At 45.7% G+C, this 70,665-nt stretch overlaps 3 protein-coding genes across 4 annotated transcripts in view; 2 read left to right on the forward strand and 1 right to left on the reverse strand.

The window, feature by feature from the left end:
* Positions 1-6,052: 6,052 nt before the first annotated feature.
* LOC123034315 (protein ABHD14B-like) lies at positions 6,053-18,398 on the reverse strand. Of its 2 annotated transcripts, XM_044451603.1 has the most exons (4): positions 18,299-18,398; positions 15,771-16,009; positions 12,114-12,355; positions 6,053-7,819 (listed from the first exon to the last, which is right to left on the reverse strand). In XM_044451603.1, exons 2-4 carry the CDS (start codon positions 15,976-15,978, stop codon positions 7,637-7,639), a joined length of 633 nt encoding a protein of 210 aa, XP_044307538.1. In that variant the 5' UTR covers positions 15,979-16,009; positions 18,299-18,398; the 3' UTR covers positions 6,053-7,636. The 2 variants fall into 2 exon arrangements, with proteins under 2 accessions (XP_044307538.1, XP_044307539.1); XM_044451604.1 differs by lacking the exon at positions 18,299-18,398 and having other exon boundaries at positions 15,771-16,028.
* A 4,437-nt stretch (positions 18,399-22,835) lies between these two features.
* ABHD14A (abhydrolase domain containing 14A) lies at positions 22,836-36,002 on the forward strand. Its single transcript, XM_044451329.1, has 5 exons — positions 22,836-22,876; positions 29,011-29,287; positions 30,751-30,866; positions 32,662-32,897; positions 34,866-36,002. The coding sequence occupies exons 2-5, from the start codon at positions 29,016-29,018 to the stop codon at positions 35,046-35,048; spliced, it is 807 nt and encodes a 268-aa protein (XP_044307264.1). The 5' UTR covers positions 22,836-22,876; positions 29,011-29,015; the 3' UTR covers positions 35,049-36,002.
* A 16,124-nt stretch (positions 36,003-52,126) lies between these two features.
* ACY1 (aminoacylase 1) overlaps positions 52,127-70,665 on the forward strand; it is a 25,341-nt gene continuing 6,802 nt past the window's right edge. The window contains exons 1-9 of the mRNA XM_044451537.1: positions 52,127-52,202; positions 54,701-54,848; positions 62,104-62,168; positions 64,314-64,418; positions 65,909-66,003; positions 66,619-66,695; positions 68,419-68,508; positions 68,894-68,950; positions 70,408-70,481. Coding sequence (XP_044307472.1) covers positions 54,731-54,848; positions 62,104-62,168; positions 64,314-64,418; positions 65,909-66,003; positions 66,619-66,695; positions 68,419-68,508; positions 68,894-68,950; positions 70,408-70,481 — 681 coding nt within the window. The 5' untranslated portion in view covers positions 52,127-52,202; positions 54,701-54,730. The remainder of the gene's footprint in view (positions 52,203-54,700; positions 54,849-62,103; positions 62,169-64,313; positions 64,419-65,908; positions 66,004-66,618; positions 66,696-68,418; positions 68,509-68,893; positions 68,951-70,407; positions 70,482-70,665) is intronic.

Below are 70,665 nucleotides of genomic sequence, written 5' to 3' on the forward strand. Positions count from 1 at the left end.
AGAACAGCTTTAGACTTAACACGGGATTCCTGACCTGATTAGGAATCCATGTTACAAGTCTTGCTTCCCTGGTGCACCCTAGAAATGCTAATGATTGCCTGTTCTGTTCAGGTGCACTCTTGGCTATGCCAATTGTTCATCCCTCCTGAAGGTTCTTTTTGTATTGTATTGTCTTAATCCCATTCAACCCTTTTGTTTTACCCTCATATGCCTCTCCCATACCTTGCCCCCCACCTGATTCCCCACCCTCCCTCCAAACTGTGTATGTAACTGATAGGTTATAAAAGCATCTTGTACAGACTCCATCTTGGCAGTCCCTTCAGGGTCTACCTACATGCCACATATATTTCCTGTATGTCTGAATAAACATTAAGTGTTCTTTTGCTTGTACACCTACAGCAGACTCTCCTGGAGTTTCTTTCTTTCTTTGTTTCATTCTTGTCTTGTGGTCATGACCACATTGTGTGGAAGTAAATTCCATGGTTTAATTATGCACTGTGTCATGATGGACTTCCTTTTATCTGCCCCGAATCTCCTACCAGTCCATTTCATGGAATGATCCCAGGTTCTAATATTGCGTGGGAGAAATATGTCTCCCTCTCCACTTTCTCCATGCCATGTGTAATTGTGAACACTTTCTTTGTCTTGCCTTGCTCACTTTTTTTCTAAGTTAAACAATCACAGTTGCTGTGGCCTTTCCTCATTGCTCCAGCCCTGCCATGATTTTAGTTGTCTTCTTCATCTAGAACTGAGAAGACCAGCGAGGCCTAAGAGTACATCAGATGTTGTGCTGCCACTGTCTCTGTTGTTTGTTCTGTGGTCTTTGGGTACGTTCCTATAAGACACACTCCTCTCACCTTGAAGCCACTACACATATGGGTCCACTCCCCATTCAAATTGCTTGATGGACTTCAATTGGTGCTGGGCAGGGGTGCAGTAGGGAAACTGGGGCCGTCTGCTCCAGCCCCCTACAAAGCAGGGCTCCCCATGTATAACCGGGTTTGAAACACACATGCAAAGGAATGGCTTAGGTGATTGAAGGTAGACATCTAGTGTGAATTTCTTTTGCTCCTTCCCTAAAATGTTTCATTGATAAGTGGAAAGGGGAAGACCTGCTCATTAGCTAGGCCTGCAACTGTAGGATACTGTAAAACTATGCAGATACCAGTCTGAACCAACTGGTACTGTAAACTGCCTGTGTTGGGATGGCGATTGATATAAGATTAGCTTGTGGCTTGCCCAGGTCAAGCAGACCAAGGTTACAAGGTTTTTCATGGCAGTTCCAACAGAGAAGGGTCTAGAAGTGATATGAAGCCAGGCCTCCAGCAGAAATCTCAGGTCTGGCAGAGATGCTGAAGGACTCGCAGGCAGGCCACATCCAGACGATATATGAGGCACTGACCAAGCCTCAAGGCACTGGTAGGAGAGCCAGTTTGGAATTCGGAGGAGACATTTAGGAGAGGAGGTCAGCCTGGCTGCAATTCCTTTGCCCCATGTAAGAAAAAGTAAAGTTCATCTCTGTGCCTGGGGCATCAAAAAGCAAAGACCAGGAGGCTGAAGCAGCTCAAGCTGAAAAGGGGAAGCAGGCACTGGAGCAATTTGGATGGGTGGTGGAAGGAAATACAGAGGCTGGAAGTGGAATGGGTGATGCAGCTTGTAGTGGAGCAGGAATATTCTGGCTGCTTGTTTCTTTGTTTGTTTCATTTCTATTAGTCACCTAATAGCCAAGGCTCTCTGGGCAGTTAACAAAAATTAAAAACACACAAACAACAACAAAAATAACATAAGGCAATAAAACCACAGCAAGTGCAAGTGAATCAGCACAGAGACATAAGAGTGGTGCAGGATAAAAAGCGATATTAAAACTAAAAGTGAAACTGTTAAAATATGGAGAGAGGGGGAGTTTTCACCTGGTGCTGAAATGAATACAGAGCAGGCACCAGGCACACCTCTTTGGGGACCTCGGTCTATAGCTTGTGTGCCACAATCGAAAAAGGCCTTCTCCTGGTAGCCACCCACTTGACTTCCTTTGGAGGGGGCTCCCAGAGAAGGACCCATGATGATGACCTCAGGGTCTAAGCAGGTACATAAGGAATGAGGTGTTCCTTCAGATAACCTGGCCCATAGCCATCTGGGGCGCTGGATGGTAAGACTAGCACTTTGAATCGGGTCCAGACTTCAACTGGCAGCCAATGCAGCTGGAAGAGGACTGACATAATATGATCTTGGAAACCAGTCCCCATTAACAATCTTGCTGCCCTGTTCAAAGCTCCACCTACAGCACATTGCACTAATCCAAACAAGAGGTTACCACTGCATGGATTACTTACTATAGCTAGGCTATGTCTGTCCAGATAGGATTTCAGTTGGTAGATCAGCTTAAACTTATAAAAGGTTGTCTATGCCACCGAGTCCACTTATACCTGAAGTGACAGTTCTGGATCCAAGAGCACCCCCAAACCATAAACCTTGTCCTTTAGGGTGAGTGCAACCCCATCCAGAACAGATTGAATGTCACCCAACTGGACAGACAAAGCACCTACTAACAGCACCTCCATCTTTTCTGGACTGAGTCTCAGTTGGTTGACCCTCATCCAGTCCACTTGCATGCTGAGACCCTGATTCGGAATGGCTCTTGCCTCACCTGGGTTTGATGAGAAAGAGTGGGAGAGCTGAGCATCATCTACATATTGATGGTTCCTCAGCCCATTCCTCTGGATAACCTCATAGCATATGGGATAAAATGGAACCCTGCTTGAGAGCTGTGATGCAGCTGGCCTGTTCTGCTTTCTGTGTGGCCTCTCCCCAGATCTGGATAAAAATTGATCCATTTATCATTGCGGATTCTGCCATGGGATGCAGATGCAACCGTGTGACAAAGTGAAGAGTCACAAGCCCACTTATAGTCATTTTCAACATTATATACAGTGGAAAGATCTTGCAAATGTTCTTTCTGGGAAAGGAACTACTGATAATCTCTTGAAAATGCTAAACATTCAAAAAAGGAAAAGGGGCATAAAGGGGAAAAGGGGCAAGGTCCACCTGACATTACCCTGTGGCTCTCAGAGCGAAATTTGCCGTTCTAGAGATCACATTCCACCCTGCAATGTGATTAACTGTGGGCAGTCCCTTTCTGCTGCAAAGCGTATCATGCAACCAAGATCTGGAATCCACCTTGAAACTGATAAGGGGCATCTAAAGGTGAAAGAATACAAGCACATTGGCATTGTCAGCATGAGCATTCGTTGGCATGTGCCAATGAAGTACTAAATACAATGCTTGAGGAGGTGAGAAATGTTTGCCACTGTGGAATCACTGTGGATGGGTGCCTGATGTCTCACATGGTAAGGAGCTGGTGTTTATCGTACAATCTATACATGAAAACAATGGAAAATGAGAGGTTAACAGCCCAGAGAGCTTTGCCTATTGGTCAGTATAAAGATAGATAGATAGATAGATAGATAGATAGATAGATAGATAGGTGCAACAATGATTTCTGAATATGATGGAGCGTGTTAAAAAGAGAGGAGTAGACATCACAAAACTATTAAACGAAGTACTGTTGAATTCCATGCAAGTGATCTGTGCATGGAAGAATTCTTTCATGTGGTCTCTTAGCTTTGCACACAAATTCATGGGGTTTTTGCAGAGCGGCTCAACATTGCTCCTGTCCTGGGCCCCATTTAACCCTCTGGTGGCTCCAGCTTCAATGCCGCAACATTTCAGAAATGCCAGAATATTCTCCCTTTCCCTGAGGTGCCGTCAATCCCAGGGCTTTAGATCCCCGATATAGATAGATGTTTCTGACTGTGTGGGAATGACACCCACAAGCTGGCCAAGTCCCTGTCAGCAAATCCTCTGCCTAATAGGATCAAGTCTGATGTTTGACGGCCATCCCAGCCTTCTGCCAGTCAGGGCGCAGCATGATGATTAGAGTCCACCTCCGTACTTCTTACTGCTGGCTCCATCTGTCTGGGTTCCATCTGTAGAAAAGGAACACAAAAGAACAAGGCCAGGTGGCTCTGGCATAACCGTGCAGCTGAATTTAACCTGTCTCCCATCTGTCACTGGCCATTCATTTTGTAATCCCTGGGGCATTTGAAGGAATCTGTTTGTGCTTTTCCTCCTGGGGCTGGGCGTGCATTTTCCTCCTGAGGTGCAGGTTATCTAACTCCTTCTCATCCTGGGAATAAGGAGGATGGAGAGAAGAGTCCGAGCACAGATGACACAAGAAGATGGGTAAGCGCGAAGTCCAGAGTTCAGAAGTGGGGCGCATGTTCTCTGTGCAGCAGAAGGCGGGTTCCACCCCAGGCGTCTCAAGGGATTGTCTAAGGTTCTGGTCGCAATCTCTGCCTGAGACCCTGGGGAGCCACTGCTGGTCAGAGCAGGTATAACTGAGGTAGATGGATGTCTGATGTTGAGCAAGGCCGTCTTTCCCAACCTGGTGCTTTCCAGATGTGTTGGATTACAACTCCCAGCATCCTTCAGTACACAGAACTGTGTACTCTCACTGGCAGTAGCTCTCCAGGTAGAGATGCACCCTGCACATCAACCGCAGAGGCTAAGTCTCTTGTGTATCTAGGACCCTGCTGCCTTCCAGTGATCTAGGGTGTTTCATGTCGCTGGAAAGACTCAGGGCCAAAATAAAGGCATGCACCATGAAGTCTCAATACAGGTGTGCCATCCATTTACCAAAAGGTCAAAGGATTCCAGGAAAATGAGAAACCTTGCAAAATTCTGTTAACGAGAAGGAAAAACCATTGGTTGCTATTTACTGCCTCCTTGCTTACTCCAAATACCTTTTCTGTTGATCTAGCAACGAAACAGCACTGCCATCCGGAGTGTCTTGCTGGACGTCCTCTATCACTGGGGTTGAGAAACTGTGATGCCATTTGTTGCACTCCAGCTCCTATCAGCCCCAAGCAGCACAGCCAGTCTGGAAGGGCATATGTTCCCCAACCCCCTGCTTGATCATAAATACCCTGTGCCCCCACATGCCTTTTTTACAAAAGTATATTTTGGAGGTAGTTTTGGAAGCAAGTCCATCACTTCTGCCCTTGATGCAAGTCAGCCCCCAAGCTCAGGGGCTCGCAGGTACCCTGTATCCTGAGCAAGGCACCGCACAGGCCTCTGCCACACCTTGGGCTGTTTTTTATCTAAGCAGCAGCCTAGATAATGCACCAGGAGAGGGAGGCCAAATGCCAACAGGAACCTATGAAAGCCCTTGCCTCTCCCAGCACACCCCCATTTCTCCCCCTTGGGCATATGTGCGAGCTCAGGGGAGGCAGTCAACAAGGATCTTTCCACAAAAGGAATGCAAGAGGAGCACAGAGTGGCAGACCAAATGTGGTCTTATTGAATGTGTGCGCATGGGCACATGGGTCTGTTCAAAGTTGTTTTCTGATTATTCTGTGGGGGCAATGGAGATTTTATTCATTTAGTGTATGGCAATGGAACAATTTGCCAGGAGTCTACAATACTAATACAGAGATGTTTGGCTGCCTGCAATTGCTAGTTTGTTCTGTGTGTGCTCATGCGCTTATCCATGCACCACAGGGGGTAAACTAGCTCCACACACATGCAGACCAGCTGGTGTTCTGTTCCAGTCTTTGGCTCATCCGGGCTTCTTCCGCTGATTGTATCTTGCCTTGCATCTGAGCAGGTCCAGCACCAGCTCCTGACCTCACGAATGCAGCTAGCTTTTCCAACCGGAGCGGTACCCATTTATCTACTCCCAATATTACATGCTTTCAAACCGCTGGGTGGGCAGAAGCTAGAGGTGAACGAGGGAAGTCAACCCATCACAGTGCTGGGCTCGAACCACCAGTGTCGGCCATTCCTGGTTGACACATCCAGCATAATTAAGCTGCTGAGCCACTGCACCTCAATGGGAGAAACCATTCTACATGGAACAGATATTCCTTTCAACATGTCCACAATTCTTAGTCTGCTCCAAATTCCAGTAGCAAAAGGAGTCCTAGTGGCAAAGGGATGGTTTGTGGAAGTATGTCATCATCGCTGGTTTGGAAGAGAATGTGTCACGAAAAGCAGCAGAGGTACAAATCAATTTATTTGATCACGTTATCAGTTTTGACAAACAGTATATCATTCAGCAGGAACGCCTTTGAAATCTAGGCAGCACCTACACAATTGATTCCATTTGATTTAATTCCTTTTCCTGCTCCAGCCTTGTGCTTGGAAGCCCGCACTGTCTTTGTTAACTAGTGGTCCCTTTCACAATACCCATGAGAGAATGGCTCAGATGTGGAGCAGCCACAGAATATCCTCATTCTCAAAGCGGATGAGCAACAGCTCCTTTCAGAGTGCCTTGACCTTCTCCAAATGGACAAGGGAGAGTGCCTTGATATTTCCTCTATTGCTTTAATTATGGACAAATGATGTTGCCTTTTCCCACTGACCATTTATTAAACATCTAAGATGCTGCTGGAAACCACATCATTTTACCAGTTACCCTGGAATGGCAGGAGTTTCTCAGATTGTGTAGTCACAGGACTGGTTTCAAAGGAGAAGGTGGCACACAGAAAGGAGTAGCCCAGAGAATCTCCTGGGTACTCCTTTCTAAGTCCCCCAGTGAAACATCCTACAAACGGATGCTATCTAATGTTACAGAGGATGAAATCAGCATTATTGCTGTCACATTCCAATCGGTGTTCATCACAGAGTGTAGGGTTGCCTCTGGGTCCACCTTGTAGAGTAGTTTTGCCACTCCAAAGCAGAAAGAAGCAAGTTTGAACATAAACAAACAGCCTTTTTGTATACGTAACAGCCTGCCACGGGTTGATTGGCCCACAGTGCTGTTGTGCTGTGCTGGGTGTTTCTGGGCACCCAATCTGCCATGATTTGTTGTATTGTGTGAACCCAGGTAGCAGGGACTGTTGAGGGTTAAACAACATGGTTTTACAATTATTTGAAGGGTATCCAACTTCTTTCACCCAACAGGACAAGCCACGTTGGCTACTTCAGCACAATGCCAAAGCATCCGCAGGTAAATTAACCCATGGTGGGTTGTTGTGTCATTCGTACCAGCCCTATAAAATGTCAAATTGCTGAAGGGTCAGTGCTTGAGACTGTAGAGAGTACAAATTGTTCTGCAGGTCATTGTGGACTGCTTGGTTGGGGAACTGCATGTTCCCCTAGCTTTATTACATAATCTTAGCCAGCCCGTAGTGGCAGCTCTTTAGTCTTGTATTCATTTAATTATAAAGAAAAAAAATCAGCATCATATGTGAATAATGAGGAAAAGGGAAAGGTGGACTTCATGCTGGGAGAATTGCAGCCTAGGTCCCAATACATCCATCAGATCCCTACATCTGCATATGAACAATGAGAGTAAGAGTGACCGAATGCATCTCATGGTTAAAGAAGGAGAAATCAGGGCTGGTCACTCTGACTATGCAATGAATGAAACCTGAAGCAAGGGCCATGCTCCAGGTGCAGGAGCATCCATTTCCTAATCCGTCCTGTTTGGACAACCCAAAAGGAACAAAGCTCCTTCTCAGGTTGTTGAGAGAACTGGAGAAAGAGACCCTGTTACTCAGCAAGTGTAGGCCAGGAAGACAGACGGGAGAAGTCGGTGATCACAGATTGCTTGGGAGGACACAGAGCTGTCTGCTCTTCACTCAATGCTCTTCAGGAACTCTAGCAGTCCACGGTGCCACTCTTCCGGCTTGTCAAGGTAACAGGCATGGCCTGCCCCTTTCATCATCATCTCCTTGTGATTAGGCAAGTTCTTCAAGTTGCTCAGGCTCATCTCTCCTAGCTGGGTATCTTGGTCCCCATATACAATGAGGGCTGGTGTCTAAGTGGCGACAGAAAAGTAAAGTGTGGTTAAAAGCATACAACCTTACATGAAAGACAAGGATAGAGGCCATCTTCCTGTTTGCAAACATGACCCATTTGCATGGACGTATACCATAAAATTCAGGGACCATGTCTCCTCCTCTGGGTTCTCACATTGCATGGCTCCTTTTCCACACTGGAGTGAAGCCATGTAGTTGTCAGCTCCCTCCATGATCTACTGAAAGACGGTCAGCTGGAAAAGCTGTTCTTGGGGGTAATCTAGGCACACGTCCAGACAATGACTATCAATCCCATTTCTCTCATGCACGCATGCACGCACGCACACACACACACACACAGACACCCCTTGCATTTTGCAGGCCATAATGAGGACCAGAGCAGCCTTTTTCATTCAGTCAGTCAGAGAAAGGAAAATTGAGGGCAGGGGAAACAGGACTGCAGCGGCAAACCCCACCCCACACATTAGCTCCAGATAGGAAGTTACCCTGTTTACCTATGAGCAGTAATAAGTAAAAACTTTGCATATGCAGTGATGAAATTGGAAACAGTGTAGTCATCCATCACTCAGAGAGAGCCAATACATGTATAATCTGTACATGCTCAGGAGCATTGCACTGGCTCATGACAGTGCTTGAAAAATGCAACCGAAATTATCAAAGGGCTGGAAGAAGTCCACTATGAAAAAAAAAAAAAAGATGGGCAACCTGGTGGGAAGGAGAATCTCTCCCTCTCCCTCTCTCTCTCTCTCACACACACACACGAAATATATAAAATCACACATGCATAAAGTGGATAGGAAAGCACTTTTCTGCCTCTTCCATAATCCCATGAACTCGAATGGTGGGAGATTCAGGACAGATAGAAGCGAGTGCTTCTTCACACTCCACATACTTAAACTATGGAATTCATTTCCATGAGATGTCTTGATGGCCACCAGTTTGGATGGCTTTGAAAGCAGATCAGCCAAATGCATGGCAGAGAAGGCTATCAGCAGCTACTAGTCCTGATGGCTATGTGCCACCTTCCGTATCACGTGCCTCTGCATACCAGCTGCTGGAAGACATGGCTGCAGTTGCTCTCATATCTTGCTTCCCACAGGTAGCTGGTTGGCTACCATGCAAAGAGAATGCTGAACTAGGCCTGCAGCTGAATTATTATTATTACATTACATTTCCATATGTTGCCAAAACTTTCGAATGCAGTACAGTTCCTCTTACGTTCATATGCAATCCACATGGGTTCAGTTTCTCTTTACTAATATATGAAAAAAGTTTATATCTCATTGGTCATTGTAGCTGGCTCACTTAATGCCAAATGAAGAGTGCAGGATGCTGTCTTTGTGTCGTACATTTGGTTGTTCAGTGTTTATCCTGTTGTTAATTCAATAAATATAACCCCTGTTGGGCTGAGGAGGCCTCTGGGGAAGCCCTCCCAAAACTGTGAAAATGAGTCCCTTAAAATCAACCATCAGAAAACCAAGATAGTTGCTTTTGGCTGCAGGCCAAAGATCTAGTCTTGGTCGATTAATGGCCATCATATTGAACAAACCAATAGTTTTAAATATTTGGAGGAAGGCCTCGGGCTCCAGACTCCATCCAGCACAGTAATTATGCTGCAAGCTAAGGAGAAAGATCTGCAAACGGCATTGCCAAATTCCATCCAGTGTGTGTGTGTGTGGGGGGGGGGGTTCTTTTGTCCTTGCAGCTCTTAAACTTTATAAGGCAAAGACATTGCCCCAACTTTTATGGTTCCTTTATGGGACCAACCAGCTCATCTTTTCCTCCACAGGAAAGAGTCCAGTCTAAGTTTCTAAGAACTATTTTGCAGGTCCCTAGGTGTGTGTCAATTGCTAGGGTAAGCTTGGAGGCAGGCTGCATGAAATTCACAGCCTGGGTCTGTATTTTATCTATATATAAGTGGCTAAAGGGACATCTTAACTCACAAGGTCTTTTCCCCTTGGTAGTCTGTGATAACCTTCAGTCAAACTGGCTGAAGGTCATTCAGAGTCACTTGCAGAGAATTGGTCTCCCCACCCCCACCCCACTTCTTTCTTGTGAATTAGATCATACAAAAAAATTAGTCAGCTCAAAGATATGAAATGCCAAACTGATAATGCCGGCTTACAAAATGCAGTGGTACCTTGGCTCATGAACTTAATCCGTTCCAGGACTCTGGTCGTGACCCAAATTGGTTGTGAGCCAAGTTAAATTTCCCCATAAGGTTCAATGTAAATAAGGTTAATCTGTTTTATAACTATTTTTTTTAATCAGAAAAATGTGAAGGAAAGTGACAAAGAGCAACAAAGATTGAGGCCATTTCCCCCACCCCCCCAGCACAGCCAAGATTGCGCCCGTCATCCCTGCACGAACCCGTCATCCCAGCAGGGGAGAAGAGGGTGTGATAGCAGGCGTGCTGCGGGGAGGGGAGAGACAGGCGCAAACACGGGTGTGCTGGGGGGGGGGGGGGGCAGGCACGATCATACTGGCGGGGGGGGGGGATGGCCGAGATCGCGGTTGCACTCCTGTAGGAAAGAGGGGCGCAATCACGGGCGCGCTCCTGCAGGAAAGACAGGTGCAATCGTGGCCATCTTCCCGCCGCCCCCAGCATGATTGTGGCCATCTCCCCACTCGGGGAGGGGGGAGATGGCTGTGATCACAGTTGCCACCCAATGTGGAATTCGTAGCCTGAGTAAAAATTTTTATGGAACTTTTGTTTGCAACCCGATTTGGTCATGAACTGAGGTGTTCATGAGCCAAGGTACCACTGTATAAAAGTTAGGGTAAATGTTAAATACTCTGTAGAACTGGCAAGCTACTCGATATCATTGGAAGCAAAAGGGGATAGAAGGGCTTTTACTCTCACCCAGTGCTTTGCTCTTCCTTCCACCATTTTCAAAGGCAAGTACAAGAACATCACATTTAGTGAAAGACTTTGTACTTGCCAGACAAAGGAGGTTGAGACCTTGGAATGTATGTTTTTTTCATGTCCGTATTACAACCAGGCACGTAATGAGCTGATTATTCTGCTCTTTCAGGAAAATCTGATTCTTTCCGAAAAAGCTAAACTTTTCTTCTATCAGATAAAGATGCTAAGATCATGTATCAAGTAGCCAGTTTCTGCAGGGTAATACTGAGGTTAAGAAAATATTATGCTATTTAGCTATAAATCTATACATTTTGAACATTTAAACTGTAGAGAATTTCAACAAAAGTTTTATTAGTATTACCATTATGTTCCTGTTTGTGGGATTCGTTGCTTGCATTTTTGTCTTTTATTCATTTTAAATTATTATTTTAATTGGGTAATGGAAAATCATTGTTTAATCTGTTATGCTGGCCCAAAAGGTTTATGACCATAATAAATAAAATTAAAATAAATGAATTCAATAAATATATCCAATTATTAGCAGCAGAGGAATGATTCTGTCTTGGTCACAGTACAATGGAAACTTCTTCTATGTTTGCAGAACCCCACAGTCTTTACAGCAGTGATATTCCAGATTCGCAGGAGTACAGGGAATTCCCACTGCTGTCAAAGCTATTGTTTTACAGTGTCATCCCAGCTAAATAAAGTTTGCAGGTCACATCTGAAGGGCAACAGCATGCAGGGGAGACTAATATTACGAAGAGGCTAAGATTCAAAAGTGAGGAATCTGCAGAGGGGTCGGTTCAAGTGTTCTGCTTTACAAGAGGCATGGTAAACCAGTATTTTAGAAGGTAGGGAATGCTCAGGGATTTACAGCAGTTAAATGTCCACTTTCCTCTGCTCCTGAAGCTGCGTTTTCCTCTGAGTAAAGAATTAGAAATATGCTTATTTACTGGTTTACATGATGGGGAGATTTTTTGTCATGGCAGTTCTCAATTCTTCCTGGCCTGGAATAAGGAGAGTGATGTGGCAATAAAAGAAAGCTATTCTCAATATTTTAAAAATCCTTTATGAAACTACAGCTGGTCAAAGCAAAGAGAAACAACCCAAGGAATTCTGTTTCTGACTGCAGGCCTGAATACAGAGCTGTTTGGCCTCTTTAGAAGTTGATTGTACTCGGAAATGGGGATCCGGGCAGCGCCCTCTGGCGGTCTACCGAGGAACCTTCCTAACTTTTGCAAAGCGTCTAGTGCTTGCTGAACACAGTCCGATGGCTGCCTGCTTCATTTTCCTCACAGCATTCTGCAAACTCAGAGGCATTTCTCAGTCAGATCCTCCAAGTTACCATTAGCTGAAGCAAGGCTTGCCCCAGCATTATGGCCAGAATTCACTTCCCTATCCAGGCCGCACTTTCGAGACAGACCTACCTTGACACTGGCGTATTGCGTGACCGGGAATTTCTCCGTGCAGATGGGGGCCACTGGGATATAGGCCTTGAGCAGCTCACTGTGCTGGAATAAGAACGGAAGCGAATACATCCCACTGAGAGACGGGCTGATCACCACCGCCTGGTCAAACTGGAGGGCCTCGAAGACAGACTTCAAGAAACTGCCAGGTGCTAGCTCTCCAACAGGTACTGGGGCAGAAGCCTCTTTTGAATGGCCAAATCCTGCACCATAAGAAATCAGACATCCCATGTATTACACGATTTTAGCAGATGAGCCACTTCAGTAAAATCTGCAGAGGGAGGCAAAGGCAGAAATTATTGGGAACGTCATGCCCAGGGTCAAATCCACCCCCGGTGTCCAATTTTGACCCTCTGGGGTCTCTCTAATGACCATGCCCCCTCCTCCAATCTTCTGTTATTTGGTGGTTTTCCAGTTTTTGTGCCCTTTCTTCTAAACAGTTGAAATACCACCTCTAAGACTTAAGTACAGGCAGTAAGAGCTTTAAGCTATACTATACGGCTATGTTTTGTATGTAATCCCACTCTTTATACCTTTGGTCACACCTGCCCTGTAGCTCACAAGAGCTTCTCTGAAATGCATCTCAGACCTCAGTCTGATGGAGGTTCCCACCCCTGGGCAGCAGTGTCCCATTTTATGGGGCATTTGTTCCTAAGGAATATCAGAGAGCACCAAAGAGAAGCAAAATGGTTTCAAGGGAATTCATGTCTTCGAGCAGTCCACTAGTATCACAATCCTTGGATTCCTCTTCCAACCCTACAAGGGAATCAGGGTTCTTTTTTCAGTCCCAGACATAAATAACAATGCCAAAAAAGCAGCAGCAGCAAGTACAATCTAGACTGGCCCATGAGAATGTTGCACAGGTCTCAGCTTGGGCAGTGCTTGGATGGAAAGCCCCCTGGGAGCCTCCTGTAAACACTTGCGAACGTTCCTACACCTTGGATAAAGTGCATCATAATTGCTCATAATGGCGTGGAGGTGGGCAGGAACGGATTTCACATGATGGGCCTGTTAGAAAGCAACGCTCTCCAAGCTGAGAGAGGAAAACACAAATTCTGTATGCCACACCTCAGTCAACGGTTGGGTGTATGACAGTTGCTGCCTCCTAAAGGGGGACCATCACGCAGAGGACTGACAGAATAATGCTGTGCTCTCCGTAAAGATAAATGGAGCCCCAGACATAGAAAAGGAGATAGGAGAGTAAACTCCTCCTTCCTCACAAGCCCCTCCCAGACTCCACAGGGAGTTCTACATTGTGACTACCTTACCCAAGGTCGACATTGTGACCACAGAGAAGGGGGGAAAGGGATGAATGGGTGCAGGACCCATGGATCCACCATAACAAGCAGGCTCATAGCCCCTGGCCCCAAGAACATGAGGCTCTGGACAGCCTCAGAGGCTCTGTACAGGAAGATGGAGAGGTGAAGATGCTGCTCCTCCCGTCCTGCTAGCAGGAGTCCTGTGGGGCACTTGATACTCGAGAGCCTCCAAGAAGCTTCCACTGCAGGATCAGATTCGTATCGCAATCAGGCTGCATGATACCTTACAGAAAACAAAGCTTCTTCTCCCAACGGGCAAACATTCTAAAATTCAATGTGGGAAACTAGAGCAGAAGGGAAAAGAACGGTAAGGAAGGGGAAAGAGTGAAAGAATATGTTCTTGTTTCAGTTGAATGTGCTTAGGCTAAGTTACAGTATGGCAAGGGACCAAGAGGGCGGATCTTCATCAAGGTGATAGAACTAAAAGATTTTGGAAGCAGTTACAGAAAATACTTAAAATGGACTTTCCAATGAACACCAAGAATATGCTATACCAGAGACTATCTCAAGGATTATGACAGAGTTCTGTAAATACATGACAACAGCGGCAAGAGTAAGAATTGCTTTAAAGTGGAAAGCTGAAGACTGTCCCACTGTTGAGGACTGGAAAAACAAGACTACGCAATAATGGCAAAATTAAGGCCAGTCAAAGAACTTACTCAAAGATGGAAAGTTTATGATGAGCAAGTTACTTAATTGTTAAAGGAAATATAGTTTTTATAAATGTCATTAATTGCTACTTTAAAGTTAAAGCAATAGACTGGACAAATTTTGTTTGACTGAGAATTGAATTGTCTTGGAGGGATTATAGTCAATGAGATTTTCACATTTTTATGAATGTGTTTAAATGTTGACGTCACATATTATATATTTAGATTGACCCTTGGCACCTTCCTTTCCTGTATCCCCTTTCTTTTCTTACTGTATCTTCTGAAAATAAATTTAAAGGATTTGGGAAAAAAAACAGGTGCATTCTGAGAGGCATTGGAGGAAATAAAAGAAGACACCACAGAGGCATCCTGGGGGCACATCCAAGCATATGAAGCATCCCTGGGAGAAAGGATGAAGTCTTTGCCAGGAGCTGGAGATCTTCAGAAAGGGAAGGATGGGGGAGCTGGAGCAGCAAAGATCACAGGCAGGGATGTATCCAGATATACGAGTGGAGAGATTAAAGCAGGGAGAGAAGGCCATTACTTTAAAGGTGGGGACAAGAAGCTTGTGCTACACCCAGCTGTTGTGTCTGAATACTTTGAACATTGACAACTCATAGTTACAATTGTTGCTTGGCCTCAAGAAGAGGCTGCTCCATGCAGAATGTGGGAGTGTAATGGGAAACAAAAATAGATAAGCAGCTCTAGACTTCAAATTTCCTGTTGTACCTTTGAAAGCTCAGACAACAAGTCCGCTGTTAACTTTTGCCAGCGCAAACCATTTTTTTGCATGATGTTTGAGCTGAATGAGGTGGGTGCACTGGAATCAAAATACACCTCTGTGTGACCATTACATTATTCTGAATCTGCCTTTTCATATGGGTGGGATGGTGTAAATTGGTGTCCTGCAATAGCAGGGGGTTGGACCTGATGGCCTTTATGGCCACTTCTAACTCTACTATACTATGATTCTATGATCTACCATGCTTAAAAACTAATGTGAGAAACATCAGTATCTTATTCCATACTTTGCTGGCATTAAGGGTTCACTGAGAGATGATTACTGGGAACAAACACTAGAAGTTTCAGGACACTGGTTGCTTAAACTTGTGCCGCAGAAGTTATCTTATTTATTATATTTATATTTTGCCTTTTTTTCCTCTCAAAGAACTCAAAGTGATTTACATCATTCTCCTCCTGCTGCTCTCAATCTTTTCCCCACAACAACAACCCTGTGAGGTAGGTTGGGCTGAGAGTCTGTGAGTGGCCCAAAGTGAGCTCCATGGCTGAGAGGGGACTAGAACCCAGATCTTCCAGGTCCCCAGTCCTATACTCTAACCACTATACCACCAGTAGTGCTATATATAGGATACTGCTTCTGTAGATTTTCCTGCCCTGCTAGCAATTCAGAATCCTCCAAAATCGGGTTCCTAATGGCACCCAGCATTTACAGAATACAAAAGGACAGGTTCCTGTCCCCATAAGGATTACAAATAAAAGGCTGCCCACAGAGACCTGAGAGGCAGACAATTATTTTCCTGACCTTGCAGGAAGGCCATATTCTTCTATTTGATTTAGACCTGCACTAAAGGCCTTGTTTCCCATCAAAGCAGCCACTCACAATCTGAGCCCCGAAGCAGCTTCCATACCTGGCAGGTCAATAGCCACAGCACGGTATCCCGCGTCCGCCAACTGTGACAAAGTCTGCAGGTTGAGCCAGGTCTCTGATGAAAAGCGAATGCCATGCAGCAGCAAGACAGACAGCCGAGGGCGCTGCTGTCCAGGCATGCCCTGCCGGTAGAACAGGGTCTGTCCACCCACTGTGATGGTCCCCTCCGTCAGTTGCGCAGCCGCCATCACAACGGTGCAGTTGGATGGCCCAGGAAACCTAAGACGCACCAAAGGAGAAACTGGAGCAAAACCAAACTGAACAGGAAGGACTGTGGAGGAAAGACAATGTGCTGGTTTTCTTCATGTTGTGGGTTCAAACTATTAGTTCTTATGGCCAGTTCTTAACTTTACATTTTGTGCTCAAGTAGGGATGTCCAAATATAAAATCACATGTCAAGGCACACTTCTTGTATCAGATTTGGATGCCTTATCTATCAAATTCAGCATTGTCCCTTTAAAACACACACACATACACAAAATGAATACAAAGACTTGGAAAGCACTGGGTCCCCACTCTAGTGGATTCTGAAGGGGCACAAGCCACATCTCCTTCTCACTTGAAAACTGAGACATGTGCCTTGCACCTGTGTAACTACACTCAGGGTCAAAACACTAAGTGAGAGCCTGGCTTCAGTGGTAGAAAACCTAGAATGGGATCTAACCACACAGCACTAGGAAAAGAGAACTTAAAAGGGATTCCAACTTTAAAAGAGAACTTAAAAGAGATTCCAACTTTAAAAGAGAACTTAAAAGAGATTCCAACTTTATTTGGAATGTGTCCTGGGAAGGACCCAGGAGCAGCCCAACTGAGACAGGGCAGCATTTGCTAGAATGCACATCACTGTAGCAGGGAATGCTGGCAGGGCTTCGCCTCTTATCACAACCTTCCCATGTCTATTTTAAAGTAGTCTTACTGATGATGCTTTTCTCACAACTTGTAGAACCAAGTTGGTAGAGGTGAGCGGTGTGGGCAGTAGGTGGGAAAAACATCTGGTGCCACATGTAATAACTAGTCAGTAAGACTACATCGAAATCATAGTCTTCTACATAATTTGCACTCAGGCCTGCCTTACTTGTAGATAGAAGAACATCATTAAAATATTCCCAAACTGGGTCTTTTTTATGACCTGCTACCATTACAGGTTTTCTCCTCCAGGAAAAGAATAATATGATAAACCTCAGATTATACACAAAAAGAGATCCAAAGGCTTGTGGAGTATTCTGCTCAAAATGTTTTATTTTCATTTTATTGCTTCCCTCTCCCTCCTCACACTTAGCTTCTTGTGTAGATCTATTCTACTCCCAATAATCTTCTATTCATTATTGACTTAGGACTTAAGATGTAAAGAGCTGATTCTGTGTACATAGATTTGCAAAAGAACAAAGAGATTAAGGTCTTTTTCTCAATTTTAAATGTTTATTTTATAACATTATTGCTGTGCGGCAGAGGAATATGATCTCTGAAGACTCAAATTCACAGCTTTGAGACCTGTAAAACCAAGTATCTCTAGATAGAAAAACTGCCTAGTAATCTTACAGAAACCTCTGGAAGAGCATGACTTTGTGAATGGATGTTAAGTTAAACGTTGCATGATTATATGGTCTCACACTGTCTAATTAAAAACTAATCCTTATTTCATGATGAATAACCTTTGGACTATAACGTATCTTAAATAGAAAACTATCTTAGAGTTTTCCTCAAAAAGCGTTTTATTTAAAAAAATCCAATTTAAGTAAAAAATCCAATTCAAATTTTAAAAATCCATTTTTTTTAAATCTTCATATCACTGATTTTTCTCCACCCTGCTGTGCAACCAGTTCATGTACGTTCCCTACACTTCTGCTCCCTTGACGATTCAGAAAGCGCAGTGTGCTTTTCCTTCCCCCTGGAATACCCGCAAGCCATCGAAGAAGAGGAGCAGGGAGGGGGCGTGGCTTCCAAGCAGGTTTATGCCGCAGTTCCTTCCTATTACGCCCACGGATGTAGCTCTCTGGCAGCTTCCATAGGAAGGGGCGGGGCAGTAGGGGCGGGAAGGGCCGGAGAGGAGAAAGGGGAAAATGCTAGGGTTTGTTTTATGGAGGCCAGTGCCTTTTTCTAAGTCACCTGGAAGGCAAAAAGTCACCAAAAGCAGCTTGTTCCACGAAAAGAAACTCCAAAACGCAATCCTATGCATTTCGGAGGACTATTTCCTGACATTTCTCAGATGCCGTGACTTACAGGGCTCCCGCCGCCCACCCCATACACGCGTAGGATTGGGCCGTTAACTCGCCTTGTCCAGATCCTTTCCTGAAGTCTGTTATGCAAGGCGTTTCGCTGGATTGAGCTGGACGGGAGGGATTAAAAGACTCAAGCCTGGTACGCTTGCTTGATAGATGCATTTACTAATTTACCCTCTCTGCAGGAAGGATGGCGCTCTTTGGGGTGCAAGCCGGCAAAGGGGAGCAAGCAGGCGTGGGGAAACGACATTTGCAAGGTAGAAATCGTGAAGTTTCAGGAATAAGGTACCTCTGAGAAATAAGCCGACCTCCGGGAGATCCGCCGCTTCCCCGAGCTTTCGGAGTCCAAAAGTTATAAAGGAAGTCTAACGAAACAGAGCGAGAGCAAACAAGAAAAGTTAGATTTCTAGGCAAAAGTTCACACGGATCCTGGGGACACCTAGTGGAACTGAATGGCATGTGCAGGCTTACTCGCCGAGTACGTGAAGCTTTTGCGGCGTTTCTGAGATTTATTTGCTGCCTCTCTCATGTTATTTGATGTTACTCTTTTTATTGTACACCGCCCTGAAATCTGATCCTGATAAAGGACAATAAAGTATGATTTAGATGATATGTGCAGCCTGGGACACTGCTCATAAACATTTTCATGTGATATCTGACTGACTTCAGTGCCCAGAAATAGAGGATTGTGTAGAATAAAGCTAAATAAAGGTATATCTGGCGATGGATTTTTAATCATAAATTTGAACAATAGAATACGGAGTATCGATCTGGAATATGGGTGTTTGTTAAATGAGCAAGCTTAAAGCTTTTGCCACTAGGAGGTGAACGTGGGGTTTTTTTTGGTCTTGTTCAGAAGCCAGATGACTAACTCCCAAGCACTGGCACAATAGTAAGAAAATATTACCCTCCAGAGAAGTTTCTGAAAGTGTCTAATTAATATTGCAGTGGGGGCAGAGGGAGTGGTTTCCTTTGGAGCTGCTTATTTTGTTTTTTTTCCCTTGGTGAGTAGAGCTGATTTTTGCAACCTAAGAACTCAGTTGGTTGCAGATATTTTGTTCTTGGCTTCACTAGGAGAAAGCACACACACGCACAGACACCTGTCTAACAGTGAAAGTAAATGTCATCAGTGACTCCCTGATATTTATTTACAAGTATTTACAAACTGTTTCCATCTACAGATTTGAAAAAGATGTGCACAAATACTAAAAATATAAAACCCAGTGCATAGCATATCTTGTATTTACTGGTTCACAACATGGTAGGCTAAACCACACAGGGAGGGTTTGCAGTAGCAGATGTGTCTTTAATATGTCTGGTGCGTGTCAAGAGAAATTAGTGGTGGTTGTTTTTCCACAAGAAGAAATTCAAAATTTAGCCCTTGTGATTTCGTTAGGGCTTTCATATTTGCGTGTTGATGGAATTTCCACAAGACTTCTTACACAACAGGCAACATGAAACAAGCTGAAAGGTACAATCCTATGCAAGCTGAGGCAGAGAAAGGCCTAGAAAGCTAGGCTGGCCATAGCATGCTGAGAGTAATTTCTGTCATTTCTGTCCAGCCTTGCATAGGATTGCACCTAAATGAAGAACTGTGCTTGGAGTGGAGCTGAGATTGTGTATCTGTTCCCAATTCTTCCTTTGACAGAGGGTGGCATAAGCCAACAGATGGGTTGGGTCTTATTATCTCACAACCCTGACCTGGGCCATGCTTATATTGTTGTTTTAAGAACATAAGGCCTGCTAGATCAGAGCAAGGATCCACTAGGCTGGCATTCTGGCAGGGACCACGACTCAATGGTATGGCATCCGCTTTGTACACAGAAGATCCCCAGTTCAGCCCCTGCACCTCCTAGGCAGCAGCCCTGCCTAAAACACTGAAAGCCACTGCCAGTTAGTTGTGGCAATGCCAGGCTAGAGTGACCAATGGATGCCAGGTTGGCCAACTGGGCCGTGTAGCAATACAAGACAGCGTCCGATGTTCCCGACAATAGTCAGTCAGCAGTTTCTAGGAAGCAGGGTGAGGAGGCCACATTCCCCACTCATTATGTAGTAAATGTATTTATTTATTAGATTTATAGCCTACCTTTATTTCTTACAAAGAGCTCAAAGCAGCTTACATCATTCTCTTCCTGCTGCTCCCAGTCTTACCCCACAAAAACAACTTTGTGAGGTAGCTTGGGCTGAGAGCCTGTGAGTGGCCCAAAGTCACCCAGTGGGCTCCATGGCTGAGCAGGGACCCAGAGCGCCTGAGTCCCACTCCCAGGCTCATAACCGCTTCACCACACTGGCACACAAATGTTATGATTCACTGTAACTGGCCACAGGGGCTCCATTTTAGGATCATGGCTAATGACTGTTTGATATACCTCTCCATTAATAAATATTCCTTCATATCAGCTACTCCCCAGCCCTCCCCCTGCCCACTTTTTAGTCTTTTCTTCAACCAGAGACCCCAGGAATTGAATCTGGGACCTTCTATATCACGAAGTGAATATTTTACCACTGAGCTACAATCCCTACCTCCACCCTGCCCCTTACTCTTCCTAGAGCAGCAGAATGGGGCTCGGGAGTTCTGCTCGTTAGGTTAAAGTGTGCTGCTTCAATTGTAACAAAAAGGCTGGAAACTGAAGTGAATGGGTTCTGTTTCTTTTGCATTGAATGTGGCAAAATTTCTAGTTTTCTCAAGAGTTTCTATTTTTTTCAACACATATGTCACATGTGCTTATTCAGACTTCACATCTCTCAACCCTGACACCTTCAACTGGCATGAAGCGGCCACAGGGCACTGGATCACTCAGAATCCAGTCCTGGAAGCTTAGCGTGGCCTTACATGGTAATCAAAATTAGCCACAGGCAGTAGGGATGTGAAATGCTAGGCCAGGGCATAGAGCAGGCTCCTGTGCAGCAACAAGTAGCAATATGCTGGAGGGAGGGAAGCCTGTGACTCTGCTTAGTGTGCAGCTTGCTGAGGGGAGGGGAGGGGAGGGGAGGGCTTTGTTTCATCCCTCCCTCCCCACTGTCCAGCCACAGCCCTGCGCCGTGAAGCCGTGGGAGGGAAATGAGGCAATTCTAGCACCCACATGCTGCATTCCCCTCCCTGCATTCCTGGCGCTGCCAAGGGAGCAGAATTCCAGATGAGCAATCCTCTCCCACCACCGGCAGGCACATGGGACAGGGAAGCAGATGGCAGCTGACAAAGTCAACAGTGGGAGGACTGAGGGGGAAGGAGGGGGCTCCAGGCACCTTTATTGCCAGGATTGCTAAGTAGCTACCCTGGGCTTAAAGTATCATGTGAACCCATTCCTACTGGGTTCATACAACATGATAAGTCATGGTGGCTCATAAGTCAGGGGTGGCTTGTGATGTTGTCTGAATCCAACCATGTAGCTTGTTAATGACTCAGGCTGTGTTCAGACAACACAACAAGCTGGTGACACAGCACCATCTAGTATTTGGGATTTTTAGCCATGTACTATGGCTGAAATTCCCAAGAGGATCCCCTGTGCCTGATAGGCAATCTGGTGCGTGTGGTAGGGTACCTCCTCTCCTTTCAGTTCTCCCACTGGAATTCCAGGGTGCAGTGAGGAGAACCGAGTGAGGATGGCAACTACAGAACAAGCCAGCTGGCACTTTCAGTAGCTGTCATTGGCTTCCCTGCTCTGCTCCTGTTCATGCCAGGACAGTGGGGTTGCTTGCAAGCCATCTTTGTAGGGACATGGGGCAGGGGAGATGGAGTAGGGAGGCAGGATACACTAATCTGGACAAGTGGCACACCAAGTGGGAGGAAGCGTTGGTGTTTGCCGTGCACCCTTCCCCAAACCTGAGTGAGCATGGGGAAGGAGCAGGAGCAGGTGGGGGAAAGACCAGGGTTGAAACTGGTCCCTCCCCACCCTGGCCAGAGCCATCACAAGGTGATCACACTGGCTGGCATGAGAAAGAGGTGTTTTGCCTTCGATAAAGGAGAGAGAGGAGTCATATTCTTTCCTTTTTGTAATCATTGTTTTAACAGTGCTCTGGGTGATGTCCAAACCCCCTCCTTGTTTGTTCTTTTTATAGCCCAACTCTAATCCAACAGCTCCTTGGACTTTATGATGCTGTTTGTGTAGATACGTTTCCCAACAAACTTTGGGGCCTTCCAGAAATTGGTGCATTTACTGAGATCATGTGGCACTGAGAGTGCTTGCAGATGAACTCCATTCAACCCCAGTATGTGACTCCTGGAGGCTGTGGGTTGCACCAGAGCTTATTTGGGCATGGCACAGCAAAGGGGATGGGAATAGTTCTGCAACCCACGAGTGTCAGTTTGTCTTTACTTTTGTACTGCTATAAGAATACTTTGCATCTTCAGCGTTAAGTATCTTGTGTGCATCAAGCAGTAACACTGACTGTTTAATCCATTTCCACTCCAGGTTTTAACACAACATTTTAAAAGTCAAAGAGGACAATGAATACTTCTGCAAAGTCTGTACTAGCTCCCGCAAAGGCTGAGATTACATTTTCCCGTGCTCTTCAGGCGTGTTCAACTGCAACTCGCAGCATGCTGAAGCCAACAACTGAAGGATGTTGGTGGTTGTAAACCTATAAAACTGGATAGGAACGCACGCTCGAGTCTTAATAGGCGCGCATGCGCACTCGCTCCTCCGGCAAGCGGCTTCGCGCACGCCGCCTGCGTCGCCGCCTGCAGGCAAGCGCAGTTCCCACGTCGGGCGCTAGGTTGCGTGCGACGCGTGGAGGAGAACGGGCTGGTAGGCCCTGAGAGAGCTTTGATTCGGTGTGACGCCGCTCGCTCAACGCCCGCCGGATTGAAGGGGGGGCAGGACCCAGCTGTTGCTGCTGCTGCTGCTCCTGAAGCTGCTGCGTGCAGGTACCGTCGGCCAGCCGGCCTGCCCTTTGCGGGGAGGAGCGTCTCGCTCCCGGGGCAATCCAGGCTTGCTTGCAAAGGGCGAGCTGAAAGAGGCCTTCGCGCATGGGCTGGCGAGGGGAGGGTGAATGGACGGCTGGGGTGCGGGGTTGTTGGCCGAGGCAGGTTTCTACCTTCCCGCGGCAGGGGTGGCGAGCGGGTGGCAGACAGAAGCCGATATACCGTGCTTAGACTGTAATGCTGTGGGGTGGAAAGGGGAAAGAACGGGCAGGAGAATGTTCCTGCCCTCCAGAAGATTTGGGTCTCATGAGGGCAAGGAAAGCTCGATGGCTACGCATCGCCTGCATCCTTTATTATTGGCTTTGAGAGTGACCAGTTTTAAGTCTCGGGCTTTTAGAACAAGGCTGGGCAACGTTTACTCTCCTGATGCTTTTGGACTGCAACTCCCATCAGCCTGAACCAGCATAGATAGTGGTGAGGAAGGATAGGAGTTGCAGCAGCCGAACAACAGTGGGAGGGTTACAAGTTGCTCCCTCCCGTTTTGCAGGACAGCTTCCATTTAAAATCCAAAGAAAACATGGCTTCCTGTGAGTCCAGAGGGCAAAGCTTGCTACCCCACACACCTGGATTCCATAGTCAGAGCAAAGAACCCATGTCATCCCCATCAGCCCAAGTCAGTTTTGACCTGGCACTCTAACTTAGATTAGTGACAATAGAGGGATGTAGTATTAATGTGTGTGCCTTTGAAGAAAGATAGGAGATTACCTATCTGGGCATCTAGTCTGTAACACAGGTGGACACTGAAGGAGAGGCTTGCTGCAGGGTATGTGTCAATGAGTGTTACAGCACACTCATACTCCTCTAGGCATGCACAGAGTGCCCAGCAAGAGCTTTCACAATGTCATACCCCATCAACAGTGTCTCCCTTCCACTCCACTGCACCTTTTGTGGCCATTGAAGCTGTTGGAGGAGGGGAAGAGCCAAGGTGTGTATGCAGTGGGAGGCATAAAGAAGAGTGACAGGCTTGTAAACAAGGGTGTGCCTTATTACACTTAAACCAGGCAAGAGCTGTAGGAAGCTCTGAGCTTTTTCCAGTAGGAATGGTGCTGTCTGCTACTTTTGAAGATATTCCTGCTTCCTCTTTCCTGAGAGGGAATTAGCTAATGGCTCACAAATATCCAGAAAATGACAGGACAATGCTTCTGACAAACCATGGTGGAAGAGCTCATGGTGAGCCCCTTTCTCCCACGACTGTGGAAGAGTCAGTACAGGAACTGTTAGAGCAGATGGTATCTGAACATCATACTTTAGGGCAAGCCATGAGTTCTGTCTCAAGTAGACTTGCAAAGCTTGAGAAGCGCCTGGAAGAGATGGGCCACCAAGTGGAAGCTCTGGAAGCAAAGGTGGTGTCCACCCAAGGCTGTGTTGTCAAACACTCTGCTCTGATGAGGGAGCTGGCGGAAGGGCGCCTGGTGGCTGAGCGCAGGCTGGAGGACCTCGAGAACAAGGCACGAGCACGGAACCTCAGGGTCACTGGTATCCCAGCAACTGTTGAAGATACGAACCTCATCCCGTTCATAGAAAATCTGGTGTTAGCTACCTTGGACTTGAACGGCAAAGAGGTTCCCATTTGTATTGAAAGTGCTTACCGTCTCCCAGCAAGTGGAGCCCAGGAGGGTAGTGGCAACACGGTGCTAATAATGCTGTCTGACTTACGGCATCGGGAGAGAATCCTGAAGGCATCGTGGGCTTCCTGGACAACGAAGTTCAACGGACACAAGATATCCTTCTTCCCTGACCTCAGCCCAGTCACATATGCCAGGCGGAAGCATTTCATGGCACTCAGGCGACAGTTCCTGAAGGAAGGAGCTTGGGCTGCCATACTGTACCCTGCAAAGTTGAAGGTGGTGCACCAGGGAAGAACATACATCTTCAAGGACAACAAAACTGCGGCTCAGTTGCTGGATAGAATCCAACAAGGTAGTGCTGAAAAGAGAGTAGAAATAAGGATATGTCTGGAGACATAAATTGAAGTCCAAGACAGCAAGCTATGACTGTTCTTTCTTGTGGTGGTGGTGGTTTGGTATTGCTGTGAAGCATGACTTTTGCTACCTAAGCTTCTTACTAGTTTCTGCCCTTTACTCAAGATAGTAACAGAAATCATGGAAGGTTGTCCAGCCCTGCTTCACTGAATAAGGCATGCAGAGACTAAGTTTATGCTGAGAAGCCACTGGGAGGGACATTTTATTTATTTATATCCCACCTTTTTTCCTTTTAAGGGACTCGAGGTGGTTTACATAATTCTCCTTCTCCTCCCAGTCTTCACAAGAACAACCCTGTGAGGTAGATTGGGCTAAGAGTTTGTGACTGGCCCGAGGTCACCCAGTGAGCTCCGTGGCTAATTTCCCCATGGAGCTTGCCATTGTGGCGGCCATTGCCATTTTAAATAGTCAGGGCATGATGTAGCTTGTCATTATGCGTGAACCAAGCAAGGGTGAGTTGTTGGGGGCTTTCACAAGCCACTTGCAATCCTAAAATAGCCCATGGGTACCCCAACAACCCACTCTTGCTGGGTTTACATTGCTGGGTTTGCAAAGCTGTGTTCTGCCCCTACCATGGCTTAAATAGTCAAATGGTGGCCATCACCACACTGATAATCTCCACAGGGAAATTCCCACATGGTGGCTTCTTGTTACATGTGAATCCAGTCAGCCTCTTGGGCGAGATCATGGTGGATGGACTTCCACTGCATTTATTCTCCTGCCCCTGTTTGAATAATCGGGGCTAGGCATTTTTCCTTCCAGAGGCAACAACCTTTGCCCACATTATAGCTCTGTAATGGGCATGTAATGGGGTGAATGGTAGCAGACTTCTTGATGATAAAATCAAGGGGAATTATTCAAATTGGTGCCAGGCTACTCCTAATCTCTGCCAGAGGAACCAACTGACTGTCACTGCCCAAGAGAATTGTGACACCTCTGCTTGGGTTTCTCATACAGTTCCACCATTTGTCATCCTCTTTAGCTGTCCTTGGTTCACACCATTGCTAATGTGGGTTGTTGCAAATGTGGTGCAAGCAAGTGTGCTTGCTGGTTAAAACATGGGTTAAAACTCTGGGCTGTTGTCCCCAACAGTCCAGAGTGGCGGCTTTGGACATCACAATAAAACAACCCAGGGATGGGGCATCCTTAGGATATTGCAGAAGGAATAAAGCTGTTGGGGAGTTAGCTTGCACATTTTCTTGAACCTGGTCTTGGACTCCAGAAGGTTTGTGTGTACCTGCCTAGCCCTGACAGGCAGTTTCTTTTTTCCTGAGTTTTATTGGTGTCCTTCCCTGCTCTTTTTAGAAATAAGGTGTTTGCCTACTTGGCTTTCCATTTCACTTTTGGGGCCCAGTTTGTGAGTATGAACAATCTGTTAGCTCTTCTAAATCTCTGGTAGAGAGGACAACAAATGCGATTCCTTTTTATGTGGGTTTGTTATACTAGCCTTTCCACTTTCTCTAAACCTTCCTTTTATTGTGTTATATTTAAGAGAAGAAAAATGTATTTTGCTCCAGGAATAGCTACATATTTTTGAGGTTAGTATTTGTAGTGCAAGAAATTTAAGCTCCTTCCTAAATTAAAGCACATAGTCCAAGCCAAGCTACCATTTTGTTGCTGACAGTATGCATAACCTTTTGCCTAAGTAAGTGAAATGTATCTCCCATAAGATAATGGCTTGGGGCAAGACAAATCTTTGTGCAAGGCGAGTGCGCAGGAAACAAACTGTAACTGACCAGGCACTATGAGACAGATGCTTTTAGAGACTTTTTAATGTTATGGGTTCAACAGTGCAGAAGAACACAAATCTCCTTTGGTAGCATAATGGTAATTTAACTCCCTGGGAAATAAGGTTCCAGTCGGGTGCTCAGTATTTCAAAAAACAAGCCAATGATTTGTTTGCTGAGGAAGTTCTGACTATAAGTGCTTCCCTGAAGACTTGTAGCAATGCTCTGTGATACAAACAATTCCCTTTCTCCTTACTGATTCTAGAATGGTGGGAGAACCACGCACATCATTTCAAAAACAGTGACATCTATCCATGTGATGGTTTCTAAGGCATCTGAACTTTACCTACGTTGATGCAAAGTCAGCTCAAAGGCATGATGCCTACAGATGTCAAATTAGCACCTAGCTTAGGTGCTTACCTAAGACATCTTTAGGCACTGATTTTTTCCCCCAGTAGGCACAAAATGCACTAGCTGTTCCCTCTGTAAGCAGTTTGTGCCCTTGGATATGTCTCTGTGCCTTCCCAGTGCCCTTGGAGGTGAGATTCCTTTCCTTAGAGAAAAGCTGGTAATGCCTTTTGTTGTATACACACTATGAGTCTGGTATTTATGAGGTGACTCTGACTGCGCTGTCATGCATCCAGGTGCCTTTAGATAGGAATTTGGAAATGTAAGGTAGGTGATTTTGTTCCCACTGGGGCTGATGGAATCTTGTTCCAGCTTTTGAAATAATCTGTAACAAAGAAACTGAAAGAAAAGGTACTTTGAAAGATGGGGTTGGGCAAAAAATAAGGACAGACACAACTTTGGGGATGCTTAACTTGACATGAACGGTTCTAGCATCAGCCAAGAAAAATACAGGCTGCACTTTAATTCTTGCCTTTAAGTGACTTGTCAGAGCCGGATGTTGTTATGACAACAAGATAAAGCCAAACAGTGGGGCACACAGAGGAAAATTGTTCTTTTGAGCATCATTGGGATGGGGTGGGGGGGCAGAGTTAAAAGCTAGGCCAAATTGGACAGAAGATGTTAGGCACATATAGCAGTGGTTCTCTAGGAGCGCTTTCTGTGTGGCCATGAGAGTGGTGGGGTGGAAGGAGGAGGGAGGAAGAGTTGCCGCATTTTTCCAGAACAATCTCCTGTGCCTTCCATGGCTGTCTGATACGCCCCTTCTGCTGCATCCTTTGATTGTCATAAAAATGCATCAACTGGGATAGTAGCAGAATGCTTTCTGAAGCCTGGCCTCTTATGTAGCCAGTGCCTAAACAAGAGTTGCCAACCCTCTACCTATTAATGGGTGACTGCCAGTGCTGATGCCAGGTTCTGGAGGGCCCTGGGTGACCCCACCTCTAAATAAGCCCCACCTTTTCATTGCTGCTGAATTTCTCTTAATTGTTACTGTGTGTTCATATGCTGGGGAGAAAGCTAGTAGGTGAGTGAGCAGGCAGAGTCGGCTGCTCCTGTGTCTTCTGGCATCCCTCCTCTAGGCCAGAGGGAATGGGCAGATAAGCAAGCAGGTTGCAAGAGGGAGGAGCAGAGCAACTGCAACCTTGAGACCCCGGCAACACACCCATCATAGAGGAGTGGACCTTGGCAGGTGCCTAACCATATTCATGCCAATGCGCTGCTTGCTTAAGTTTCCCAAGACAGCTGCATTGATAATGTATAGAAGAAAGGGGTGGGAGGTAGGGATGAAGCAGAAGCAGCCGTCTAGTATAGCACGGTTTCCAAGCCACACAGGTTATCTGTCATTGGGTCCAAGCCTCCAGATAGTGACCCATTCCATCTTCAGCAAGCCAAAGGTATCATCAAGACTTGGAGGATGTCCCTGATGGGAGGACAAGGCTAAAGCAGCTGACGCTGAACATGCTGGGTCAGGTGTCTCTGGTTCACCAAACCTCTGAAGAAAAGGACTAGGTCACTGTGGTATCAAATTAGCTATAGTCTTTGTAGAAGTGGTTTGTGGAAGAAACAGTTCTTCTCTTATCTCATAACAAGGCACCGATGGCACCAGTGTGTCACTACCCCCCCACCCCACCCAAATATACTCCATGATAGTTGCTGAGGGAAATGCAGCAGGGGAGGGCAGAGGTTTTGGCTACTACCCCTCTGATCCCGTACCGTTTGCTGTGCTGGCTAGGATTGATGAGAGTTGAAGTTTGGGCCTACAAGTTGCCCCTGTGTCATTCAGGGGCTAACCTGGGCACAAACTCTTTTCATTTGCATCCATCATGCCTGCTTGTAATCTTGCATAAGCCTGCAGTTTCTGTTGGTGCAGAGAGTCCACTGGCCTGATTGCTTTCCAGGGGCAGCCCCTGCTCAGGCTCTCTGGTCCTATTAGTTCTCTTTCTCTCTCAAACTCTTTCAGAAAAGATGACTATGACTTTGATCCGCAACAGGCTGGGGCTGTTGGTCCTAGGAGTTCTCGTCACCTTTGTCCTGTACCTGTTGCTTCCTGCTATCCAGCACGAGAGATTTACATCCTCAGTAGACATCCCCAAGCCACGAGCCATGGAAGAAGACATGAAGAAGGGCCAAGGTGCTGGCAATATCACTATTTTGACAGGGACAGTCCTGCAAAACCCTTCAGTTTTCTTTAGAGAAGCTGTTCCGGCTCAGAAAGATGGAGCTCTTTCCACTGAAAGGTGGGTTGCTATCTTGATTCTTGAGCATAAGGAGATAAATAGCCTTTGACATTGTAAATAATCATAAAAAGCCATGATAGCTTGGCCATCCCGAGAGTGAAGAGCAATATTAGTTTGGATTGTGGTGCTGGTGAGACTTCATATAATAATCAGTTGCTTCTGGTTGGGTTGAAGACTACCAAGATCAAACACTGGTATGTTGTACTTCCTATCATACCATGGCATCAAGGCAGAACGTTATGCACATAGTCTGCACTGCTAAAGAGGTTCTTCCAAGTGGTCTGTAACTAGATAGCTGATCATCCATGACCACTAAATGTTCTTTGCTAAAACAGTGTGGCTTTAAATTAAAACCATACTGGTTTTTCTTGTTCTTCAAAGTGAATTCTTGACTACCTGATTTATTTTTTTTGCCCCAGCTGCATTTGAATATCTGTTGCTAAAAATGATTTTTTCAGTGGGTGAGTTCTCATGGCCCAGGAATGCATGTTGCAAATATGCCCAAGGCTCACTGAGGGTTGTTCTCCCCTTCCTTCCTGATCATCCTCCAACCAGTGTCCCTTACAGAGCTACCCCATCTTGTTTTCTCTCTCCCTGCTGCAATTGTGACCCCTGTTGATTAACTGCCTGTATTTGTTCTTTATTTTGGGGAGCTTCAAGGAAAAAAACCTCCCCATTGTGGAATCCACAGATTCATAAAAATCGAAATTCATTTGAATGAGTTGCAGATTTCTCCAATGTCCGATAACCCAAGTGCTTCCTACTGTACCACTTCAGAGTGGATGCAGGGTTAGCTGCTGCAGAACAGTAGCCAGAGGGAAACATCTGGCAAAAGCTGTCATGCTACCCCATCCCTAGTGTAGGGGCTTGCCCCCATTTGCCTGCCCTAGAACAAAGGAATGATTACCTCATACTGTGATATCAGTGAAACTGGAGCCAAATCACCTAGGCAGGAATGGAGAAATTCCTGGTTGGGGCTCCAAGCCCCACCTCCCCAGTAGCCCAGCCTCCCAGGTAAAAGTAGAAACCACCAAAATACAAATGAACCAATCTGCGTCCTTGGCAGGATTTTCAAACCAGTGAACCTCTGCCTCTGCTACCTGGTTGGCAGAGGTATAAAAGGGGACCATCAATCTGCTGGGTCAATTGCCCTTTTGCTTATCATTCAGCTGTTCTTAAGAATAAAATCCATATTTTCCCCTCTCACCCTTGTGCTTGATTGGGCCGGCACGCCAAGGCCAGGTCCCTCGTGTCCTTCACTAGCTATTTCGTGAACTCCCTTTCTCCCACGGTCATTTTGTTCTGTGCTGAGTGTGCCTTACTGGCACCTGAGTACCCATGTAATCAACTTCATCCCGCCCTGTGCCACCCTACCCATTTTTGTGCTAAGGGAAAAAGATGGACTGCTGTTTATTTGGAAAGATCCTAGAATCTTTCCTGACAAACTGTGCTTTCCTTCATAGACTGGCGGTGGTTTTCCTGCACGGTCAGTCCTTCACTTCCAAGACATGGGAGAAATTGGGAACGCTGGCTCTGCTTTCTGAGAATGGATATCGTGCAATAGCTATTGACTTGCCTGGTAAGAGTAAGCTGTGAATGTATCTCTGTTGACTTTAACTTGTCACCATCCACTTTATGTGCTGATGAGGCCTGACAGACAGTCGGCCGGACTTGTGTGCTGATAACTCGTTTGTAATGGGGGCAGCTTCTAAGGGTGGGAAGGTGAGCAAAGTTGGTCCTGCTCAGTGAATCACTCCTGCCTCTCTCTTAGTTAATTGTTAGGGTCGGTTAATTGCCTCCTCCCCAGCATGATGCCAACACAAGTAAAGCACCGCTAAAATCGCTAATCATTATTTACACTGCAGAGAAAGTTGTGGAAGTGTTTAATAAGATCCTTGGAATCTCGTGGCTCGATGGGAGGGCCCCCAGGTTAGTACTGTCTGCCACTGGTCCTGCCGACTCATTGCAGAGACCCTGTTCTTGAGAGGCCATGGCCAGCCCCACCAGAAGCACTGCTCAACTGCTTAGATATGGTCCTCCTTATAGTGCCGTGTTCGCCAGGGGAACAAGGCTTAGTTCCTGCCCTGGGATTCTTTGTTATAGTTATTGCCTTGGAAAAGTGGCAGAACGAGGCTGAAAAAAGTTCAGTTTATTAGCTCAAGGTCCCTGCTAATTACTGATAAGCTCTGGTTGATGAATGTGAAGGATTTCTGGTGCCTAGCTATGTTGTTTCAGCCAGATTGCCGCATCTACTCAGAAGGAAGCCAGGAGCACGTATTAGTACATGCAGGTTGAAGACAAGCTGGGCTTTCAGCACAGCCGTGTCGTTTTCCTTCCGACCCCTGCACAGTCGGCTCCCTGGAGGCTTTGCTTTATGGGAGCTCAGCTCTGCTCTGCTCTGCATTTTGCATCAAGTCTCCGCTTTATCAGAGTGACTCAGCATTTTTCTGCTTAGTGCTGATGCCCTTTCTTTTCCCAAATCCCAGTGCATTCATGCAGTTCTTTTTAAGAGTGTAAAACAAATGATCTTGGTGATCCTGACAACAAGCCACAGGGTTGCCCGGTCATATTACCCCACAATACTGAGGCTGAAAGGCTGGGCCTGGTCTTAAGGGAGTCTTCTGGATGGGGCTGAGATCTGAAATGGAGATGTGAGTGAAATTCTTTCTGAGCCACTACACTGGTTCTGGAGAACATAGCTAACTGGAGAAAGGCAGTTTTCTTTGCCATCCTTGGCAAAGGCCATTGCTCTAGTTGTGCCAGCCTCCTAAAGACCCGATTGACTGGAGGAGCAGCAAGAGAGACCATCCCGGTTGAACAGGGTTGGGGAACTTCTTCCTGTCTGAAGGCTGAGTTCAGTTTTGGAGAAGCCCTTGAGGACTGCATTTCAAGAGCAGATGGGACCAAAAGCAAAAGGGGTGGAGTGCTACATTTAAAAAATAGTGACATATTTTAGTTTAAAGTTTCTTTGGCAGTAACTAAGCCACAGGAGACACATTTCCACCTTTTAGAAGGGTGAGGGAGCTAGTCAAAAGCCAGGAAAGCACCAAACAGTGGGTGGTTGGAGGAAGGGAGGTCTTGCCAGAGAAGGGAATGTGGCCACTTGGAGAACCCCAGTAGGCTAGATTTGACCCCAGGCCCGTGGTTACCCACTGATGATGGAGCCTGAATGTGGAAAAATCAGGATGTGTGTGTGTCTATGCTTAACTAAAGGGGCAGAATGACATCAGCAGAGTTTTGTTTACTTTTGGAAATAAGGTTCGGTGGTAAGGTGTGTTGCTGGAATCCCTTTAATGGCTCTCCATCAGTGTGTGCTCATTGTTTGCCTGCATCCATGCAATCTAGTTAATCCACTTCCTCATGTTTCTCAATAGGCTATGGAGACTCTCCGCCATCCAGTGCTGTTGAGGCAGCACAAGGGCGTATTGCCTTCCTGCAGCAAATTTTCAAGGAGCTGAACCTTCAGAAGCCTGTTTTGATAAGCTCATCCATGAGTGGGCGCTATGCAATCCCGCTCCTTCTGGCCAGTGGGGATCAGCTGAAGGGCTTTGTGCCCATTGCACCAGTGGGCACCAAGGACTTCACTGCACAGCAGTATCAGCAGGTCAAGGTAAGGAGACACGGAGCAGCAGAATGGGACCATGCCCAATACGGTACAGCTACACTTCATGCAATGGGCATATCATAGGGTGCATGTTGCTTGTCATTGCAGCAAAGAGGTGGAAAGGGGGTGGCAGAGCAAATCTGGTGCCTGCATTGGGACCCCTGCAGAACACATTCTCAGTACACAAAGCAGCTGCAGAATCTGGCATCTGGTATTCCAAGAAAGTCAACCTTTGCTTTTTATATTTTTTAAAGCAAGCTTTCGACTTTGGGGGGAAATGGATTGCGTGGGCAGCATTGGTAGGCTCAGCAGTTAGAGGAAATTGAACAAGCCTTCTAGCACTCAGGGACTTTGAACAGTTTGAAGGCACTCCATTTCTACTGCCTGGGCAGTTGCAGTCTCCTTCCTTCTGAACACCAATGAATGGGGAAGATGCTCAGGAAGGTGCAGTTGCGTTCACATCCTTCACTCAGGCTTCCCATAGGCAGCTGGTTGGCCAGTGCTGGGACGTGGGGCCGAATGGCCAACATGATAGGCCTTTTGGTCCAGTGCAGCAGGGAGCTGCTGCTGCTGCTGTGTTCCCACCACCTCATTCTGTCTCTGCCTTGTGCTGCTCCAGTTCAAAGCCCACAGTTTTCTTGATGTTCCATATGATTTCCCATTGATGAATCCCTAATTAGCAGGGCAACTTTTCCAGGTATGGAAAGGCATGCAAAGTTGTTTCAGTGACCTAACTCTGGGTACAGCATTTCTGTGGAGAAGAATATTTACAGCAAGAGCAGGAAAGCTCTCTCAGTTATACCAAGATAACAATCCCTACACCTTTGTTCTGTGTCTACATAACCATATATATTTATGTTTCTGTTTAAGGTCTATACAAAAAGACCTTGTACAAAGTAAATCTTACTGCTCATATGATTTTACTGTAATGGAAACATGTAGTCCTGGATTCTTTCTGGAAATACTCAGTTCCTAGCATTCCCTTCTGCCCAAATGTCTCCAGGTAACCTTCCTTCCCTGCTTCTTGGCAACCAGTGCCGTGGGATGTAGTCCCATGACAGAGCTGAACCCGATGCAGGTTGAACTGCAGAACTAGACAAGAGAAGCAGAACTTGGAGAAAATGAAGCAGAGATGATGATGATGCCAGTCAGAACAATCTCTCTGTCTTTACAACCCTTGAAAGAAAAGCACTGCTGGAAAAATCACGGCAGTGCTAATAGTGGACAGGTGGCCATGGGGTTAGTCCGCAGGTTCACTGGGGCTTGTATACTTTTTCCTACGATGGATCATGTATAGCAGCTTTTCACAAGCTGGTGCTTTCCAGTTGTTTTGCACAACAGCTCCCAGCATTCCCAAACATTGGCCATGCTGTCTAGGAACAGCAGGACTTAAAGTCTGGATATTCTGGAGGAGACTAACCTGGGGAAGGCTGCTTTGTATGTAATTGGCCATGTAGGATAGCACCACTCCAAACGTGATGGTTTCCCAAGCTCTGATCGTTTCTGTATGTGGCTTTTGATACCTTGATGTTATTTGAGGCTTTGCATTGTGTTCCACACTTCTCTAAGGATTAAACAAGGAGTGGGGAGTACGAGGATCTGCGCATTTGTGGATCCTACAGTCTGGAACTTCTTGCCCAGATGAATAGCCTCATACATCCTTTTTTCCACGAGCTAAAATATATTTAAAGCGGCTTAGACCTTTTGTGTACTAAACTCTGCTGCATTAAATGTTCTTCGTTCTGATTTATGTATATCACCCTGAGTTGTATATTACCTTGAGTTGCTTCCTTCCATTGGAAGAGCAACTCAGAAATGTTTCAATTTCAGTGGGACTTTCAGTGGACTTCCCACAGACTCCACTGAAAAGAATGGCACTTGTTTGGCAGCAGCCCTTGGGTGAGGTGATCTTCATGCTTGCTTGCACAAACCCATTGGAATATTTCTAACGTATTAATGCTTTTACCTTACTAGACTCCAACCTTGATCATCTATGGAGATCGGGACACTGGCCTGGGAACTCAGTCTCTTCAGAGCCTGCAGGAGATCCCCAAATCCAGAGTGGTCGTGCTGCCTGGAGCTGGCCATGCCTGTTACCTTGATAAGCCTCAGGAATTTCACAAAGCGCTCCTGAGCTTCCTCGGAGAGCTCAAATGACTGTGGTGCCCTGCCCGTTTGCCCTGCCCTGCCCTGCCATCCTCCTCCTGGGAAACAATCAGGACTGAATCTCTGCCATATAACTGGGGTGCTGCTTTGTGTTTGAATCTGTTTCTTCCTTCGTATGTAAAGGGCCCCCAGGGCTTGCTGACTGGCTCACCGGTTCACTCCTTGGGCTGCTTCTCTTGTGACTGCTCTGTGTCATGCCGCTTGGCAGGCCTGTGGCACCAAGGTTCTGCAGAGTTGGGTGCTGCCTTTTCCAAACTGTGTGTTGCAATGGGCTCTGGAGAACTTCACCTGTACATCCCGTTGGAATTTTGTTCCATTGAAGAGCTGATCTCTTCAGATGAAGATGCAACTTCCTGCTCCAGTTTCTTGTTTGAAGAGCACAAGCCACCAGTGTTGTGCTGAGGTGGCACTCCCTTTATCACCAGCGGATCGTTGCTTCTAGTGTACACATTTGTGTTCTAAGGATCAAGTACACAGAATGTACTTGATGCTTTTATTTCTCCTCTCCTCAGACTTGTCCCTCAGCAAGAGGAGATGAAGTGGGTTGTTCATTCTTGCTTGGATTGGAAGTTCTGAAGAGGGACAACGATGGTGGTTCTTGATGTTTGGAATTAGTGAGAAGACTTTTGGGGGACTTAAGGGAATTCTTCAACAGCAACACAACTATTTAAATGTCTCTCTTTTTTTTGTTTTTGTTTTAACCTTGGGGACCCCAGCTGTTACAGGTTGGCTGAATGTGGGTGATTTGTTTTGTCAGACGGTTTGAATTAGCTCTTGTTCAAGAAAGGATGTGGAGGAGACGTGGGGAGAGCAATGCAACAAGCTTCCAAGGAATGTAGTCCATATGTTAGGGTAAGAGATTGCTCCTGCCCACTAAATCATAAGCTATCTAGTTTTTTGAGTGTTGCAAAACTGTTCAAGGGTCAATAAATAATTTGTACAGATTGTGGTCTGTTTGTGTGTGCACATGCCAGGTCAAGACTGGGCAGAACAGAGAAGCCTTGTTTGATGGTAATGCAGGTCTTTGTCAGCTGTCATATAAGATATTCTGCCTGTAGATGTTCCTGTGTGTTGGCTTTAGCCTTTCTTTCTGCTCACCCAGTGGGCAAACAAGGCTTGCTCTATTCTTGGCTGTTGTCATGCCTCTTTTTCCTCCAGCTCGGAGGCAGCTCCTTGGGCTGTTCCAGATCCAGGCTCCTTGGCAACCAAGCTTTTGCTGGGCTCAGAACCACCTGGTGCAAAGGGGCCACTGCCTTTGGCTTGATGATGGCTCTCAAAGTAAGATGCTGAAAAAGTTCTTGAGCATTTTCTCGATGCTTTAGTGAAACGAGAGCATGCAGCATCTTCGCTCTGATAAAACTTTACCTGGCCCTCCAGGTGTGTTCCTCATAGAGCTTGTGCTCAGTGTTACCACATTCCCTTCTAAAACTGTTTAGATGGCCTCTTTCTGTGTCCCTTTGCATGTTGAACTGTTTGGGTTTCATCTTGAATTGTTCAGATGAATTAAAAATGCTAGTGTGGCCTAGTGGGATCACAGTGGAAACAGAGGTTGATTTGAAAAATGAAATGCAAATTAGGTCAAGGGACAAAACTGCCAGGTGTTGTTTTTGCTACAAAAGGGGGGAAAGTCCATTGCTAGTTAGGGGGTTTATGAGGGTAATGGATGCCTTCTTGCTAGCTTTCTCAGTGCTGGAGTTAGTAATAAAGCAATGCCTGTTCCAGGCTGGTGCCCTCCAGATATTCGGGACTTCATTTCCCAGCATTCATGATTGTTGGCCATGCTGACTGGGGCTGGCAGGAGTTAAAATCCAAACCAACTGGAAGACACCAGGTTGGGCAAGGTTGGTCTGCCCTGACCAAGCTCCTGTTGAGCTGGTGGCCTGTCCTGTGGGTGCTTTACTCCACTGACATCTGTCTGTTTTTAGTTAACCTTCTGGTTCTGTGCAAATGCTTCAGTGTGAAAAGGGCCACCAGTGCAGAGACATGTGCTACAGGTCAGGAGGGGTGGGCCAACTTTCTGCACCAGTGGCTGTTTCTTGCTAAATGGTAAAATTTCCCTTGATGGTCAGTGAAATGGATAACTTAATTTGACCTGTCAGGAAAAAGCCTTCTTATTTACAGGATGCCATGAAGAGAATCACCTTCTGCTTACTACTTCAGCTGGCTTTTTCATATGGACGTGCTGGAACTAGGGAGAAAAACTGAAAAAGTGTTACAAAGTCCATTAGCATTTTAAATTGCACAGACATGCAAGGTAATTATTAAAGGGCTTGTTAGGTAATCGCTGCCTGTGCATAAGGCTGAATATACAAAGTCCAGCATTTTATGTTCTGTCATGCATACATGATAAGAATTGTTTAAGAATTTCCTTCTTTCTACCTGAGTTAGCAAATCAGGTTCCAGCTTCATGTAGGAATGTGGAATGTTGCAAGCTGGAAAAAGCATGAATCAAGCATAATATGGTGGAATCCAAGGGCTTGTTTACGCTTTGCATGACAATGCTTACTTGCAAGTGGAGGTATGGATTTGCCAACATAGCCAGTGCAGGGGCATGAGAGAACCATGGCCAGTTACAACTTCATGTTGTAAGGCCTCAGTCTGTTCCAAGTTTGCTGCAAACACAAGCCTTTGCACCATGAGCATGATAGATATTTGTAGGATATGTGGTAGGAGCCCTCCTGCATATTGACAAGTTGATACCTCTGCTACAGCAGCATTGCAAATAGACCCTAAAAATGATGGTCCCCTTAGTCTTTAATGGTGGGGAGCCCAAGTGACACAAGGGCATATAAGAGGTGAAGAGCTGAGCTACTCATTACAAGCTGCCCTGTGCAATTTGATGAAGAAGAGGTTCTTCATGTGAAACATCAGCAGTAGTAGGCCATCTTAATCCTCTATGTACCTCGTGTCCTATTTCCTAGAAGTAAACTGCTGTATTTCTTAAGAGATACCATGCAAAACTGGCCAACCAGTTGGGCTTCTAGATCCTTGACGATGAGTGAAAGGCGATGAGTGAAAATTTCAAGTGGAACTCATTGTGTTCTTACTGTTATGTAAAAATAAGGTGTTTTAAATAAGCCCTGCAATAGGTTGCAGTAGGCAAGGAGCACCAGTTAATCTTCCTTTCAAAAGCCTAAGTGGAAATAGCCCATCTTTTTGTACTGCAGGGGTGTTGCTGCTACTGAAGTAGCATCTTCTTTTTGTACTCCCAGTGACACAAAACACAAGGTATGTTAATGGCAACCAAACTGGGTAGCTTTAAAAGAGGTTTTACGAAGGGGGGGAAAGCCATCAATGACTATTGATCACTCTGGCCATGTGCAGCCTTCAGTATTAGAGGGCTCTCACTACCAGCTGGGGGAAGCATGCACAAGAGGATGCTCCTGCACTCCTGTCCTGCTTGTGGTTCCCACTGGGGCATTTGGCTGGCCATTGTGGGAAGAATATGCTGGGTAGATGGGCTTTTGATCTGATCCAGCAGGGCTCCGCTTGTGTTTTTATGAGGTGTCACTGCTTGAAAAGGGAGAAGGAGAAGGAAGAAGCTGGATTATTTCAAAAGTGTTCTTTATACTGGCCCATTCAAAAGTGTTCTTTATACTGGGGTTCTTTCAACCTTTAATGCCTTTCGTTCCATTTCAGAAAAGCTCTTAGGGGTTACATTTCAGTGGTAGACATGGCTGAAGGCAAGGGGAATGAGTAAAAAGGGTAAAAACGCTTCTGCAAAAATGTCAAAATATTTTAGCTTAAGGGTTTAAATGCCAATAGCAGCTTGAGCAGAAGCATGGCCTAGGTCCCCTTGCAACCCTATGGTTTTATCCTTTTAGAATGGAGAAATAACTGCAGGAAAGCACATCATCAAACAATGATGGTTGAGGGAACAGCAGTGTTGCCCTCTGAGGAATGTGGGAAGGCTGAATTTGGCTCCTTGGCCTGAAGGTCTACAGCTGTGCCTTAAAGGAACCAATTGAAACTTAACAATGAGTGGCGTTAATTATTGCTTTCTTACACTGGGACAGCTAGTGATGCATAAAGCCTGCCATTCAGCCCACACCAGGTTCTGTAATATGCACAGACCCAGGCAGCTGCAATTTGGGCCTGTGTCTGGTTTTTCTCTTTGTGAGTAGCACACCCAACAAACGGTTTAGCCAGCAGCAAAAGCTAGGAAAGATAGGCTCCTTACTTCAAAGGCCGGAATAAAACATCCAGCCTTCAATACCAATGTGATATGTAGTATTAAACTGATGGCTTCTTTGGAGGGCTTCATCACTCTCCTAACCAGTTTAGCAAGTAACTCCACTTAAAGCATAATCCTATGCATGTTTAGTCAAAACAAAGGTCTACAAGCTGCCAGCATGCCCCAGCATGCCTTTTTTTCCTGCATAAATGTGTATAGGATTGTACTCTTAATAAAAAACAATATCAAATTACCACTTAAAATAATGGGTGAGTTCATAAGGAACAAGCCAGAAGCAATGCGGTTAGGTCCCTCAAGATGACTGTTTATATCTTGGTTAGCTGCAGTGCAATGGGAAAAATGAAGTCAGGCACCACAGGAACCATTACTTGGGAAGGCACGGCAGTGTCCAAACGGAGCAAACCTGCAACTAATACGTGGCGTAAGGTTTTTAATGGTAAAGTGTTCCCTGTACAGTGAAAAGGTGTTTCATATGACTACAGCATCTGATGGAAATTACACACAAAATATGAAAAGGGGAGGGGAAAGTGGCAACGAGAGGTTTCCTATTGTTTATGTTCTATTTATTTATATGATGTTACTCTCGAATACTGAAATAGCTATTTAAGAACAAATGGCCACGTCATCTCTGCCCAGAATATGTCTCCTGAGAAGACGGCATCTACTTGCAATCAGTGAGGGAAAAATGCTTTTTCTATACCGATTGCTTGTGATGGATAAAACAGTCTAAAGACCATTATTATCCTTCAGTGGGTAACATGCTACCTTGGTGTTTGTTCTAGCATCACTGTGGCTAGGAAAAAGGGGCTTATTATTATTATTATTATTATTATTATTATTATTATTATTATAACATTTCTATGCCGCCCCTTGCCGAAACCTCGGGGCGGCTTACAACATGATAAAATACATTGAAATACAATAGTACATAATAAATTACCATTAAATATAACAATACAAAAAATACATTGATTTACAAATACAAAATTAAAATTATCAGTATAAAATAAAAATATGGGAGGAGAAAGAGAAGGAAGAAGAAGTTGCCCAGGCCAGATCATATGTTTTAACAATTGAAATGATGTTTAAATAAAAAGGTCTTTACCTGGCGCCGAAAAACCAGTAACGACGGTGCCAGGCGGACCTCTTTGGGGAGTGAATTCCATAGGTTGGGCGCCACCGCAGAGAAAGCCCTCCTCCGGGTACTTACTCTCCTAATTTCTTTCATGGAGGGTTCCCGGAGAAGGGACTCTCCCGCAGATCTCAAAGGGCGGTCGGGCATATACGGACGTAAGCGCTCGTTCAGTAGCCAGGACCCAAGCCGTTTAGGGCTTTGTAGGTCATAATCAACACCTTGAATTGGGCCCGGGCTTCAATGGGAAGCCAGTGAAGCTGATGGAGGACTGGAGTCATGTGAGCATAACGCCCCGTCCCCGTCAGCAACCTGGCAGCTCTATTTTGCACCAATTGAAGTGTTCGGACTGTCTTCAGGGGAAGCCCCACGTAAAGCGCGTTACAGAAGTCTAGGCGGGAAGTCACCAGCGCGTGTGTCACCGTCGCCAGGCAGTCGTATTCCAGGTAGGGGCGCAGCTGATTAATCAGCCGAAGCTGAAGGAAGGCGTTCCTCGCTACCGCTGTCACCTGAGCTTCCAACGAAAGCTCCGGGTCGAGGAGTACACCTAAGCTGCGGACCTTATCCCTAAGAGGGAGTGTTGCACCATTCAGGACCAGGTCAAATCCACCCTCTCCGAAACCCGATCCGCCAACCAACAGGACCTCCGTCTTGTCTGGGTTGAGTTTCAGTTTATTGGCCCTCATCCATTCCCTTACCTCGGCCAAGCACCGGTTCAGCACAGCCACTGCCTCACCTGGATTAGTGGAGAATGAGAGGTAAAGCTGGGTATCATCAGCGTATTGATGATTCCGCAGCCCACACCTCCTGATGACCTCTCCCAGCGGTTTCATATAGATGTTAAATAGCAGAGGGGATAGAATGGAGCCCTGTGGTACCCCATGGCATAGTTGCCATGACGTAGAGACATGGTCCCCCAGCACTACCTTCTGGAATCGACCGTCGAGATAGGAGCGGAACCACTGCAAAGCAGTGCCTCCAACCCCCAATCCCGCAAGTCTATCCAGAAGGATACCATGGTCGATGGTATCGAAAGCTGCCGAGAGGTCCAGAAGAACCAACAGGGATGTACTCCCCCTGTCCTTCTCCCTGCACAGGTCGTCGTACAGGGCGACCAAGGCAGATTCAGTACTGTACCCGGGTCTGAAGCCGGACTGAAAAGGATCCAGATAATCAGTTTCCTCCAAGAGTGCTTGGAGTTGTCCCGCCACCACTCGCTCCAGCACCTTGCCCAGAAACGGGATGTTGGCCACAGGTCTATAGTTAGTGGCCATCTCTGGATCCAGTGACGCTTTCTTCAGGACCGGTCGTATTACCGCCTCCTTTAAAGGGGCAGGCACTCGACCCTCCCTCAGAGAAGCGTTAACCACTTCCAAAATCCAGGTCCCAATCCCGTGCTTGGAGTTATTTATTAACCAAGACGGGCAAGGATCCAATAGGCACGTGGTGGGACGTACTCTTCCAAGCACCTTGTCCACATCATTGGGCCGCAATAATTGAAATTCCTCCAGTAATTTTGGACCAGACGGTGGCATTGGCGACTCCTCAGAGACCTCTGATTCATTAGTGGAGTCCAGCTCGTGACGAATCTGAGCGATTTTCTCCCTGAAATGCCTGGCAAAGTCGTCACAGCGGGCCTTTGAGGGTGGCATCGGATCTTCCTTAGGACCCAGGCGAACCAGGCCTTGCACCACTCGAAAAAGCTCCACTGGACGGCATTGTGAGGAGGCAATGGAAGCAGAAAAAAACTTCTTTTTCGCCGCCTTCACTGCCACAGCATAGGCCCGATAGTGGGCTCTCAAGTGTGTTCGGTCAGATTCATCCCGTGATTTCCTCCACCTACGCTCTAGCCGTCTCCCAACTCGCTTCATCGCCCGTAATTCAGGTGTATACCAAGGGGAAGAGCGGACTCTGCCCGGTGGGAGAGGACGCTTAGGAGCGATTGTGTCCACAGCCCTGGTCATCTCTCCGTTCCACAGTTCGACCAGAGCCTCGACAGGAGCACCAGTCTTGTCAGCCGGAAATTCCCCCAGGGCCCCCAGGAATCCATCCGGATTCATCCGGCTCCGGGGGCGGGCCCATACAATCGGGTCCGCACTCTTATAGAGGGAGAGGCCGCTCTCGAGCACAAACCTCACCAGGAGGTGATCTGACCATGACAGGGGAGTCAAACATAAGTTCTTCACCCTCAGGTCATCCTCTACCTGCCCCGTCGTGAATACCAGGTCCAGAGTGTGTCCACGTTCATGGGTAGGGCCAGTGACGTGTTGAGACAGGCCCATGGCCGTCATAGAGGCCATGAAGTCCTGAGCCGCCCCGGTCAGTCCAGACTCGGCATGGAGATTGAAGTCCCCCAGGACCAACATCCTGGGGGTCCTCAACACCAGATCCGAGACGGTCTCTGTCAGCTCAGATAGGGAGACTGCTGGGCAGAAAGGTGCACGGTACACCAATAGAATCCCCAATCTGTCTTGTTCGCCCAACACCAAGTAGAGGCACTCCAGCCCTGGTCTCAAAGGGACCGGAAGACCCGTGAGAGAGATGGAGGCTCTGTAAACCAACGCGACTCCCCCTCCCCTCCCTTCTGGGCGTGAACAGTGTTGAACCAGATACCCGGGCGGGCACAACTGGGAGAGGGCAACATCCCCTCCCTCTCCCGCCCAGGTCTCCGTTATGCAAGCCAGGTCAGCCCCCTCATCCACAATCAAGTCATGGATGAGGGAAGATTTATTATTGATCGACCTGGCATTGAGCAGCAGCACTGTCAGACCCGAGGGGTGGTTGACAAGGCTACCTGGCGCCCTCTGGTTGGGGGCAGGATCAGAAGGAGGGACAGGTGTCAGCCATCTGTCCATCCTTCTTCTACGTGGACACGTTAAGCCCCTATTGTTGTAACGACCATTGCCTGTGACCACGCCAATAGCAGCCCCCGTGGGTTCCCCAGGATATATAAACGTCGACATGGCCAGGAATGACTCAAAGCACTAATTAAAGCAGGGTAAGATTATAAAGTAGGTCGGAGGAGGAGAAAAAGAACGATAAAAAGAAAAAAAAAGAAAAAAGGGGATCCTTCCTCTTCCCTGAGAATCAGCAGTAGGCAAGCCTATTTCAACAAGAGTCCATGGCCAGCCCAGCCCCCCTCTCGTCCCCCCGAACGGCACCCCAAACGGCGGCGACCCCTTTGGTCGCCGCCCTTCGGCCGCCGGCCCGAGGCCGCCGGCCCCGGCCGTTGCCGCGGCTTTGACTCCGCAGGGCGCCTCCGAGACCCGCCCCGTCGCGCACCGCGCGCGCCCGATCACCTGGGCTGGCGGGCGGCGCTCTCCGGCGCCGCGTGCGGCCGCGCTGGCCGGTGGAGCTGGCTGCCGTCGAGGTCGCAGCCGCGTGCATCTGCCTGCATTCGCTTGCCCGGGAGCGGCGTGATGCTGGGGGTGGGCGGAAGCGTCTCTTGCAGCGCGGGGTCGGTGTTTCCTGCCTGGGGGGCCGTTCCCTCCTGGCCGTTGCCGCGGCTTTGACTCCGCAGGGCGCCTCCGAGACCCGCCCCGTCGCGCACCGCGCGCGCCCGATCACCTGGGCTGGCGGGCGGCGCTCTCCGGCGCCGCGTGCGGCCGCGCTGGCCGGTGGAACTGGCTGCCGTCGAGGTCGCAGCCGCGTGCGTCTGCCTGCATTCACTTGCCCGGGAGCGGCGTGATGCTGGGGGTGGGCGGAAGCGTCTCTTGCAGCGCGGGGTCGGTGTTTCCTGCCTGGGGGGCCGTTCCCTCCTGGCCGTTGCCACGGCTTTGACTCCGCAGGGCGCAGCTCTGGTATTGGTCAGGCTCCACATTTGCTACTATGTATGCTCTTTATTCTACTTGATGCTTTTAAGTATAGTGACCTCGCTGAAGTTGCAGGTAGATGAACACCTCCAAAGACAATGATGACAGCAGCAGCAGCATCAAAGAAATGAACCTTGGAGGCCTGTTCAGACCTCTCATATGGAACTTGGCTGCTGGGCAAACACAGTGCTCTTGGAACACAATGCTGGGGCTTGTTCACAGTGAGTGCTGGAAGGTTCTTAAAATTCAGGGCTGATGCTGCGCCACTGAATGGGGACCGTGACCTCAAAGGGGTCTGGGAAATGCAGCGTATCACGAGAGCTGCCGGGAAACTTAGGACAATAGAGAACATCGAGCAGCAGCATCCTGAGTGCCTCAGAAGGACTTTGCAAGGCGAACACAACACAATCATTAAAAGCCAGACATTGTGCTATGTACCCGTCAATTTTGGGGCTGTGCATTTTTCTATATAGCCACAACCAATACAGGCAGTTGATTATTTGGGGTTTCATTTACAAGCTGGAGAAAACACATGATGACGGAATTGGCCTACCTTTGGACGACATCAGCTTGAATTTCTTCCAACTATCACTGGGCTGGATCCATAAAGTCACAGCCGTAGCGTCTCCCTGTCATATGATACCAGCATCATTAGAATAAAATTCCAATGTTGTGTTATTTTCATAAAAATCAGACTAAAAAGTGTTGCCTGATTAGCTTCCTGAAATGTATTCGGAACCTCTGAGGGTTTTGCTGTATGTGCTGCTACTGGCAAAAATTCTCATGCTCTAACAATGAATAAAATGGGCTCGGCCTTAAGGTTTCTATGGTTTCTACTGCCAGCCTTGAGACCCAGTATCAGCTGAAATCCACAGAGTGGTAAGGAACCAATTGTGAAGTCATCTATATATGCCTCCCAAAGCTAACCAAAAAGACCAAGTGGTGGTCTGCATATAACAGGTAGCAATGAACATTAATGATAAGCTGGACAACTGAACAATATAATACATGTATATTATGTGTATGATAATAAATTCCTAACAATAGTATTCAACCTGTGAAAACATTTTGACCTAACAGATTTTCTTCAATGGTTGGTATGCACTGTTATTTGTTTGTGCCCTTCTTACTATTTTTACTAGCTCTTGGAGACCTATGTTCATTCGGAGCTTTACTCTCTCCATTGACTTACTTGTACTCATTTCTGTATTCGTCTTTCCATTTGCTGTATATGTCCCATTTACATCGCAGCTTATCAGAAAGCTTCTTAGGAAGCTATTCTTATTCCTTTAGATGCCTCTCGTGTACTCTTAATCGCTGGAATGCTTTGCCTTTATTTACATGAGTGTGTTTGTTTTGCTTTTACCATTGGTTCCTAAATGCCAGTGTGGTGTAGTGGTTAAGAGTGTGGGACTGGGACTCAGATGATCTGGGTTCTAGTCCTCACTCAGCCATGGAGCCAACTGGTGACTTTGGGCCAGTCACAGACTCTCAGCCCAACCTACCTCACAGGGTTGTTGCTGTTGTGGGGGTAAGACTGAGAGCAGGAGAATGATGTAAGCTGCCTTGAGCCCTTTGTAGGAAAAAGGCAGGATATAAATTGAAAAATAAATAAATAAAATAAATACTGTACAAGCTGGAGTTCGCAAGTCACGTCACCCCCAAAGCTGGAAATGTGGGCTGCCTTCTTTGGCCCTGACAACATCAGGTAGGAAGACTGGAGAGGGTACTCTGTGTTCCTTCGTATCTGGATGTCTGTCTGCATGCTTGCTTTTATGTCTATTCATGTAATGTGGCTATACAATGTCCTCTAGTGAGCCTCTGGTCTAGAGGGCAATCTGTTCCTTGGATCGAATATGATACCCCCACCCCACATTCTCGTTTACTTACAAATGCAATTAAAAGCATCCTGAGCCCATGAGTCCACATACATGATTGGGTACTTCACCCCAGAAACAGCTGTAGGGCCCTAGATTTCCAGTCTGTTCATAACTTTATATACTGCAATATCTTTTCTCACTTCCAAACCCCACTTCTTAGCTTTTCACATTCTATTCCTCTCTGTTTGTACAACTTTTGCTTTTCAAGTTATCTCCCGAAGGTTAGAGCTGTTTTAAAACAGCTCTGTCTTTCTCCAAATGCCAGAAAAATTGGGAATTGGTTTCTCCCACTTCTGTTATGAAAAGACTTTAAAAAAATGGAGATTTGGGCTGGAGGGGGGTGGGGTGCTTATTTCATTTGGCTACCTAGGCTTGGGAGTAAGTTTCCAGATGAACTTCTGTGAGCCCCCCATGATGATCCCTATTTAGGGATCTTTGAGAATTTCCATTCACATATATGGAAGCATGGCCCATTTGAAGCTACAAGTGCAAGAATGCATCTGTTGATTTTTTCCCACAAATTGCTGAACATGTGCTCGCATTCATCTCATCCCAAATTCCCAGCCCACTTTGTGTAATCCCATCTGTCAATTGAATCAATTGAACCACGTTAGCCTATATAGGAAATTTGCACAAATGAGGACATGTGTGCAAATTGGAGGGAACTGCACAACCTTTTTGTGTAGAGCAAGCAGTGATTTGAATTCAAGCACAAGATGATGGCATGGTGATGTTTGGAGAATCCCAACAACCTTGAACAGTGCTTGTTTGCACAACCCTCTTGCTGTTTTCTTGGGGTCTGCCTCCCCCTGCCCCTGTGGCCCTCAAAGGAGAACTGAGGCCAGACAAAAACTTCCTCTTTCCATTGATTGTCCCTGTGGTAGGGAGAATGGAACAGCAGCGAGCAGCGAGCGCATGAGCACTTGCAGATTTACAGACTGGGGCGATTTTGAGAAGATGATGTGAGTTGTTTTGACAGTTTGGCCATTTTGAGTGTAGCAACCTCCGCCGCATAAAGCTCAGTTTATAAATAATTCAGGAGAGGGATTTTTAAGTGTCACAAGCGATCACATCTCAAAAGGTTCCACACTGTGAGCATGATTATGCATTGACTACATGCAGTAGGATTTCATTGCGGCTTGTAGTGCTGAGTAATGAAAATGAGGCTTTCCCCTCTTCCTTCTAGAAATACAGGTGCATCTGGCAACATGAGCAACCATGGGCGTGTTTAGGGGTCACTGATTTCAGGGTCACTAATGTATAGATGAGAAGATTGCTGTTGAGGTCAAGAATGTGAGCTGTGCACCAGGAAGTTCCCGGTTAAATTTCCTATACATTTACAAATTGGCTTTTCAGATTTGCATCCAGAAGAGAGATTATCGCTGCGAGGGCGCTGTATGATGGTCATGAAGAAGCTGAAAGACCACTTAATGGTTAGTGCCCGGGCAGGCCTGCTGCATATTTTGCAGGAAAATTACCAGCAAATGGGTTCAAAAAGGCTAGCTAGAAAATAGGTGAAGAAAGTAATCCTATGGAAGGTGGGGAGATTTCAAGCAGAAAAATGGGCAGCGGAGAAATCGTTAAGGAGTCCACAACTGCTTTGCTCAAAACTTGAGTCTCTTGAAGCTGCATTGGGAAGTTTCTTCAAAAAGCTGAACATACTGCTCCGGCACTGCTTTGGAGTGCTGATACCTGCCCTCCAATCTGCACATACAGCAGCAGTCTATTGCTTACAATAGGCTGGTGCTACTTGTGACTGCCAAGTTGATAGCAACCTACAAGCTCTTGCGGCCAGTTTCAGATTTGAATAGGGGCTCCTCAGGAGAGTACCTTCGGGTGGTCCCTCACTCCACCAGTGGCAATAATACTTGTCTTTTTTAAAAGCAATTTTGAGACACTACAGATTTGAGCAAAGCAGTAGCTAGCAGTGCTCCAGGTAGTCCTGTGTTTAGGGAGGCACCATTTCATTTCCCACAATGCCGAGACAGATGTTCTGGCAGTGTGGAAAATTAAAATAGCAGCTGGTATTTGGAGCTCTGCACAGCTCTTTTGATTTTGTTTTTGCTAAAATGCCAGTGGAGGGCCTTCCTAACGTGCCAGGAGCTGGCAGCTGCCCAAGGATGCCAGATTCTAACCACAGACTTCCTGCTTTCAATGTATTGAGGACTGCCAGCTGCTTCACGTGACCCACCACATGGGTGGCTAATGCTTGGTTTAAACTTTGAACAATAATATACTTTTAGTAAATGTGGTTGCAAAAGCTACTCTTGTGCAGGTGGTAGCATAGCAAAATACAACACCCTGAAGTAATTGAGTGGTTTGGGTTCATAAACACTGCACATAGCCTAGGAGAAGAAAGCGGTCCCTTCCATGCCGACATCCACCTCAAATGTGTTTTCAATATGCCAAATCACATCAAATACAGAATGGGAGGGTATATTTTTCAGTACCGAGGCTGTGAGGCATGACAGGCAAAGCAATTAAAAACCAAGTTCCCTGTATGACAAGGTACTCTGCACATGCTGAGCATCATTTTATATTTAAGATTAAACTTGAATGCTGGGTGGCATCTTTCTTTTTTAGAAACTGCACCCTGAAATGATGATACTTGAAGGTTGCAATCTTATGCCTATTTATCTGAGAGTAAGTCCTATTCAATGGGACTTGCGTTTGAGTAGATTGGGATAGGATTGTGATGGCAGGCGAAGTCTGCAAGTGGGAAAGTGGCCCCTACTTCTGGTTCCAAACTTTTAGGAGCCTGAATATTAATGACAGATTTTAACTTCAACTTTGGAGCACCTTTTGTCTGTCCTCACAGCCAGCACAGTTCTGTCCCTGCTGGCCGCAGAACCAAAGACTCTTGGAGACTGACCAGCTGCAGGTGGGATTCTTCGGAGGTGCAGGGCAGAAATAGTAGGTCTTAGGCACTGCCGTGCTATGAGGAATCCGGTGATGTCTCAGTCTCCTCTCTTTTTAAGTGTTTAAACAGCTGAAAGTTTTGAAGGGTGAAGGAAGTGCTGAGCAAAGAATTCCCTACGCATTCCAAACTCAGAGGGCCATGCCATGTAAATCAACTTGGGCACCATTCTATGCATGTTCAGACAGCCTACAAAGCTTTGCTGGCTGGAGTATGTGGGGAGTTGTAGTCTTTTTTTCCTCTCTAAACTTGCACTGTGTAGATTTTGCCAACAAACAACCTAAAATTGTGGACCCAATGAGATGTGCTTTACAGAAAGGGGGAAAGTAATGGTCTTTCTTTCTCCCACTGCATATGTCATAATTCAGAGCCCCATTTTGAAGGATTATCAGAAATATAATGAGTAGAATTCTAGAGCTTCAAGGGTGGCTGGAAAGTTCCTTGTCCCTACCACCAACTTTATTTGGGCAAATGTCTGTGCTTCAGCACACCACCCTGTAATGTGCAAGGTAGTTGTACAATGCAAGGATCATGGCAAGATGCAAAATATGACCATAGATAAGGACGTGGCAAGGAGGAAAGATGGCGTCGGAGTAACATTCTCTAACTGCAGTTCCTGTTTGTGCCTGGGTTTGTTGCAACATTATAGCTATAAGTAAGGAACAGCTTTAACTAGGAGGAAGAAAAAACTGCGGAAAAGTATAATCTTATGGAGAGCCCCACTGAGGAAAGAGAAGCAAGGAAAAGGAAGAAGAAACACTTAAAATTGAAAACTTTATCCTCCCTTCCTTGAGACCTCATATGTTGTAAGTATTGAAAATGGAGACAGTTGTGCTACTCTTGAGATGGAGCCCTCTAAAGATATAATATGGATTGGTGGGCACTGGTTTAGGCATCACCTTTCTCTTATATTGATAAGAGTGGTCAAATCCCTGAAGATTGGGGATCTGCAATTATTATTCCAATACAGGCTTATTAGCCTACTTAGGACTATCAACAAGCTCTATGCAAGACACTTATATGATAAGCTTAAGAGCTGGTTAGAACAAGGACAATTACTTGCAGAAGAACAAGCAGCTTTTAGGGAGGGCTGCTCTACCATTGATCAATGCATTGCACTCCAGCACTTAATTGAGAAGTATATCTCTAATAGGGTGACCTCCTTATGCTGCTTTTATAGATCTTATGGCAGAGTTTGACTCTATCTTGTGAATTAAATTATGGGAGGAATTGGAAGCTTCTAACTTCGACCTATGAGTATTACTGCTCATTCAATCTTTGTATAGAGACAAATCCCTTAGGGTTAGATACAGCTTAAAAGTACGGTACCTACGCAGAAGGGAGTCAAGCAGGGATGTACCTTTACATTGATTCAATGGTAGATTACCTTAATAGCAGTAACTTTCACCTCCCCCCCCCAAAGATTGTGCGGAGGCATACAGCCATTTTATTATATGCCGGTGATACAGTTATTCTTCAAGGGCTCCCGTTCATCTCAGAAGAGTCCTGAGTGCATTGACCATCTATTCTCAAGAGAATAGCCTCATGATCAATTATCAAAAAACCAAGGTTATGGCATTTGCTAGGGTGCCTAAAATTTGCTTGTGGAAAATTGATGATCCAGACAAATGGGCTGAAACTGGCAGCTTTGGGTCTTTCCCCATCAACTCTGTTCAATATGGGCTTTGATCAGGCTAAGGTAACTATTAAACAATGAACTATAGACACAGAGCGCCAAAGAGATCTTAGCAGCGTAAATGAATTTTAAATTAGTGAATCTAAGAGATAAGGTGTATCTATATTATTATCTCACTCAGCTGGAGGTTCCCAAATACAGAAGGGCGTTCACACTGGCCCGCTGTGGTGGACTTCCTTCAGCAGTCCTAGAGGGCTGTTATAGAAAGATGCTGTTTTTAGAGCAGTTATGTCCTTGTGCCTCAGGACAAATCAAAACCATGGACCATGTTCTGTTTAACTGTATGTTCTATAGAGACATTCATGCTGATTTTAGTTCCCCATTGCTGAATAGGTTCCCAGGATGTACAAGTCAATATTACAGCTATTTGTTGCTATCAGACTATAAACCCACCATTACATACAGTGTCTCCAAATTTCTTGCGACTGTGATTAACACCCAAGAAAAGATGTTGGGACTGTGGTGGTTTCTAATGTGGAATATGAGAAATGTTAGACTCCACGGCCCATTATGATGGATCTTAGAATTGTTAAAAAATAAGTTAAAGTGCATGGGATTATATAGCAACACAATAAGGCTAGGTTACTTGGGAGGCTTTATTGATATTTTATGTTTTATTATTAACCCTAACTTTACCATCATTTTAGTTTTGAGTCCACAATTGTAGTATTTAGTATGTTTAAATCCTATGTTGTTTATGATAATGGCGAAGTGACTTTAATAGTTCTGTTTTATGCTGGTCTGCGACTGTAGTAAATAATTTTAATTTAACTATAGATAACATTACTGCCGTGTTCTGCCCAAACCTGCTTGAGGATGATGAGTTCATGGCAGAGGTGAAAGGTTAGGGCGATTCACAAGTTAAATATGGCTTCAGCTATGGGTCAGTATAGACACGAAAGAAATAAGTATCCAACGGGTTCTATCTTATGTTACTCTATCCTAAGTCCTATTCTTTGGATGGGTCTTCTCTAAGAAGGACTAATACAACTGTGATAGTCTAGCAGAAATTCTTTTTAACTGTTCACAATACATTTTTCCGACTTTCAGTGTTGCTGTGAGTGGCCTTGAGGCCGTTTAAACAGAAAAGCGACCCATGCATCCCTTTCACAACGGCACTGCGGGCGACAGAGTCCCCCGAGCCTCCGCAGCAGGGTCCCGACCAGCGTCTTCCTCCTCCTCCTCCGCTCGCGCGAGGTGCAAGCGGCTTCCGGGCCGGCAGTCCCAAAAGCGAAGCGCCGCCACCTGGCGGCTTGCCACCCCCACCCCGCCACGTGCTCCGGAGGGCCCCTGGCTGCCTGGGACGCGAGGGCAGGGCGGCCAGCTGCCCGCGGGAATGACCCTGCGTGCGGCCGGCCGGCCGGCCGGCGGGCGAACTGGAGGCAGGGCTGTGTCCCCCCGCCCAGCCCGCCGCATCCGCCTCCTCCTCCTCCGCCGCCGCCGCCGCCGCGAGTGCAGCAGAGCCGGCGAGGAGGACTCGAGGGAGGCAGTGGCTTCCGCGACAACCGGAGAGGTGGGTGAGAAGGGCGGGCAAGCGGCAACTAGCAGGGCCCCCCTGCCAGCCCGGACGCGGCGCCCGGGCCGCACTGCCGCCAGCCCTTTTGCCTGCGGGAAAGAGGAAGGGGGAGAGGCCAGCCCGCCGCCTCCTCTGAGGCGCTTGCAGAGCAACTTGTTTACTTGGCCGCAGCCGGGCCGGGGCAGGGGCACCTGGGAAGACGAGCGGCGGACTGCAGCGGCTGGGAGAGCCAGGCGCTGCCGGGAGGGGGCCGCTCCGCTCCGGCCCTGCGCTTGGGACGCCACCCGTGGCAGTTCGGAGGCGCCAGGAGCACCTCGGGATCCACTATTCCAGCCCCAAGCCCCATGCAATTCGCTAGCTCCCCCCCCCCCCCCCCCCCCCCCCCCCCTCTCTCTCTCTCTCTCTCTCTCTCCAGTTTGCCTCTCCGTTACAGCCTTCCTGGCTGAGTATAACCCCCATCCCCACCGTTATGTGCCTTCCCCCTCCCCGTTCAGCCTTGCCCACTTGCATAAACCCCTTCTTGCCCTTTCTGCTTTTCGTTGTTTGCAGTTTATATATATATATGTTCTATACCCCCCATCATCCCCCTCAACTCCTGGTAAATGCTTTCAAATCTTCCTGTGCATCTCTGCAGCTCAATTCATTTCTGCTCATTTCCTAAGTTTTCCTCCCAGTGTCTTTATATCTGATTGTTTTCTATGCTGAATTTCATCTGGATGTTTATGTAAATTCACAAAAGTTGTACACACACACACACACACCAGGAATATTTAGTAACTTGCCTACTCACACTTAGTTTGGCTAGTGATGGGTTGCATTGTCATCTCAGCTAACTTGGCCAGGCAGATAGATATTTACAAGCCTATCCTTGTGCCATTCAGTTTTTTGTTTGTATGCCTTTAAAAGACCCCTATCTTGCTTTAGACCATATAGTCTTCCCTTCTCTCCCCCTTCCTCCTCAATATATCTACAGGTTTCCTAAGCACCTAATCCTCCCCAGAAGGTTATACATATTTTTCTGTAGTGCCTTTCATTCTACCTGCCTCCCTTCCACTCTACTTGCTACAGTAATTTTCTAATGGTTCTGGTGACTTCTAAAAGGACAATATTGATTCCTTAGTATCATGTTGCCCTATTATCACCAGTAATGCTTCAAGACAGAGGGCACCTAGAATTAGACAGCATGGTATGCTTTTCCCCACCTTTTTCTGTGGTATGGAGAAAAAGCAGAAGTGATGGGAAAACCAGGAAGAGCTACAAGTGGAAAGACCACATGACATTTCACAAAAGAGGTTGGGTGATGGTTTGATAAAAGTCCCATCTGAAAGTACCCCAGGAGATCAGGGACTCTAGAGCTGCCTCCTCCATCTTGGTGCCCTCCAAATGTTTTGAAAAGCCCCAGCCAGGATAGCCAAAGGTCAGCAGTGCTGGGAGTTGTAGTCTTAAACACCAACTTGGGGAAGGCTGCGGTAGAGTTTCCTCAACAGATGTTCTAAACATGTATGTTACAAGCAAGAACCACCACATAGCGGTGATCATGTTTTGCTTTTTACAATTGCTAACAGGTGCATCTTTCCCTATGCATGCAGGACAAGGCTATACCTGTTGAATTTCTGCTGTGCATATAGTTAGCAAAAGCACACAGCATTGGTAAGGGGGGGAAGTGGCAACACTATATCCAAGTTGTAAGTCAGTGTCCTGGTCACTCATTTCCCCAACATTCACCCGCTTTTTGTTAAATGCATGTTTTAATGCTTTCATTAAGTAAGCATATCACCAGTTACCTTCACAGCTGTATCGGCTTCTTGTTAACCATCATATGTTCCTCCTGTCCAAACTCTGCATCTTTATACTAGAAACTCAAGCATGAGAGAGTGCACAAAGCACTGCTTAATACTAAATTAAATATTCTGACTTTATGGTAATAGAGACACGGAAACATAAAAACAGAGCAAGTCAGAAGGGGCCTCCTGGGCCAACTAGCTATCTCCCAGTTCCACCTGGCTCCGCTCATTATTTATTTATTTAAAACATTTCTATGCCGCCCCCATCGCAACAAAGCCTCGGGGCGGCTCACAAAAAATACAGAAAAACATACATAAACAATAACAATACAACAATTTAAAAGAAAAAAAAACATTTAAAACCCCCAGTGCATTCTCGGCTAATTTAAAATCCTAATAAATACAATAATTTAGCAATTAAAATAAGTTTTAAATAAAAAGGTCTTAGCCTGGCGCCGAAAAACAAATAATGACGGCGCCAGGCGGACCTCTCTAGGGATGTGCATGTCAAGCCTATCCTTGGACACCCTCACTGATGGGATATAGATGTGATGGGGCTGAGTCAAGGCCTGATTATGTCTGGCTTCTATAAGTTAGTACCTGCAGCAACAAATAACCATTCTGAATTGCAAATAAGGAAGAAAGGTATTCTTTTCTCTTTTGCCCCCTCTGCCCTTACTTTCCTTCTGCCCCTTTCTTATGTTCACATAGGCTTAAATATCCTGTACCCAGAAGGCTAACATGCTGCCAGAAAAAGACCCTAAAAGGCAAGGGGAGAAAGACCCCAAAGAAGATCCATCAGTTGCTCTCTTCCGGGAATATCTGAGAATCAAAACTGTTCAGCCTGAGCCTGATTATGGTATGTAGACTGTTTTTACTTTCTTCATGTCAGAAAGGCAAAGTTGTGCTGTTGTGTGCCTGAATCATAGCAGGGTAGTGACACAGAGAGCAACTATTGGGAGTACATCCAGAGCTTAGTTTCTTGAGCAGCCAGAGTTGATGTTTTTGCATCATTTGCTAGAATGAGCAAGCTGATTCTCAAATTCATTTAGGTTAGGCTATGATGTTTTGAATACATTTGCCATATACAATCCAGCTTAATCTGAAAAAAGCCTTGGCCTATTTACATCAAACCATGTACATCTGTCCACTCTTATTTAATGGGAATCCCTTTCCTCTCACCGTATAACATGTGTTTTATTGCTTTCTTTATGGGGGCAACATATCACCAATGTGTACCATGAATGCCATGTTAAGTGGTTATGTGGACATAAACATGTCCATAATATGTGGACATGTTTCTTGGTGGTTCAGAAGAAGGACATAAGAAGGATGTTTCTCATTTGAGAAAGGGGACTGTACTGCACTGAGGTCAGTACCAGTGCTTTTACTGCAAAATGGACATAATGTTAGCGGGAGCTGAAATTTCCTGAGCAGATGCATATTTTCAGTGAATTTGTTTGGGATGTCATTTATTTGATAGGTTTGTCTGCCACTCTATCTAGGCAGCTAAGAACAGCATTTTAGACTTACAGGAAACCTATGAGACGGGGTCTTCAATTCAAATGTTAATAATCCTGCTCTCAAAATATAGAAAATAAAACTTGTCAACAGCAGTATTAATCCTGTAATACGATATATTCTTCAATTCATCATTCCTTGTTCTACTTAGAACATTTGTTATTTATGTATCTCTTCAAGTTACTATCTATTGCATGTTTAGACTGAAAAAAAGTAAAACAATCCTTAGCATTCCCAGCCAGCGTCTAAGCCTGCATAGGATTGTGCCCTAAAGCCTTTTCACACCATTATTCAGCTCCCGGAGTAGATTACAACAGCAACAACAATAATTAAAAAGATGGTCCCTGCCTTTAGACATACAAAATAAGCCAAAGGCACTCTCAGCAAAGTGGCTGGAGCGGCTCTGTTTGTCATCCCCTCTTTCCATCATAGCATAAAGCAAACATATCTTCTACAGGACTTCTTACAATAGCACTAATATGTTTCTTCTGACATTTTCCTGGGATTTGACCCTATGAGAAGAATTATGGGCCCAAGACACTAAGTGAGTTTTACAGTTGAGTGGGGATTTGGATCTGAGATTGTCATGTCCAAAAACTCTTCTGAAAGCTTTGTTAGCTGTAAACAGTATACAAAAGCAGTAAATAAATAAACAAGATAATAAAAGGGTGATTATAATTGTTTACTGTTGTTGGCATGTTGCTCCAGAAGAGGAAGCCTCTGCCACTGAGTTGGCATCCTTGCTTCTTGGCTGAACCCTTTGAGACTGCAGCTGAGTTTTTTGAGACTTGTATGATGGAGCTTTTCCATTATACAAATAGCATACAGAGAAGAATAGTCTGTAATGAAGAATTCTGGCATTCTCCTCCCTGACAGCTACTTTTCTGTGTGCAGGGAATTCCTTGTATAATGAAGCAATCATGTGTTCAACTCTGTCTCAGTCTAAAACAGATTTTCCTACCTTAGCAAAAACTAGGCTTTAGTCTTCAACTGTACAATTTCCAGACTTATTCCCAACTCTGAAATACTAGGCTAATTGGTGGGAGACAGGTTCAACACTGGAAAATAGCAAAATGAAGGTTCAGTGGGCAAGACAGTGACATAAACAGCCCAGGCACAATTTAATACAGTTACATAGTTAAGCATACTTAAAGCTTCAGTCCTATAAATCTCAGTAAGTTTTTGCAGTGCAAAAGACTGCACTGCAAATATTGCAATAGATTGGCAATTTTAAGATGTAATTTTGTGCATGCTTAGACAGAAGAAAAATCTCAAAACTCCCAGCATTCCTCAGCTAGCATGTCTGCTTGGTGAATGTGTGGGAGTTGTAGTTCTTGTTCTTCCTTTTCATACATAGCAACTTTACATTCATGTAATGTTAAAAAATGTTTCTCCCTCACACAAGGATAGGCTCACCACCCAGGTTGTAATGATAATATTTCAAAGATGGTTTTATTTATTTGTTACAGTTCTATATCACCCAATAACCAAAGCTCTCTGGGTGGTTCGCAGCAAAGATTGGGGGTTTACATGAACTAGTTTACCTTGCTTTACTTACCCTGTACGGGAAATCATAAGGGCAATTTGTACAAGGACTGTGGTGCCATCTTGACACTTATTGTGTCCTGGGGGAGTTAAGACTTTGATAAAATTAGCCAGTGTGGTGTAGTGGTTAAGAGCATGGGACTGGGACTCAGCTGATCTGGGTTCTAGTCCCCGCTCGGCCATGGAGCCAACTGGGTGACTTTGGGCCAGTCACAGACTCTCAGCCCAACCTACCTCACAGGGTTGTTGTTGTGGGGATAAGATGGAGGGGGAGAATGATGTAAGCTGCCTTGAGCCTTTTGTAGGAAAAAGGCAGGATATAAATTGGAAAAAAAATAGCTCTCCCTTTCAGAGTCTCTTTCTGTTTTATGTGGGCCTCCTATATCCATGTGTGGCCAAACGAAAAGGGGAAAACTTCCTCTGCTTTCATTCTGTGCTTCTCTCAGGAGTTCATTTGGCCAAGCATTGCTTTGGCCAAAACTTTGCTGGATTCTTCTCCCAGCAGGGCCCCTCCTGCAGGACAACAACAACAATAATGGGAATAAGGAATAAGGGGAAATCTCATTCCAACAATTCTTGCTAGAGTTTTGTGGTGCAAGTCTCCTTGGCCCTTCTCTCCTTGGACACAGGGAACAATTCGTACAGTTTTCATCTACCAAGCTCAGAGATCTCAGAAATATGCAACATTGGCTGTTCAACAAAAACCTCATGGTTTCTATGTTGCTGTCCCATGAAACCACATCAAGACTTTCCCTCAGTTTTTCATGAAACACTTAAATTCTTCTGCTTCTTTTGCAAACCGGATGCAAATGTATACCAAACAAGCTCTTTGCTTACAGAAGGGAGTAGTTCCTACTTTATTCCTGTTACAGCAAGATCCTCTGGGTTTTAAATCCGTAGCTAATAGTTCTCAGTGTCTTCCGCCTTGTCCACCCTTTCCCAGGCCTCTAGGTGATCAGGAAAGTAGCAAAGTTCTATCCTATTTATTGGAGCACTGTAGAAAAGTAAGGGCTGCTTTAAAACAGGGTTTTGATAGGGGCATAAACCGTTTTCATAGCTGCATCTATCCCTATAAAAAACACATGTTTAGTCCTGTCAGAAACTCTGTTTTTTAAAAAAAACCTTTACTTTTCACAGGTGTCAGAATGAAGTGCTCTCCTAAATTGGGTGCACCACACCTTTCACTTTCCTAAGCACCTTGAGGCTCAAGAAAGGGCGGAAAAGGTGGACCATGCTGAGAAATATCAGGGTTATCCACAGTGCATCTTGCTGCAAAGGGTGATTCATCACTCTCTTTCACAAGCAAAGAGCTTCACAAGCTTTGTTTTCACTTGACAACTCACCATTTAACAGCTTTCAAGTGAAAGCAAAGTACCATATTTTTCGCTCTATAAGACGCACGACGCACCTAGTTTTTAGAGGAGGGATCCATGGAAAGCTTCCTGATAATCACAGGCACATTCCCCGTCACTTCCCCATGGGCTTCATTAAAAGACGGGTTGCCATTTGAAAACACACACCGACCTGTGATTAACAGCTCTCACCTGCGCTGGTGGAGAGGGGCTGGCGGCCAGGTGTGGTGCAGCCGGGCCGGCAGCGTGCTGGCGGTGGTCTTCCGGGTGGTGGGGATGAGCAGTCCATCTCTCCATGCGGCCGGCGGGTTGAAGCCCACGGCTCCTCCTCCTCCGCATCGCTCCCCCTGAGCAGCACAGCTCTCACCTGCGCTGGAGCAGGGGGCAGAGGAGGGTGCGCCGAGTGCGTGCCGGCCAGGTGTGGTGTAGCCGGGCCGGCAGCATGCCGGTGGTGGTCTTCCGGGCGGCACAGCGGCGGCGGCGGCAGGTCTTCCCGGGCGGTGGGGATGAGCAGTCCGTCTCTCCGTGCGGCCAAAAAAAATGACTAAAAAAGAGATCAGAAGCAGGGCAGGGCAGGGCGAGGCAGTAGAACTCCATTTAGGCATTTAATGGAGTGGCTATCACTTGTGGTGGCCTGGGCAAGCTTGGTAAAAGCAGCAAGGGGTTTGCTGAGTGGCTTGCTTGCCCTTTCCTTGGACCCACAATGGGACCAGTATGTCATGCTTGAAGAATACACCAACCCATCTTGGGTTCAGAAGCTCTTAAGAACAAGCCAAGGGTTGTTGGGGTGGCTTGCTGCCACCAAATCATCCAACCTGGAGAAAGCAGTCTGGGTTTGCATGAGACACCAACAAACCATGGTTAGTTAACGGTAGTGGATTGCTATGCTGTACAAACCCAGTTAGTGAATGCTAAATCATGACTTCTGTGCATGATGGCAAGTGCATATGGCTGAGGACACAACAATGAGGCTTCTCAAGCACTTTGCTATGGCCACCATCTCATGGATGGATGGGTGAATACACCCTCAAGTGATTTCTTTTCAATTGAAATACAACATCTCGCATCTCAAATAAATTTTGATTGGTTCAGAAAGTGCAATGCTATGCTACTTAAATGCATCAGCCAAACCAGGCAGAAGTTTTCAAGCTGTATATTCTAGAGCAGTCACACTGACCTCAGTTATCAACTTCAGGTTAAACGATTTGAGAACTGGGACCAAAGGACATTTGGCAGGGGTACACATGCCAACGTAATGTGGAGTCCATTGAAGGAGGAGGTTCACATGGCTTCAGCTCAATGCCTGCATGAGCTAAGTGGATGGCAGCCATCCTATACTACAAACAAACAAACATCACTCTTGCAGTTTAACTTACTTGAGTGCCCAATGAACACAGGTTTACTGTTGCTGCCTTAATCTGTCACTCATTAATGCTTCAGGAAAATGGGGGGAATGGGTGTAGATTACATGACTGAAGAAAACTCTGGAATGTGGACTCAGTGCATAGTCCAAAAAGTAGTTAAATGTTTCCTCAATAAAAAAATAACTTGCTACTTCACACTTTGGGTAGCTGTGGGCGCACAGTATTCCTGCTAGGCTTCTGAGAAGAATTCTCTAATCTGAAAGCATATGAAATATTTTCTGTTTCACATTGCAATGGTCCTGAAGAAATAATGCCTCAGAATGGTCAAGGATAGCTTGCCAATATGGATTTATGTATGGATTTTCTTGTTCTGGCATGTGTGGAGCAAGAAACAGGGAGACAGATATCCTATATGATGTCCTCCAAGGCACAGCTAAGCACCTTGATCAACTTCTGGCCCTCAGGATATTTTGGCCTACAGCTTCCATGATCCCTCACTATTTACCATGCTGGCTAGGAAGGATAGAAGTTATAGTGCCCTGATCTACATATTGCTTATCTGCACCAGGAAGGAGTTGTGTGATAGTGTGAGATTAGGAAAATTTAGGGTTAGTAGACCTTTTCATGTGAGTTGGAGAACATTATAAAAAAACTGCAAATAATTCATTGACTCATGCAAGGGCCAGAGGTTTGCCTACCTATGCCACTTCTTCCCAAATCAGAATTCTCTAAGGCAACTCCTGCACATCATGAAACATTTCCTCTGATCTAATGGAGGGACTGCCAGTGATGGTTATAGGAAGTAAGAGTTCAGGTTGCACTTCAACTATACACTCATGTGAATGGCATCAGACAAGTTGCTCTGTTTCAACCCCAGTTTCCCCCCATAAAATGAAAATAGCAGCAGCCTCACTCACCAGAATAGCAGATTGTTAAAGCCCTCTCATGTCTAGTGTGCCCTATAGATAGTGCATATTTGTTCATAATCTTGAGCATTAGAAACTGGATTTTATACCACTTTTGAAAAAGCTGTGTTTCTCAAACATCCTGATGCCCAATACAAATGTTGAATTCCAGAAAATTATCATTTTGAGGATCTTTCAAGCAAAAGATTTTTAAAACTCAAAAAGTTTTAAACATAGTTTCTGTATGGTCCTAGGGTGATCCCATGAAGCAGATTGGTGGGAGATTCAGGACAGACTACTTCTTCACACAACACACAGTTAAACTAAGAAAGTTGCTCCCACAAGACAGTAGTGCTGGCTGCCAATTTGGATGGCTTTTAAAAGGGATTAGGCAAATGCATGGCAGGGAGGGGGCTGCTGATGCACTCCTGTCCTGCTTGTGAGTTTTCCATAGACGGCTGACAACCGCTGTGTGAACAGAATGCTCAACTAGATGGACCTTGGCCTAATTCAGTCTGGGTCGCCTTCTGTTCTTACGTTGAAAAGTTTTCAAAAATAAATGCATATGTTGAACTAATGCTCACAGTTAATTCCATGCAGCTATCAAACAACGGTCAGGTAGAAGGCAGAAGACATGGACAGGGACCTTCCTCTCACTTCATGCTGGACTACAGAGAAGAAAAGAAATGGTGCACACACCCTTTTTCAATGCCTGTGCCCTCTGTTGTAAAACCGATCTGAAGTAAGGGACTGGCCTCTCCCCTGCCTCAGCAACTCTGACTTCTGCGCAGGGAAGGGGACTTGCCACTGATGACCTGATGTGGAGCTTTCGTAAACCCGGAGTAATAACTTAAGATCTCATGATTTTATGAACTTTGTAGTTCATAAAATTGTAGGTTTTTATACCTTTCCCTCTGCTTTAATGAAAGATTGTATATAATTTGGATGGCATGTATCAGAGAAATTAGGATGCTCACTCTTAGACAAGTATGGTGACAAAGTCTATGGGCCAGTGGACAAGGTGATAGATAGACCTCGGTACCCATGTTTGGCTCAGTGCTAACTCAGTGGCATTAGGCATGTTGTTGTGTTCCCACCTCCCCACAGCTTTCATTAAAAATGCTTAAAAAATATATCAAGAAGGGCAAATACTGGATATAAATGAGTGAAGTTGAGCAAGGGAGTTTTAATACATGTTGGAGAGGCAGAGCATGCAAGCAAGATGTGTTCCCTGAAATAATGTCGTCTTCAACCTTATGCAGCGTTTCATCTCCATTGGTAGCCCACCACTGGAACAATGTTCTGCTGCTCTCAGGACACAATGGGGATTGTCTTATAAAGGCTATATGTTATTAATCGAAAGCTGAAATGAAAAGGGAACATGTTGACATTTGTGATCTTTGTGGTCATTTCCTCCTTTCTTCCAGACACAGCAATAAAATTCCTGGAGAGAATAGCTTCTGAGCTTAGCCTACAGTGTCAGAAAGTAGAGGTAAGTAATGAGAAATTCTTGCCTCCCTGAGTTCTGCCAGGATGTATGATTAACCATGGCTGATTTGTTGTTGCATGGTCTCTCTAGGGCTTATGATTCAAGAAATATATCTTTAATTTTGTGCTACTGGCGACTTTGTGTTAAAATACTGATTGTTGGCTTCCAGGGAAAGCAAAGAGCTTTAATTTCACCATCATATTATCAAATTGGGTATCACAGCAATCATCAATATTCTGTTTCATTCTGTTCATTCTGCAGCCCTGAGAAGGGATGTTTCTCTGCCTTCTATGTCTGTGTTCATTTTACTGTCATCTGCTGAGTAACATTGGAGTCACGTTGGCAAAGCCTTTGGAAGAGTCCTGTTAGTCATCAGTGAGACCTAGAGCACAGCTTTGGATTCCAGAGTTAGGAATTGCTGCTTTAAATTCATAGCCCAACATCATTCCCTTTCAGTCAGAAATTTGGGTTAACATTTTTCCAGAAGAAACTGCTACATAGATTAGGGGCTGAAATGCAGTTAATCACTCATTAGCAGTAATGAGGGAGTAAGTGCCTTTGGCATTCTTTGATATCAGTCATGTACAGTCAGCCAGCATTGGTTGGTGAAAGTGATAATCTCACCTGTCCTGCTCAAATTAACATCACCCAAGGTATAAGAACACTAGTAATTAAAGCCAGCTGTGAAGCACCAGTCAGTAGAGCCACTGGCTTGCTTCTGGTGGTTTGTCAGCATATTTGCTCATATTGACATTTTCCCACACCTTACAGCCTGTGCTCCTTTTGCAAAAGGCTGTGGTGGAGCATGGTTATGTGAATACTTACGAAAGGAATCCAGTAGCACTGATACCATCGTAACAGTCAGAATATAGGAGTGCCTGTATAGTTAGCTAGACAGGTAAAACTGCATTCCAAACCTACACACAACTAGCAGTCTTTTGATTAATACTGTATTTTTCCAAGTATAAGATGCTACTTTTTCTTAAAAACATTTACCTAAAAATGGAGGTGCGTCTTATACAAAGGGAGCCAAGAGGAGAACCGCAGACGCACTCGGGGGCGGGGGGGAGAGACTGGCGCGATCGCGCGTGTGCCTGGGGGGCGGCGAGGCGGCGCGTGCAGGTGGGGAGGTGGCCCATGTGCTGCAGCAGCAACTTGCTCACTGGAGATCAGTAGGAAAAGTGGGGGGCATCCTATACATGGGGGTGTCTTATAGATGGAAAAATACGGTACTTCTCAGGTCAGTTTTCAGGTTAGACTGCAATCTATTTTTTCTCTAAATACTCCTGAACAACCAAGTTCACTTCGATTTTTTTGAAACTTTGATTGCTACATCAAATTTAACATTTAACTTAGTAGTAAAAAAGGCAGTATGGTAACCCTCTTGTCTTCACACTTGCAGGCTGCTTACAGATGGTTGTTAATGGGACTGAACCAACATTCAACCATTATACCATCCATTGGTGGGCTTATGTAAAAGGGAATTATATTTTTCTTCTTCTTTGACTCATATTAGACTTTCATAATTGCCTGGCCAGTTTGTTGTATTTTGTTCTCTGAAAGCCTAGGAGGCCTCTTATTTTAATAAGCTTTCACATAAAATATAACCATTATTCAGAAGGTGTCTGGAATTCCCAGGCATTACATCCTCACAGGAGGGCAATCCTGTTAGTTCAGTAATCCTGTTAGAGGACACCCAGGTGATGAACTTCAGATCTATTGGGTGCTTGTGGTTCGCATGTTAATATCCGGATCCTTTTGCTCCTGACTGCTCTGTGCAGCCTTCCAGGACAGCAAAACATATTAAACTAAGTGCTACAGTAGCCTTCCACAATCTGGAGTCCTCCTTTAGATGTTTAGGATTGCAATTTCCATCACCTCACCAGCATGGCCAATGGTCAAGGATGGTGGGGGGTACAGTCCAAAACATCTGGAGGACACCATATTGAGGAAGGCTTTGTTAGGGGGATGCTAGAAAAAAAATATATAAAAATCATCATGGCTGAGCTCCTCCATAACAATACAAAGGAGGATTCTTGCAGAGAGAGATTCTTCCGGGCACGGGAGTCCCTGACAGAGCTTTCTGTCCCTTCGTCTCCAAAGACAGGAAGAGCGGCTCCCGGCTGACTTTATTTTCTTTTGTTGCAGGTCTGCCCTGGCCGTGTGATCACTATTCTGACCTGGAAAGGCACAAACCCACAGCTCCGCTCCATCTTGCTGAATTCCCATACAGATGTTGTGCCAGTGTTTGAGGTTAGGTTGAATTTTTTTTTTTTTTTTAGGTTGAAATTTTTTATTTAAATAAAATGTTGGAGCATGTTGGAGATTCAGGTCTTCAGCCTTGTTGCTGCCTGTGATGTGGCTTCTGGGGAAAGGTGTGGGTGGTACAAAGGTGTTCTTCCCTTGAATACCTTATAACCCATAAATAATGCTCCAGAAGAGAAAGGGGCATGCTGTGAATCAGCAGATGATGTGGATTAATGTGCTTATGAAGGTGTAGTTTATTTTCTTGCATATACCATCCATAGCTTGGATGATGTTAGTAGCACATACAATAGAACTCACACACTCTTAGAATGAAATAGATGAGGAATGAGATGGAGAATACTTTTAGTGAATACTATAATTTCAACTCAAGGGAGGCCCTACACTTCAGATTTGTATGAGCCATGTAGCAAGAATACAAGCCTTTGGTTTCTTTAATAGTGACAGTTTCAAGAATTGAAAACACTAAAAAACCATACAGCACAACTTGGATCATAATCATTCCCCAAGGATTGATCTGATCAGCATTCTTTATTCCTGCATTATTACCTGACACTCCTAACCTCTGGGATCTCTATGAATAGCAACGAGAATTTCCTTACTGGCTTTCTCAGCTGGCTGTGTGTGCCAGGTGATTTTCCTACAGAAGTTTGCTTACTTGAAGTTGAGCTGAGAGGATCAGAGGAGGACCATGGCTTAGTGGTAGAGTACATACTCCATATCCAAGAAGCAGTGATGGTGTTAGAGGATGGTAGGTACAGGGGGCCAGGTTAACACTGTTGCACCTGATTTCCCTGGATTAGTTGTCTCTCTTGCCCATGTGTGCTTCACATCCTGCTGAATCTTTCTGCTTGAGGGCAGAACATACATCCCCCCTTTTGTACAGATAGTAGTGTCCTTAGGAGCCAGGGACACGCACACAGAAACTTTAGAGCAAATGCAGGTCAGTGGGTGCAAATCTGTGCTTTTTTCAGCCTGTGGACCTGAGCCCCTGAGGTACCTAGCATGAAGTCTCAGGTTTGATCCTGGGCATCTTGAGGTAGGACTAAAAAGGACCATGGACTGAAACTCGGGATGGGCCTGATTTGGTATAAAGTAGCTTTCTGTGTTCCTAAAATCTGTTTCACACGGACTGACTCTGTATGTCATGCAGGAGTCTTAAGTGGCTCCAGTTGTCCTGAATGGCAGAGAGGAAAGGCATCTGCTTGCCTTTGTTACTGAAGTGATTTGGCATCATGGGATGTGGATCATAACATTTGTCTTTCTGGGCAAGATGTGACACAGTTAGCTCTTCAGTGATCCAACAAAAATACTTCTCAACTTGTCAATTTTAAAGGATCCATTTGCTCCAGAGAGCTCCATGCAAGACCTGCTGGCTTTTCTTTTGCTCCATTAGCCAAGATACCCACGTGTACAGCCTTGTGTTCTCCTCCATGCCCATCTTTCTGAGATGTTCTGTATTGCTTTTCTCCCTACAGGAATACTGGGACCATGATCCCTTTTCAGCCTTCAAGGACGCTGAGGGAAACATCTATGCACGTGGAGCCCAAGATATGAAATGTGTCTCTATCCAGTAAGCCTGCCACTTGCCCCTTCACTTGCATACTGTACTATGTAACTATGCAGGGGTTCATAGAATGAGCTGCTTGCCAATTTTGTCTTGGAGAACGATGGAGGAGCAGAGGGATGGCTGAGGGGGTTATTCCATCCTATCCCGGTTTGCAATGTTCCCACTAAAGTTATGTCCGTGTGAACCCCTCGCACTGATAGACATCAGTGGATAAGTTAAACCCAGTCACCCACCATGTTCAAGTTCTTGTGCCTTGCATTAAATGGTGATGGGTCTGGTGCCCCAAAGGTAAACTGGAATAGGTACATGTAGTAACTGGCAGAACAGTGCATTAGAGCCCGCAAATAAGGAAAATATGTTTCACCAATTTACTGTTACTGTGATCAGCTTACTTCTGCTCTGCCCTGCAAGGCAAATCTCGAGGGGGTGGGGGAATCTTGATTCAGGCAGCCGTGACTCCTTTGCATCACTGCCACATCACTTGTCTTTAAATGAAGTATCTCAACTGTGATTGTTCGTCTGTTTTAACCCTTCCTTCCTCTGTTTACAATTCTGATCAAGGGTAGGTCAAATATCTCTGGGTCCCCTCAGCCACTAAATAAGGGCTCTTCCCATTAGGTACATAGAGGCTATCCGGAGACTGAAAGCCGAAGGGAGACACTTTCCACGAACAATTCATATGAGCTTTGTTCCAGGTGAGTACCGTTGCTCAAAGTGATCAGAGCAAGAGACAGGGTGGTCCACTCTCTTTGTTTTCGAGTGGGGGGTTACTCCTGCCACAGGCAAAATTACCTGCAATCTGAGTTCCCCAAAGATACATGAAGAAGCTAGCAAAGTACTTGTATCTTTTCAGCATGGATCTGCTACATTTCTCTGCATTGGTTTGAGTGGCAAGCGATTTCTTTCTTCTTGCCAACAGAATGCATTGCTGTCCAAAAGGGATGCTCATTTTAACGAGTTTAACAACATGAGGGTATGAGGGATGGGCAGGAGATAAAAGAGGCAAAATAAGTGCTAGAAAAAATTAATATTATGGTAAAACATACTTATTGTGATTTTAAACAATTCTTTATTTCTTCTCCATTTATTCATTGTTCTTACCCCCTAATATATTCTGCTCTTTCCCTAATTATCTCTTTCGTTTCATCCAAATTTTAAAAGGGGCAGTTGTCACCTTCCCCAGAATATTTTTTTAAAAGAGAAAATATATAGAAATCCAAACAGCTGTTCCAGAACCCTTCACATGGCTGATGCAGCTGTTTTAGAACTCTTTGCAGTAGGGAAAATGCCAGAGGTCCACTGGAAAAGGCAGCAGCAGCACTAGCTGCTAACAGTCCTTCACCATCCCCCTTCAGCTGTAAATTGCACCAGGTAAATCCATCCAACCCTATTAAATGTAATGCTTCCCATACAAATTCTTACTGTCTGCTCTCAATAACCAGCTTCATAAAAGCTGCTCCAAAGTCCCCGAGCCATCAAGGGATGCTATAGAATCGCTATAGCTTCAAATTTAGTGCCTGGCCACAGTGCCCACAGCATGCCTCTGGAGCGCCAGCTTAAAAGAGGCAGTCTTTGCAGGACCTGGAATTCTTCACCACCCCTGCTGCAGTTTTGCCCTTGGAACACTAAAGAGCCCATGTCGAGGATGCATGTACACAAAAGAGTTCTGCATTCAGCAATACCAGTTACATTTTCTATGATTAAAAGTAGCTGCTCTGTCTCCCAGTCTGGACCAGGCTGTGACACTTGGGGAAGTGGGTTAATCCTTTTCTCTTGTATTCATTTCCCTGAATTAAATTGCCCTGACCCACAAGCTGTTACTATGAACTGCACAGGGGTTGAAAGTCAGGTACAATATAGGTATCACTCTCCCCCTTCCCCTTCCCCTCCCCCAGCTCATTGCAGCTGTTGGCAGGATTTAACTCATGCAAGAATAAGGTAAGAGTGAAAGATAAGACATGATAGGGAGCTTATCATAGTTCTTCTACAGTGCATCTAATGTGTCCCTCTGTTGCAGCCCAAGTAAAGAAAAGTACTGATACTGGCTGTCCCTGTGGCCTTTTCAGTACTGTTCTTGGCAGTGGTTTCCTTGTCCTTTGACCAGATAAGCTTAACAACAGAAAACTGTTTCTGCATTTCAGCTGTCAGGGCTCATTTATGGAAAGACTGATGAATGTCTCTTGAAGGAAGAGTAAATGCTTTTCCTCCATGGGTTGTGCCTGGGCCACGCTGGGTCACCATTATGGGCTGGATTCCCATGGACTAAAGCTTTCTAGGTTCCTGTGGGGTAGTCTGTGTTGCAGCAGGCTCTTGGCTCTTCTATTCGGGAATGCATAGATTTGGCTGATCTGAAGAACAAAGCAAAGGTGATTACTTGATCATTTACATATTGCCCCCCTTCTTTTTCTTCTTGTGCAGATGAAGAGATTGGGGGCCACAAGGGGATGGAAATGTTTGTGAAGAGACCTGAGTTTGCCACACTTAATGTTGGCTTTGCTTTGGATGAAGGTGAGAATTGATTGGCATGATACTGAAGAAGCCATCTTTGGCTTGGACTGTGTAATAGAGCCAGCCTGTTTCTACTTTTCTTCCCATTAAAGCTGTCATTAGCAATTATGTGGATGTCTTTGTCATTGCTTACCATTGCATAACTGAAAGAAAGATCCTCCTCGGTCACAAGTTTGCAACCTAAGAAGGAAGCACCAACTGTGTAGTCTTGATGAAGATCCTTTCACTGGCACAAAGTTAATTAAACCTCACCTGCATGAAGTTAATGAATGCTTAGGAGTCTAGCTCAGTGCCTTAGCTGATGTCCTTGTCAAAAGGTGCTGCAGAAAGCCCACTGTGTCTTTTAATTTACTCTTTGCCACTGCCACTCTCTGTCTCCCTCCAGGTCTGGCAAATCCAACAGACACATTCACTGTATTCTATGGCGAGAAATGTCCGTGGTGTAAGTAAGATTTGGAATTTCATCTCTTTCTTCTTTATTTGGGGTGTCTTTTAGTTGCTTTTGATCTTATTTTATAAAGACCTGCTTAAGAAAGATCTGTACTGAAAATTCAGGGCAAGCATGATGTTTGCATGTTTCTTTCCCAAGAAAGGCACAGATTCTTCTGAACAGTTTGGAAGTTTTGCTGTATGTACATCTTCACTGTGAAACAGATGCATGCATAACCTTTCTCTTAGCTTGTGCGGCTTCTTGAAGGAGCCAGAATGGATGATGAAACCAGTCTCTTGTTGGAATTAGTTGGGAATTACATAATTCTTAGCAACAGCCATTTGTTCATTTTCTCTGCAGCTTATAATATGTGGATTAGTAGCCACAATTACATTGTTGGAATGGATGTGAAATTTTAGACAATCCCCTCTTGTTTGAGGAATTTTATACCTTGACATTTTTAGTAAAGGCTCATAATTGATGGAGTATTCACATATCTTTCTCTGGTTATCTCAGATTTGGTGAAAGTCAACATTTCTCAAATCCTTGGAGGCAGTGGAAACTCTAAACCATTGTCAGGGGGTAATGAAAGTTCATAATTGGGGATGCTTCTTGATCTCTCACTGTTTTGGGATGTTCGTGCAGTAATATTGACAAGGTGTGCTTTTAACTAGATACACCAGTGATGTCCTTTCCTGAAGAAGACAAACTAGACCACAGTCCTTCATGGGCTGAATATATTACAACTCTTCTTCAGCGGTGTCTGAAAACCTTGTTTGGTCCAAACTACTATCCCCAAGGCTGCTCTTTGGTGTTCATTTATTACTTTGGTCCTGTGCAATGATTACTAGCCTCCCAATAGTTTAGGCCCAAGTCTCTCTGTCCTAGCCTGGATGCTCTTCTTCCTGCCTTATTGAAAGGTAGATTTAATAAAGTTCTCGGAGAAATTTGAAGGCTGGTAAGTTCTCCCCCTCCCCGCACCAGCTTTGAATCTTGTCAGTTCACCATTTTATCTCACCAGCTCTTTTTATCAGTGCGTTTATACTTTATTGACAAGCTGTCAACAATTAATTAGCTTGTTGTTGTTTTTAGCATTGTCTTATGGTTTATATGCTATTATACGATTCAGCATGAGCAAAATAACTTGTGTGCAATGTGAGATTTGTGGATGCTTCTGCTGGAAGAGCTCTCACTGCTGAACACATAAGCCTGCTGTTCAGATTTGGAAGCAGCAGCCTTCCCCGGCAGTAGCAACTCCACAGCAGAATGGAACTGCACTTCAGCAGCTGTATCTGACTTGCCCTTCCAAATGCGTACTTGTTCTTTGGATCATGAGACGCCTCCTAAAACAGTTGTGATTGAAGTCGTGCTCTGGTGTGGTACTTGCGTATCAAGGTGAGGAAACATAGGTGGGAAAAAGCTTTGCTGGCCTGTCTTTCATGTTTTCTGTTTCCACCCAATGCTTGCAGGGATAAAAGTGAAGGTAGAAGGGAATCCAGGACATGGATCTAGATTCATTGAAAACACCGCTGCTGAAAAGATGGTAAGAGAGTGCCTTCTGTAAGGATCAGTGGTAAGGTGGGGGGCGGGGGAGTGAGGCTGCTCATATATGGCAGCTGGGGAGACCATCTGCTTAGATCTAACAGCAAGCCCTTCAGCTGCCTGCATGGATGTCGCTGTCTCATTGCTTCGGCCAGAGTGCTGCTGTAATGTATGGTCTAGATCAG

This window comes from Varanus komodoensis, unplaced genomic scaffold (genome assembly GCF_004798865.1).
Source record: "Varanus komodoensis strain SLA01 unplaced genomic scaffold, ASM479886v1 scaffold6_2, whole genome shotgun sequence".
Classification (NCBI taxonomy): Eukaryota; Metazoa; Chordata; class Lepidosauria; order Squamata; family Varanidae; genus Varanus; species Varanus komodoensis.

Excerpts from the sequence above, each read along its gene's own strand:
- LOC123034315 (XM_044451603.1), bottom strand. The coding sequence starts at position 15,978 with ATGGCGGCTGCGCAACTGACGGAGGGGACCATCACAGTGGGTGGACAG. Across the intron at positions 12,356-15,770 it reads TGTGGCTATTGACCTGCCAG|GATTTGGCCATTCAAAAGAG; the intron begins GTATGGAAGCTG and ends CTTATGGTGCAG. Across the intron at positions 7,820-12,113 it reads CGCAATACGCCAGTGTCAAG|ACACCAGCCCTCATTGTATA; the intron begins GTAGGTCTGTCT and ends GTCGCCACTTAG.
- ABHD14A (XM_044451329.1), top strand. The coding sequence starts at position 29,016 with ATGACTATGACTTTGATCCGCAACAGGCTGGGGCTGTTGGTCCTAGGA. Across the intron at positions 30,867-32,661 it reads AATAGCTATTGACTTGCCTG|GCTATGGAGACTCTCCGCCA; the intron begins GTAAGAGTAAGC and ends GTTTCTCAATAG. Across the intron at positions 32,898-34,865 it reads AGCAGTATCAGCAGGTCAAG|ACTCCAACCTTGATCATCTA; the intron begins GTAAGGAGACAC and ends TTACCTTACTAG.